The 63,782-nt window shown below is 39.0% G+C and overlaps 2 protein-coding genes across 3 annotated transcripts; both read right to left on the bottom strand.

Annotated features, from left to right (window-relative positions):
* Positions 1 to 6,817: 6,817 nt before the first annotated feature.
* abhd18 (abhydrolase domain containing 18) lies at positions 6,818 to 53,192 on the bottom strand. Of its 2 annotated transcripts, XM_069531856.1 has the most exons (18): positions 53,052 to 53,183; positions 45,495 to 45,669; positions 45,098 to 45,271; positions 44,827 to 44,946; positions 39,992 to 40,080; positions 36,258 to 36,383; positions 30,736 to 30,820; positions 30,537 to 30,637; positions 28,937 to 29,012; positions 28,520 to 28,604; positions 25,305 to 25,332; positions 18,648 to 18,786; positions 16,731 to 16,820; positions 15,107 to 15,208; positions 14,427 to 14,659; positions 14,023 to 14,159; positions 11,728 to 11,890; positions 6,818 to 7,710 (listed from the first exon to the last, which is right to left on the bottom strand). In XM_069531856.1, the coding sequence occupies exons 6-18, from the start codon at positions 36,347 to 36,349 to the stop codon at positions 7,659 to 7,661; spliced, it is 1,383 nt and encodes a 460-aa protein (XP_069387957.1). In that variant the 5' UTR covers positions 36,350 to 36,383; positions 39,992 to 40,080; positions 44,827 to 44,946; positions 45,098 to 45,271; positions 45,495 to 45,669; positions 53,052 to 53,183; the 3' UTR covers positions 6,818 to 7,658. The 2 variants fall into 2 exon arrangements, with proteins under 2 accessions (XP_069387957.1, XP_019938613.1); XM_020083054.2 differs by lacking the exons at positions 44,827 to 44,946; positions 45,098 to 45,271; positions 45,495 to 45,669 and having other exon boundaries at positions 36,258 to 36,366; positions 53,052 to 53,192.
* A 1,244-nt stretch (positions 53,193 to 54,436) lies between these two features.
* Positions 54,437 to 62,965, bottom strand: igbp1 (immunoglobulin (CD79A) binding protein 1). Its single transcript, XM_069531857.1, has 3 exons — positions 62,464 to 62,965; positions 56,358 to 56,690; positions 54,437 to 55,369 (listed from the first exon to the last, which is right to left on the bottom strand). Exons 1-3 carry the CDS (start codon positions 62,923 to 62,925, stop codon positions 55,097 to 55,099), a joined length of 1,068 nt encoding a protein of 355 aa, XP_069387958.1. The 5' UTR covers positions 62,926 to 62,965; the 3' UTR covers positions 54,437 to 55,096.
* Between the last annotated feature and the right edge of the window lie 817 nt (positions 62,966 to 63,782).

Below are 63,782 nucleotides of genomic sequence, written 5' to 3'. Positions count from 1 at the left end.
GATCTACAGTGACGCAAGAGAAGCCGCTGACGACCTGCGGAAAAGGGGGTTCCCCATCGACCATAACAACCCCGGTCCAGCCCCAGTACCTCACACTACAGCATGGGAGAGGGTCGGGGATAAGAGTCGCCGACGAGCATCTCAACCGGAGCAGATACGAGAGAAGCTGCGCACTTTCTGCCACGCACCCCAGGAGACCTGATCCCAACACCAGAGTCTGAATGTGTCTGAGCCCCCCTCCCCCAGCTCTGTCAGGTGAATTGATAAGTAGCATCCCCCCCCCCCTCCTTTTTTTTCATTTTTTAAATTTTTTACTAACATTATTACTATTTTATATTCCTCTCTCACGCTGACTTAATAACTGACTTTTAGCTTGAGATAAACAGATTTGTTGATAAAGGGAGAGTGGACGGGTGGAAAGTCTGCCATAGTAGAAAACTGTGACAATTGAGGTAACTTTTGTAACTTCAAAGAGGGGCCCTTTTGTTAATTTAGGCTCTCCCCTCAGCTTTAAAGAGCATGTAAGTTCTCTTATTGTGGAACCCAATTTGTTGTATACTCACTGTGTTCTGTATTGTTTATATAGTTGTTTTTACCCAAGTTCAAGGGTAAGGTGTTGTAGCTTGCATCAGGCCACTACTGAGGTAAAGAAACAAACTAAATGGGCTATCAGGAATATAAAATAATAACACTTAATCTGAATGGGTTACATAATCCGGTAAAAAGGAGCAAAGTTATTGCAAAAATTAAAAGGGAAAATATCCAAGTGGCTTTTTGGCAAGAGACACATCTCTCCAATTCAGAACATGGAAAAAAATGGGGTTTACTAACACGTTTTATTCCTCCCACAAATCTGGGCGTAAGAGGGGAGTGGAAATAAGATACACTTCCAACTAACTGCTCAAATTAAAGATAAGGAGGGTCGCTATGTCTTAGTGAAAGGCAAGATTGATCACAAAAAAGTCACTCTGTTAAACGTATATATTCCTCCAGGGCATGACAGATCATTTATTAAAAAAATATTTGAATTATTAACCCTAGAGTCATCTGGAACTTTAATCTGTGGAGGTGATTTGAATATCCAATTGCAACCTAAGCTTGACTCAACAAATATACATAAGAGGAGAAGCCAAAACTCAGTATTCATGCAGAAAATGCTAAGGGGATCTGGTATAGTGGACATATGGAGGGACCTACACCCCATAGAAAAACAATTTACCTACTACTCCCCTCGCCACGCAGAATATTCCAGAGTGGATTATTTTTTTTATCTCAGCTGCAGATAGACATAGAATAAATGAATGAAATATAGGATAGGTGTTAGAGATGTCTCAGACCATTCAGGAGTATACCTCTCTCTGCACCTAAATAACAAAAGGAAGAATACCCTATGGAGGCTCAATACTAGCTTGTTGAATGATAGTGTTTGTAAGGCTCTTTGTTTCCGTGTTTGGTTTTGAATGTTGGAAAAAGAACTGAAAACTAAATAAAAAAGAAAGTTTCAAAAAAAGAAATAGGTGGTTGATAAATCAACTTCTTTTGGTTGTATTGTCATTTTGGTTATTTTATGATTCTTCAAATAAGTGAAACTGGTAAATTCATAAATTCGCCCCATAGTCTCATCTATGATTCTCAAAGTGCGGCCCGCAGGCCAATGGCGGCCCGCAGAAACATATCTGGCGGCCTGCAATGAATTACAGTTGATAGTTATAATACAATTGTACATTGCTTTGAAAGGATTAATCTTCGTTTCGTGGTCTTTGGCGACATCTATAGGGATTAGTGGTAATGACAGGTGTGGACCTCACTCCCAGAGGTCCATGGTGCAATGTTTTTTTTTCACCACTGGGGCGCTGACGACATATCCCGCTTCACTCTGCCTCGGGGAAGAGAAGAGATTGTGACCATAGCGTTGAAGATGGAGATAGAGCGGGAGTCGGAGCTGGAACGCTCGAGAAAAAAACGTTGTATCGGCGAGGAGAAAAGGCGGTTTCAAGATAGGTGGACGAATGCGTACTTTGTCGTACCTCACGGGTCGGATAAAGTCGTGCCTGATCTGCAAGCAGGTGAACAAAATTCTCAAAGAGTTCAATATAAATCGCCATTATGTTACGAATCATAAAAGCTATGAAAAATTCACCGGTGAGGAGTGCACTAGTAAGCTAGAACAAATGAAAAGAGGCTACACTGCACAGCAGTCAATGTTCACAAATCTGGCCAAATCCAGTGAAGCTGTAACAGAGGCTAGCTACGTGGTAGCTCGAGAAATAGCCAGGCGGAGCAAGCCATTCAGTGACAGAGAATTTGTGGGACTGCATTTTAAAAGTGGCCGACATTGTATGCTCAGAGCAAAGACATAAGTTTGTCGAATGATACAGTGACACGACGAGTTGAAGATCTGGCTAACGATCTCAAAGAGCAACTGGGACAACGTTTGGAGGGCCTAGGAAAGGGGGCCTTTTCAATCGCACTGGATGAAAGCACGGACATTTCTGATACAGCGCAATTGCTGATTTTCATCCGAACAGTCACGGAGAACTTTGAAATAGGCGAGGAGCTGCTAAGCATGGAGAGTATCAAAGACCGAACAAGAGGAGTTGACATTTGTGATGCTGTGTGCCGCAGTCTCGATGCATACAAGGTGAAGCTGCTGTCTATGGTCGGTGTCACAACAGATGGAGCACCGGCAATGGTTGGGAGAAAGACAGATGCCGTATCGCTGCTCTCTGAGAAAGTGGCCAACAACGGAGGTGAGAAACTAATCAAGTATCACTGTATAATACACCAAGAAGCCCTTGCTGCTCAAACGCTTGAAATGTAACTTGTCATTGAAATTGTTGTGAAGACAGTTAATTTCCTGAAGTCCAGAGGTCTGAATCACCGCCAATTCAAGACGTTTTTGGAGCAATCAGAGGCAAATTTTGGTGACGTCATATACTTCACTGCCGTCAGGTGGCTGAGCAGAGGTGCCACACTGAAGCGTTTTTTTAACCTGAGGAAAGAAATAAGAGAGTTCATGGAGTTAAAAGAACAAGATGTGACACAGTTAAGTGACACTAAATGGCTCTGTGACCTAGCGCTCCTTGTTGACCTGAATACTTGTCTCAGCGATCTCAATGTGAAGCTGCAGGGCCATGGGAAGCTCATTCCCACATTATTTGACAACGTCAAAGCTTTCCAGCGAAAACTTCAACTGCTGCAGGGACAGCTCAAACAGGGAGATCTAACCCATTTTCCCACCTGCAAGGCGCTGGCAGATGACACAGACACAGATGGGCACCACGTTTTATGTCACCTGCGTTCAGACAAGAACCATAACCTCATAAAAAAACTCAGAGAGGATTTCGACCACCGCTTCTCCGACTTCAGGGACCACGAGAAGTCATTTAACCAAAATCCTTTCTCATGTGTCCCTGAAGAAGAGCCTGGAGAAATGCAGTTTGAGCTCATCGACCTGCAGGAGAGCTCCGAGGCCAGAGCAGCATATCGTGACAAGAACCTCATTGAGTTCTACAAAGGACTTTTCCTATCCACATATCCTGCACTTCGCCAGCATGCTATCAGAATGGTCTCTTTTTTCAGAAGCACATACATTTGTGAGAAGACCTTCTCCACCATGGCCGTCAACAAATCCAAGCTGAGATCCAGGCTGACAGATGGCCATCTACATGATGTCCTTCGTATCGCAATGACGGAGATGGAGCCGGACATCAGAGGAATCGTGGCCAACTGAAAACAGCACCACAAATCCCATGCCAATAAGGTATGTTGTTTAACTAGTAACAAATATTCAGTGTGACTTAATGACAAGCTTATTGATGATAGGCAATGGTAGATATTGATGATGATGACGACTTGTTTGGTAAGCTTCTATTTTAAAAGTCTCTCTCTCTTTCTCCCCCTCCTGGTCTGTCTGTCTGTCTGTCTGTCTCTGCAGGTTTTCCTGTGGTGCTTTGGTAGCTGGAATTGCTCCTGAATAAGGTCCCTGCTGATGATAAGACAGGAAGCAAGGCACACATGAGACTGACTGTTTGTTGTAAATAGGATTTTACATGCTGTATATTCTGAAATGAACTGCACACAGGTCTGTTATATCCTAAATTTGACCGGATTTTATGTGCTTTACAATGTTTCAAGTTTCGCCAGGTTAAGGTTCATTTATGAATTAAAATGTGTTTATGGCACATTATTGGATGCACACCAATACGTTTTTAGTAATATTTTCTTTTATTTATTTGCTATTATTTATTATTATTATTATTTATTGCTATTTTTATTATTTTATTTCATCTTATCTTATTTAATTTTAGTTATTTTAATCTAATTCATTTCTAACCTGCCTCCTGTGTTTCCTCACTGCTCGACAATGAGATGGCGCTTCCTTAGTATTAGGGACGGGCGGAGGGTGTTTGCTTGTTCTTATGTTTTATGTGAAGCACTTTGTGTTGCATTTTTTTGTTAGAAAAGTGCTATACAAATAAAGTTTGATTGATTGATTTAAGTGTAAACTGCAGAAATGCATTGTGGTCATTAAAATGATTACAAATCAGTCCAATGTTGGGTTCCTAAATTGGCCCTCAGCTACCAAAACTTTGAGAACCCCTGATCTAAACCATAAACTTATCATTTAGACCCTATTCAATCTAGACTTTTTAGGAGGTGTTTAAGATTTAAATATATATTAAGCAGCTACATACCACGGGCTTTTAAGGCAGCAGTAATTTAACCTGTGCTTAGAAAGCCCACTCTTGACCCAGGTGTTTTAGCTAATTGGACCCATATCAAACCTCCCATTCATTTCTAAAATCCTTGAAAAATCTGTTGATAGCCATTTATGCAATTATTTGCACAAGAATGGTCTGTCTGAAGACTTTCAGTCAGGATTTAGAGTCCATAATTGTACAGAAACAGAACTGTTAAAAGTTACTAATGACCTTTTCATGGCATCAGATGGTGGACTTGTCTCTATACTCGTCCTGTTGGATCTTAGTGCAGCTTTTGACACCATAGATCATAAGATTCTGCTACAGAGGCTGGAACAACATCTAGGGTTTTAAAGGACTGGCACTAGATTAGTTTAAATCATATTTATCAGATGAGGTAATATATCTTTTTGTTGCTGTATGGTTGTATGACTCCCTTACATTGATGATCACACCGGCTGGGTTAACCGTCAGCTGTTTGTTGATGAAGTCATGCAGCTTTTCATGTGCTACCTGAGCCTTAGGTTGTGGGGGAATGTATACTCACATAATTTATATTATTGTAAATTCCCTTGGAAGAATGAACAGTCTGCACCTATCCGTGGATAGCTCTGGGTCTGTAAAGCAGTCTTTGTAAACAATGTCTGTGGCAATGCACCAGCTGTTGTTCGTGAAAAGACACACACCAGCTCCTCTGCTCTTCCCAGAGTGCCTTGTGAGGTCTGCTATGAAAACACTGCGTCCAGGCTGTTGTTGTTCAGCCAGGTCTCCGTGATGATAGTCGCAGAATGAGGTGTAGTTCTCATTCTGATCACATCCCTCTTGTTTATAAAAGACTTGGAGTTGGCGAGGAACAGACTTGGTACCACTAGTCTGTACGGGTTAGCCTTGAGTCTAGAGCGTCGCCCAGCTGGCTTCCCCTGCTTCTGTTTCCTCTTCCTCTGCTACCTACATAGTTCTGCTGGTGGGTCGGTCATGCAGGTGGTGTCTGGGGTACGTGGGATCTCCGGGGAATAAAGAAGTGTTGAAACTGAAACTCATGCCGGTGGAAATGTACACATGTAAACACGTTTTACAAGCCTGACTGTCGTAAATTACGATGCATAGGTGGCAGAAACGCACTTTAAGCTGGATGCCAACCACCAAATACTTTATAGAAAAAGCCAATGTTTCTCCCTTCTCATTTACTGTTGTAGGTCATTAAATGAGACAGTTTCATAACCAGTTAAAAACTCCTTGTAGGGGCCTTAAAGGCATAGTTCACCCAAAATGACAATTCAGTCATTATCTACTCACCACTATACTGATAATGGGGTGGGTGAAGTGTTCAAGTCCACTAAACACTTTTGGAGTTTCAGGGGTAAACAGCGTTGCAGCCAAATTAATACAATTGACATCACTGGTGACCACTTCCTCAAACGACTGCAACGGCATTATTTACATCATGTTTTTATCCTAAACGTCCGCTGTTATCATCCTGCTCGGAGCAGTGTTCATGTTTGGGCACACACTGCACATAAGCTCTCGCCCAAGGGTGCATGAGACAAGATCAGAGTACTCGCAATAAGTATCAGTAGCATCACTGGTTCCAGTAGCTTCAGTTCTCGCTGATGTCGGCGGTTTACCCCTCATTCATGTCTCGTTTTTTCTGAGGGAAGAGGTTTGCTCCCCCTGACTACTGACGACAGGATCACTTTCATTTTGCTTACAGACACGTGTTGTTGTTTATATCTTGTATGGTAAATAAATGTATTTTATGATAACAGTCAACTTGTTTCATCTCCCTCCTTGTCACAGTCAGTGAGCCGGGCTGTTACACCCCTGAAACTTCAAAAGTGTTTTGTTGACTCAAACACTTCACCCCTCCCACAAGTTATGAGTCACTATCCCTTTAAGGTCTGAGTGAGACATAACTTTTTCTTCATATCCATAAAAAACTGAAGTCATTGTAATCTGCTCTAAACATAGAGTAACATTGTCTGACCAGATAGTCACTTTGAATGGCATTATCTTGGCTCCCAACACTATTGTGAGGAACCTTGGAGTTATTTATTACCAGGACATATGAGAAACAGTCTGTCTCAAAAGGATTCAAAGAATACCTCTCCCTCTCACACTGTTCTTGAAATATTGTATTCACAACAATTGGACAGACATACTGGATGGAAGGACGTTCGGACACTGGCCATCATGGAGAGGTAATTGATGAAAGTACATAAACTGAAATGTAACTGCAGTAAAAACACCAAACACAACTGTAAGAAAAACAGTCTTATTGTTGTAAATGTAAGCACCTCATATGTTCATCAATGTGAATCATTTAAAATAGTATATGATAATAGACAATAAGGATGGTTTGCACTGAGCACTGACTCTTTTCAAACTCTTTGATGTAATTCCCAAAATGAGTGTAGTTTCTCTTCTAAATTTTCATCAGTATTTTATTGACAGTTTGTATTTATTATAAACTATATTAATCAATGATCTGTATTTAGTGCACAACAATGTGTTGAAATTTGCAATATTAAAGGGACTGTTATGTGTGTTTTTCTCACTTTCTCCAGGTGAAATATCCATGACACAGCCCACATGAGGACAGACACGTGCAGTCCACTGGTTTGGACCAGTGAGCCAGTGAAAACCATAGGGTTTATTGTCCATCATCAAAAAGTGAATGTCCCTTAGACATCCACATTCAGGCACTTTCTACAACACTGTTTCATACTGCCACAGTTTCATTCACTAAGCTTGGTTTAGAGGCAACAAGGCACAAACCACTCCCTCTGCAGACACAGGAAATGAAAAGAATTTGAAAGTGACTGAGCTAATGTAACCTTAGCTTTGTGTAATGAACTGTAAAGCTCAGGCACATATCCTCTCAGCAGAAAGCAAGCCTCTGTGGAAATGCTGATCCTGGTGTTGTTACAAGGTGGAAAGAACTTCTGCTGGCCATGGCTAGTTGGGATACTTCAGACAGAATCTGTTGAATGCATCATATATCGCCTGTCTGAAAATAAAACACATGCAGTAAGTTACAGTCACTGTGTCACACTTGTTCTAATGCCTGACAACAGAAACTGAACAGTAGCTATATATTGAATTTGTCTGCATTAAAATACTCTGTGTGAACATCGACAGGAGGAGAGAAGCAAACAGATGACAGACTGAAACCAGCGGACACTGGGCAGGATGTGAATAAAAGGTAATGTGCCATTTAGAACAAATCATACGACTTCAGTCAATACCTCAGTCAGTACCAGTCAGTTCATATGGATTACCATTTTCTGCTGAGAAGAAATCAATCAAAGCCTACAATGTGACCATTAACTTCTACAAAACAGCTGTAATTCACCAATAAATCTAAATATACAATACAAAAGGAGCCAAGTATGAAATGTGTTTCATGAACTACATAGAAGTGTGTTTCACGACCTCACTCATAAAATACCAGACAGAGGGATTAAAGAATGATGGAAAGGTTGCAATTTTGCATTGCTCTTCAATGTTGACACACCATAACTTAATTGTGAGCAGTCCAAAAACATGTTAATTTGTGATTTGCAAACAACACGTTAGTAACATTTTGACAATGTGTGATGTCAGACATCAATTTCATATGTATTTGAGCCATTTGGCCACTTGCCCAGTTTGAATGGTTGACTGCCTCAAGGTCTGATTTGCTGTTGAGGGAGGAGTTTCTTAACACATTTCTTGACACATTGCCTACTGTAATAAACTTTATTTATTGAAGGTTATCTTATTTCTTTGTGCTATCTTCCCTTTCTTTTTTAGCTGATAAAAAAAAAATTAGATTGCCTGTTATGTTTTTTTCTTTCATCAAGATAAAACATTGCCACCTTTGACTTCCCCACTGGCATTTTGTAAGAAAACCCATGGCAAACCCAGCAGTGTTGGATGCACGATACATAACGTCCCAAAGGTGCTCAACTGGATTTAGTATTCACTACGGTGTTTCCATACTGTTACATGCATATCACATGTGCTCAGTGTGAACCTGCTCTCATCTCTGAAGAGTACGGGGAGCCAGTGACGGACCTACTAATTCTGGTGTTCTCTGGTGAATGCCAATCAAGCTCGATGTGCTGGGCTGTAAGCACAGGTCTCACTAGAGGTCGTCGGGCCGTTATACCACCCTCATGGATTCTGTTTCTGACAGTGTGGTCAGAAACAAGCACACCAGCAGTCTGGAGGTCATTCTGTAGGGCTCTGTTCCTCCTCTCACAAAGGAGCAGGTACCGGTCCTGCTGCTGGGTTGATGTCCTTCCACAGCCCTGTCCAGCTCTTCAGCAGTTTGCTGGTATCTCCTCCATGCTCTTGAGATTGAGCTTGGAGACGAACCTTCTAGCGACTGCGAGGAGCTGGACTACCTGTGCAACCTGATCGGGTTGCAGGTTCTGCCTCATGCTACCAGTAGTGACAAGGACACTAGCAAAACATAAACTAGAGAAGAATCAGTCAGGAAGGATAAAAAGAGAGTAGCTGTCTAAGGCCACCACATCTAAAACCATTTCCTTTTGGTGCTTGTCTTGATTTTGCTTCTCCATTGCAACTGTTGTCACTTTCATTTGCATCAAAGCAGGTGAAACTGATTCACAATCACTTGTGCTTCCTAAATGGACAGATTTTTTGAGCGCGATATCTATCACGAATATGCAAAGGGAATAATATTACATGTGGCGCTTTCCCTTGGACTTAATGACCTGAACAGAATTTTGTGGTCTAAGGTCAAGGTCAGTGTGACCTCACAAAGCAATTTCTTTTTGCCTCAGAACACCATGAGGAAATTCATTCACTGCCCTTAAGGCATTCATTTTGTTTAAATAATTTGCTGGTTGCAAGTGGAGGATGGATAATTACTTTACAGTATAAAAGACTTGTTTGTAATATTATTTGTCCATTTACGTCACACAGTGACGTCACTTCTGGTTTTCAATTACCTCTGGTTCTGGCAACTTCCTGTTTGGGGCTTCCTGGTTCTGCAGTAAAAACCAGAGAGACAAATGGTACATGCTCTGAGGAATAATCCACTTGCACCCAATCCAACGCTGTAGGTTTATTTATTTGTTGTTAGACATGCTAAATATAATATATTAGTAAATATTTAGTTAAAAATGTTTGATAAGTTACCTAAAAACAGTGTATTTTCCAATGTGTACCAGCTACAACATCTGTGGTAACTGCCACCTGCAGTGCAAAGCAGCAATGTATAGTTACAATTATGTAGAATGTAACATATAACAGACATTCACAGTTTTCACCAGAATGCTAATGAGGAAGTCTTCAAGTAAATGGTCAACCTTACTACTACGACTCTGTCCTCGGTTTACCTTGGTGTTTAGTCAGACTTACGACACACTGCATGAGAACACTACATTCACACAACAAAGTGCTTTACAACAAACAATAGGAAGATGTGTCTTAAGAAGCGAGATAAAACAGGTAACAGCATATTGTACTAAAGCGTCTCTTTTGGTTGTTAGCCTGGACTTCGGAATGGTTAGCAACGCCCTACCAGAAGATCTCAGACTACATCCTGGCTTGTAGGAAGATGTAAGGTCTGATATATAGGGAGGGGCAAGCCCATGCCTGACTTTAAAAGTGATTAAAATAATTTAAAAATCGATCCTCCACAAAGAAATAAGGGCATGAATGAGTTTTTCCAGGTCTGTATGTAAGATCAAAGACTTAACCTCGGCTATAATTCTTAAATGATAAAGACACAAGTGCACAACCTTAATGTGGGGTTCGAAGCACAGGTTTTGGTCAAAGACCACACCCAAATTTCTGGCTGGGAACTTGGTGAATGGATGGTTGTCACTGGGACTGAAAGATGAAGTGATTAGATTTCTGTGGTGAAAGGTAAAGGTCACAGTGAAATTATATGAATCTGGAAAAAAATGTATGAAGAAACATTTACATGGAAACTACACTGCTTGGCAGAGGCATACAACCGCAGTGCAGTTAAAAGAAATAAGCGGATCTGTAGTAAGCTTTATTTAGTTGTTTTAAGAAACTCCTCCTGGGTTTAAAAAAATGGTACAATGCTAGAGCTCAGCAGCCTTTGAGACCTTGAGGCAGTGAACAGTTCAAACTGGGCAAGGGACCAAATAAGCAACATTGACACATACGAGATCACACGTCATTGACGCATTTTCAATGTGGCATTTATGTGTTTTCAACATTCTGTTCCTTACATGAAGTTTGCACAAATTCACGTTTTTGGACTGTTTGGCTTTGCATTCTAAGTCTACTGGTCCGCCTGATGTGACAGCAGGACAAATCCTGGTTAACACCCGGACCACACCGGCTGCAGGTGACCAGCAGTTCTGCAATGGAGCCGCTCTACCAGCGATATGTTTTTACATAGGGTTTACCCTGAAAATGGCCATACATAATTGAATTTTAATTACGATGTCAGTACGTCAACTCGAAAATCATGGTAACCATTAGAGCAAAACCCCTTCCACAAACCCTGGAAAGGATTCTGAAGAGCCCTGGCTGTACTTGTGAAGATGAGAACCATGTCTCTGTTTATGTCCAGTAGTGATGGGTTTTTTCTTTTGTCTTGTGTCTCTACCGCAGACCAATTAACCTTTATGACACTGCAGTTATCCAACAATATACCAACAACCTGATCCTTGTTTAGGCTGTATGACTGTAGAAGAACTGGCAACTGTTAGATTGTGAGTGATATCTCCAATATGTGTAACACCAGGCAGGGAGGACACGTGGTGGGATTAAAAAATAATATATATTCAAATGAATATGAACATGCAGCAATAAAGAGTGCCCTATATTATAGTCATTACAATATCTCTGCAATCTCCAGAGCTCAGCATTGTTTTTCTGGTCATTCAGTTTAGGCCCTCCACAAAAATATTTAAAACTGCTAAAAAGTATTGTGAGGGAGGGGAAACCCTGAATGACGGAAATCTGTCATAGTGACAGAGAACCTCCGACCCTGCACACATATTTTGCTCTGCATGTCAAGTAAGTGGTTTACCTGAAGACGTTCTGTTTAAACAGGTATGCACTGATGTGTCCGCCATTCAGATATCGGACTTCACATCCAGGCCAGATATCCTGCAGACTGACGACCCCTGTACGAGGGATGTAGGCATCCTCTTTGGCCTGGACTACGATGATGAGACTGGTGTCTACAGGGACTAGGACAGAGCGAAGAACACACACAATTTATTTTCTGTTGGGATATATAACCACACACCTATGACCCCTCTTTTGGCCTGTCTTCACTGGTCATCATTTCAATATAGCAGACATACCTCTAATCATTGAGTGAAAATAAATTATCTATCATCTTGGGACTATTCATACATTCACTTCACATTCTATAAGGAACACCAGACAAACAATGAGTACAAGCACTTTTGCTCTCAAATGTCCTCAGTTCTTCATGACATACCAATTTCACAGGATGTTGGAAACTTTCCTTTAAGATTCTGCTCAATGTTAGTGTAACTGCATTACATGATTTCTGCATGTGTCAACTGCACATTAATTCTGTCAATCACTTGTTCTACCACACCCTATAGCAGTGGTCTCCAACCATTTAAAGCACAAGACCACTTTTTAATTGAAAACGTGAGCCGAGATCTACCACCCCAATATCTTGCAAAAAAAAACACCTAGGAGGGTCATATTTATAATTTCAGTATGAATTCATGCATCTTCAGCTCCTGCAAATATTTCACAATAAAAAACATTTTTAAACAAAAGAATGGATTTGGTCAACAGAAACGCTGGAGTGCTTTTGTTTTGTGTTTGTGACATAAATTCAACAGATAAACATTCAAACTCAGGTGAAAGATCATTTTATTCTGCAGTGAAACACAATGTTAATCTGTCTATGTCACAAACGTATTTACAACACTTCTTGAACCCGTTTCAGAGAAAAAGCACTCCAGCGTTTCACTTCTGAATCCATTCATTTGTTCTAACAGGGCTTTGATTGTTGTCAACAGACCAGAAGATGCAGGACTTCATACAGTAGAGTCCTGACATTTAGTTCAGTACATACTCCGACTTGTATTGAAGGAAATGCAGAAGATAAACCTGCTGCTTCGTCTCCAGTATAGGGGACACACAGCGGGTGTGAACAACAGACAAGCGACCCACAGCAGATCTGCCGCTCAACCGCAGACTGTGAGTCCAGAGAGTTACAGAGATCGATGGTGAAGACTGTCGAGATCGACGGATTGGCGACCACTGCCCTATAGGTTCTAGTGGATTCACATCCAGTGATTGGAGGTCATTGAAGTCCACTAAACTCAATGTCATATTCATGAAACCAGTTAGTGACATGGAGCATTATCACATTGCCATCACGGTCTGCCAACAGCAGCCAGAGACAAACCATTTGCTTTTCAACATTTTTTGTTATTTAATGGGAGCAAACATAAATTACAACAAACTAAACATAAATTTGCCAGCAGTTTATTTATGCTGGCGTCTTGGCAGCTTATCTCAGCTCTCTCCATGTGTCTTTTTTTCTGTCTCTTTCTCCATCATATGTTTCTCTCTCTCACTGGCAGCTTTTCTGCTGCCTTTTTAATCCATGGAGAGTAATTGGCCAACTAGACTCACTTGTGCTGAGTCTGACGAGCTACCTCCACACACTGCAATTGCAATTATGGGTTTAGCTGCTATAAATAATATTATGAATACTATGAAAATTTAGATTTAACCAATTGCAACATGAGAAAAGGACTATATAACTTAATAGGCCAACTTAAATTGAATTCTGGTCATGCAAGATGCACATAATCTTAGTCTAACATTAACTTAATTCACCCCACAGCCAACAAAAATCCGGCAAAATGATTGGTTTTGTTTAAATTAATGTTTGCAGTTCTCAATAATAAAGCATGTTAAAACCAGAATGGTTTGTGTCTGGCTGCTGTTGGGAGTTCCCGGTGGCAATGTTTTTTGCCACATTTTCTTTACCCTAGAATGGGTCCTTTATATTTAAATACCTTACATTTACATTGGGAGTGGCTCATTCCTACAGAGACCACCATATTTACAGTAGTTCAAACTGGACAAACTAAATACCTTTGAGTTTTTATGACAAGGCTACCACATGTTCTCTTTCATGTCTGTAAAAGGGGGGTGAGGTGCAACATGCAACTTCCCCACTAGATTCTACACACTGAACCTTTGATCGAGCATCTCTACCAAAAGTATTTATGACTATCTTCTTTCTTCTGTCCTACGTCTGCTGTGAAACTAATCAAAAATGCTGCCTGAAAAATATGTCCATCTGTACCATAAAACCTACCAGAGAAGTTGGCCATGTGTGTACATTCATCCATAACTCCCTTCATAAAGCTTATCGATTCTTTATGCAAAGATGGCCGACAGCATTTGGCTGAATCCATCTTCTTCCCATGAAGTGTGCTCTTTGCATGTAGACTTCTAGGAAAAAATTATATGAAATGAAAATTAGATGAGAACTAAATGATAAAACGTTTACTGGATCAACCAAAATTATGTAAATATTTGTACATATGCAAGAGGCCCTAATTATATATTAGAACATCAAATCAGACAAGAGCTACAATATATACATATAAGTGTGTATATATGTATATACATAGTTGGAGCATGTTAAACAAAAGGAAAAAAGGAAGTCACACATACAGAAATAAGCAGCTTCAATTGAAAACAACCTGACCTGTTTACCTTGCAATGAAACTTTTTCCACTGCTGTTCACTGATGATAACAGATGGTCTTTGTCTCCAACTTTGCTCCCTTCTTGGCCTCCACCAATCAACGGGCCTTGTTCAACCTCAACTTCCCATCCAGTTTTGGAGTACTGGCCCACTGACGCTCTTTCACCTCTAGACAGACCCAGAAGCTGCTCTATAGTGTCCGCGTTCTTCAGAAGTTCTGTACCCATCCTTAAGGAATCAGCCTGACAGACATGGACAATGACCAAGAGACTGATTCAAAATAATTGATGATCATGCTCAAGTGTGTTAAGAGTAGGGTCAGGGTTACTGCTCTGTTTCTTGGAAAGCTTCCTCAAACATACATTTGACTGTGCAACCATTTGTTATCAATGGACCTTTTCTTGAATATTGACAAATACCTATCACATGTTACCAGAGCCACCCACGGCTTAAATATTTCTATGTGGTCTGATTATCTAAACAAACAAAACAAAACAAAAAAGATCTATGTAATTTTATATTGACATGCAACAAAAGAAATATTAACTTGCATGCTCACAAAGCTAAAACAAGCAAATCTTGCTTTGTGACTAAAGGATTTGAAATCCTTGTCATAATTGATCTGTAACCTTATAGCCAGTTGTATAATCCTGGTTGTGGAGAGTAGAAGTAAGTGAAGGATAACATACCCCACAGTACTCCAACAGGTGAATGATCTCCTCTTCATACACTGAGTTAATGGCATACTGCTTCTCCAGCTCTGTCCAGTTTACTGCTTTACTCAATACACCCTACAACACACACACACACACACACACACACCTTCCTCAGACTTCATTGCTGAACAAATTCTATAGTAAGGCTACCCTTACAATATTTACATGCCTGTTAGTCCACTGTAATTGGTCCTCCAGTCCATACTGGCCATTAAAGGCTCAGTGTGTAAGATTTAGGTAAAAGGGATCTATTGGCAGATACTAAACATAACATGATCAATATTGATGTTTTCACTGGTGTGTTTCATCTAAATTGTATGAATTGTTGTTTTCTTTACACTACAATGGGCCCTTTGTATTTAAATACTTTATTATTAGATCTGGAGCTGGTCCTCTCTATGGAGCCAACCATGTTTTTTACAGTAGCTCAGACTGGACAAACTAAACACCTTTTGAGTTTTTATGACAACTGAATGCTACCACAGGTTCTCTTTCATGTTTGGAAGACAAGGGTATATGAACATATGAAAAGATGATGTGAAATGAGCAGTTCCTAACCCTAACCCGACTTTTGGTTGAAACCATGAACGATAACCTTCACTGAGTACAATTTGCTCAGTGAGGGGAAGTGGAGCCGACTAAACTGATACTGTGGAAAAAGAGTGGGGTTACTGTGGACAGTTTACTTCATGGAGTCAACAGTGTTGACAAAAAATATAACCATAAGTTAACAAAATGTTCCTTATCTGATATTTAGACAGAAAGATTTAAATTTCAATCCCTTGCTACAGTTATTTGTATGGCAAAGCAAATGAATCAGTAATTTACTAGTCCTTTTTCTCAGACATGATAACATACTGTAGCTAATCTGTGATTTACTACAGGTATTATTTGAAATTATGATATCAATGTTGACTGGACTCATCATTGGTTAGACTGAATTCAGGAAGGCCAATTTAAAGCAGCTGAAATGGGCACAAATGAAAACTAGAATTACTTCGATTGTTTGCCTCCGCCAACCAGTCAGTGATTTTTTCAAGATTCACATAAGGTCACTGTGATCTTTGACCACCAAATTCTATTCAGTGAATGTTTGTGACACGTGATGATATTCCCTGTGGGCATTCCTTATCTGTTTCGAATTCAAAACAACGCATGGTCATGTGACCTTACCTTTTTGACTTTTGACCACCAAAATCGAATCAGTTCATCTTTGAAGTGAATGTTTGTACACAATTTAAAGACATTCCATAAAGCTGATCATAAGACATAACATTTAAGAATAACATAGACATATTTTGTGAGGCCATCATGACCCTGACCTTTGGCTCCCAAAATTTAAAACAATTCATTCTTGAGTCCAAGTAAATGTCTGTGCCAAATGTGAAAGCATTCCTTGCTGGTGGAAGATGGGCAAGATTTGGAATGGGTTGGGATAAAACCACACATCTGTATTAAACCTTTCCTTGTCTGTATTTACTGTTCATCAAAATCAGACCAATCAAGCTGCAATTATCACAATGTATCTAATCAAGCTGCAGTTTGATTGCATGCTCTGAAAACTTCCATCATGTGTCAGATACAAAGAGTGTGTTACCGTGGTAAAGACACTTGAGGCAGTGGACCAAGACAAACAGGGAATCAGAGGGATGGGCTTCGGCCAGTTAGTCACTGCCAGGGATGCCATCTGGATACAAAGACAAAAATATGATTTCGGCATGATTTGGTATTTTATGGTTTTTGTATGTGGACATGCATGTAACATATTTGTAAAATTGATTCAGGAAGCAGTTTCTCTTTTTTAAAAAGCAATAGAAAGTGATTGCTGACTTTGTCCTCAGATTCCCAATCCCTAAACCTACTCTTTCTTTGTGTGAGGAGTGTGGGAAGACGCCATACATTATTATGCTCATCTACTCAAGGTCTAGCTAAAATATCATACTTACAGATAAAGAGCTTCCTCTTTAAGTAAAACACTGTTTTGCGATTGAGCACTCCTTACAGCTTTGTGCCAATTTTATGCTAAGGTCATCATAACTTTTGCTTTTCACTTTACTTTTTACTCTTCTCATTCTCATTTTTAAACTTAGTTCATATCTTCTTTTCTCTTAAGTTTATCTTTTGAATTACACTCTTATGCACGTTACAGTAACTTACCAACAAAGCATCTAATTTTTTTGCCAAATCAACAGCCAGCTGATGAGAATACAGCATCAAATGCTTGTTTTATAAACAACTTCATCACAACTTTGTTTAAATATGTATGGAGATTTTGTAACATATGACCAACGCCAATTTTACTGGAGTTTTTATTACAAAGTCGAGCATACAACTTAATTAATCAGCATTGGTTACGACACCAAACCATCAGTTATACACTGACTGCATGCCTGCACCAAGTCTCATCCAGACCCAGTGCCAGAAGAGACTGCCTGGAGAAGAGGCCCCACAGCTGCGACCACTGGCAGGTTAATAGCCACCGAACCATGGTCTGAATTTGAGCAGAGAAGGTCCACAGCACAGCGGCACTCATTCAAGTAGGCTCAATCCAATCAATTGATTCTGCTGTTGACTGGGTGGATTGGATTGGTAGACTGCTTGATATACAATATGTCTACTCAGATACTCTACCATTACTGACAATAATTCCTCAATTCACTTAACCATCATACTTTAAACTGTTTACTCTAACCAATGTTATAATTACTCTAATTTTTCTGACATTCTCCATTACACATGGCATCTATTGCACTTCTGTCCATCCTGGGAGAGGGATCCCTCACATGTGGCTCTCTCTGAGGTTTCTACATTACTTTTCCCCTGTTAAAATGTTTTATTTTTGGTAGTTTTTCCTCACTCTTGTTAAGGGTTAAGGACAGATGATGTCACACCGTGTTAAAGCCTAATGAGTCAAATTGTGATTTGTGAATATGGACTAACAAATAAAATGTGCTTGATTGATTGATGTCGTTACCAGAATTATAACCTCTAAATTTACCTTCAAAGAATAATGTGTGCATTCCTGCATAGATTTGTTTTCCTGTTAATTTTACCACACTTAAACATATCATCTTCCACCATTACTAAAATTATCATCTTTCAATTCCATTGCTGTAATTGCAGATGTTACATTTATTCTATTTTGCATATTCTTCATTTATAATTCTTGTAAATGTTCCCTTCCTTGTACATATTAGCCAATAAATCTCATATTTTTGTATCTGTTGTCATTATGTGTTCTTTGGGAGTAGAGAAGTGAGAGCCTTTGAACCGGGAATTCACGACCATATGATTTTGCTCCGATAAGAGCTGGTGCAAAATGATCATAACGCTACACAGGTAATGCAAATTCTAGTCAGTTTTAAATGTTAAATAAATTGCTGGTGAATATGGGTTTTCAGAATGACAAGCATGTTGGTTAGTTGTGAAGAGGAATACTGGTGGATTGTAGAGGTTTGGTTAAAAAAGGATTAATAATGGAAAAGACAGAATGTGTGCCATTCTGAAGACTTACATATCCTCCCATAGAGATGCCAGTCATTCCCAGTGGCCAGTATCCTCTTCTCTCCAGCCAATGGAGAAGCACTGTTGACTCCAGGATCAATGCCCCTCCCATGACAAACAGGTCTGAAACATTCTTTAGACTGGACCACCTAAATTACTCACAAATAAAGTCCTTGTTCACTTTACACTGAAATTATCTCATCTTTAGAAGAAGAATTCACTGAAAATCTATCTTGGTATGAAACAACATCATCTCTGAGTAATTTGATGATGCTTCACAGAGAACGGCACCTGTAATCTTCCTGAATTCACAGCAGTTAAAATGGGTTTTAATAATTGCAAGAGAAAATGTAAAATCATTCAAGACTAATTTGCATTTTCCATATGTCATTGGGTGGTATACATTGCATTCAGAAGTATTCAGACCACTAACTTTTTTGTTTTGTTGTTGCCTTACACTACACCTGTTACAAGGTGCAAAGAAGGCAAGGCACAAAATTGCGATTCGAATTTGAATGCTGGCCCCTTGGGAGAAAATGCATTCAAGAGTGAAAGCAGTAACCCGGAGTACTTCCATTGTAGAGGTTGTTGTAGCAAGTATTTCCCTGTATGTGTTTTCTTCGAAAAAAGTTCAAATAGAGCTGCTTGTGTTCAGACCAGACTGAATATAAAGATGGACAACATGACACAGCCATGCGTTTCGCTTGCCACCTGGTAAACCATGCCTCCTTCCTATTCGCAGATGGAACATGGATCAAACAAAAAAGTCAAAGTTGAACAATCAATAAATATTTCTCGAAATTGTTTCTGTCATCTTAGGTAGTTCTTAATTTTTGGTAAGTTTGGTTCTAGTTAGTTATTTGATGATATAAAATTGGGTTGAAATGTAACCCTTGGTTACATTTAAAAGTATAATGTGTAGCAGAACCAAAGGTACTAGGTAAGCAGGAGCCCTGGACTTGAATATCAGTAACAAGACTTCCAGAGGGTAGGTTATGTAGGAAGGCCTTGGCATTTCAGCTGTGTTTTTCACCCAGACTCTTCAGGCATTGTTCAACAATTCTCAGGAATTTCTTTAAATTTGCTCTATATCCAAAGAAAACTCAGATTCATGATGCTTTCTTAAACTGCACCTGTGTTCTTATAATAATGAATGCCATGTTTTCGCAAGTTGCTAATTAGCATAGGTTACAGGCTACAGAGACTACAGGGCCACATGCACAGACGGAAATCACAGAAACTGAAAAGGATATTTAAGAAGTCAAAAATGTCTAAAAAAAAATCGAAAGACTATGGCATACAGGACTCAACCCATAAAAAAAGGGTTATATTTTATAGTGTCAGCAGTGGGGGTGGGGGGCTGCACAGAGTTTTCATTGGTAAGACAGTACTGCATGTTTTAAATAATATTTGGGTATATTTTTTAAACTGCATTATCTGTAATCTGGGAAACCAAGCGATAACCATTTGTGTCAGGGACAGAGTAACACAAAGTGCAACTTTAACTGCTTCGAGCTCGGATCAGGTTTAGACACAGGTTCGGGTTGGGCCCTGTGCACAGTGCTCTCCTGGGCATTTATCATCTCAGAATCAGAAAGTCAGCTCGTTTTTCAGAATAAACAGGCTATAATTGGATGGAACATTTGAGCTAAACTCTGGAAAGCAGGTCCAAGTGATACTGCCAGTACTGTTGAAGATCTGGTGTGACACCTTTTTTTGTTATTAGGCCATCTGCATCCTTTGTGGTCCTGATCTAAACCAGCCTCGCTCTGATGCAGGCAAGTGTATCTCCTCTGCTGTGGCTGGGTTTGGAGCCCTGGACAGTGCTGTGTACTGTAACTAAATTATTGCCCGGGCACGTGTACAGTCCTGTATGTAATGTGGAGCAGTCACAGTCTGAACTTCAGATTCTGAGCAGGTAGGTCGAAATGAGGGGTTTGTGGTCAGTCTGTATGAGAAATACCATCCCAAGCAGGTAGGACTGTAAAACGCTAACATGCCAAGGTCAGCGCCAGAACCTCTTTTTCAATTTGGACATATCTGGCCTCTGCCTCTGTCATGCTGGGCAAGATGATGAGAATGAGGAAGCATCTACTGCAACTATTGTCTCTCTGTTTGGGCAGCATTGTGCCAAAACATTAGGTAAATGCTGTTCTCGAAGCAGCTCCTTAAAAGCTTGTTGCTGCATGCATTCCCAGACCCAGTCATTGTCTGCCTTGAGATCTCCAATTAGCTTTGTGAGTTCAGCGACACATGGTGAGAACCTATCCACATTCCTCACCATGTCCAAAAATGTTCTCACAACAGCCACATCATTGGGATTGGGCATCCCTGTGATTTCCTTGATTTTACCAGGGTCTGCTTCAATGCCCTGTGCGCTGATGACCTACAAATGTCACCTGATCTACTAAAAAACTGATGAAGGTAGTGAGTGGGGCTGATTGTGGGTGTAGGAGCACCTGCCAGTCTTTGTTTAGGTGGGTTAAATCAACACAGATGTGGATCCCTCCCTGTGGTTTGGGTGCAACGACCATACCTGCGCACCATTTTGTGGGCTCTTCAATGGCCGTGATCACTCCCATTTTCTTCATCCTTTTGAGTTCCTCTTTAACTTTGTCAACCAAAGGGACAGACACCGTAGCAGTGACAAAGCATACGACTTGGCTTCTTCCATCTTAATCTTATACTGTACTTTTGATGCGGGCATCCCAAGCCTGTACAGCTGTTTGTAGTTTGCTGCCAGCCCCTGAATACTGTCAACTAGCCTCTGTAACTGCAGCATCTTGATTGCTGGTAGATCAAGTTGAGGAGTAGCTAACCTGTGTATGACAAACACAGGTTATGTTGTTATTAATTGTTGTTCATATTCTTGTATTCTATGACACCATTGAACTGTCCTCTCACTTGCTGGGTCCTTGTAGTGCTTTTGTTGCTCTGGTGAGTGTGATATGCTTTCCTGAATAGGTGGTTGATGATATGGTTGTTAAATGTTATTTGCCCATTAATTTTCAGTGTCTTTGATTATGTTTTTTAAATGTCTCTTGTAGACACCTCTCCAAGGGAATTTGTCTCCATCTCCTGTTCCTGAAATGCATTAACTCTGCAAAATCAGCAAACAGGCGCAAAGTATCCTTTCTTATGGCATTTCCAACACTCTTTGTCCTGGTCAACAGTTATTCAGGGGATGTGTTGGTGCTTTGTCACATAGTGCACAGCTTTTTGTCCCTTGTAGAGACTCTTTGACCCTCAGCCTGGGCAGTTTTCCATGTCTGACCTGGTTGGTGAAACCTCTTTTTCCTTTTATTTCACCATATCCACTATGTCTATTTGGTCTGTATAAGTTTCTGGACTACTTTACGTTGTCTGATTTTGTGAATTGCTTTTGCCAGTGGAAGTTCACTGTTCATCTGCAGGCTCTCTGTCAGGCCATGACATCTTATGCCTACCACCAACCTGTCTCATATAATTTCTTCCTGCAGTATGCCATATTGACCATGTTCTGCTACTTTTTAAACAACTGAAATGAAAAATTCAGCTGTTTCTCTTGGCATCTTGTGTTTTATGTTGTATGCAAAGTGTGCTTAAAATATCATCAGCTTTATCTCCCTTGGTATAATCTAATGAGGTATTCTTTTTTCAACTGGACTTATGGAACACAAGGAATCAATCTCTTGCTCCGTTTCTATGCTTTAGATAGATAGATAGATTAACCTAATTGATCCCAGTTGGGAAATTGTTGTGTCACAGCACCAGGTCAACATTCACAGAGAGTAAGACACAAAAAGACAAGGTGCAAAATTGCAGTACTTGACATGACAAGATATAACTAAATGTGGTAAAATGGGTATGACTATAATATGAGCAAAATAAATAAATAACTGACAGTTATTGAGGCAGTAATTACTATTAAGTACTATCAGAGGTGGAAATTGTACATTCTTATTGCTGTGGGCAGGAAAGACTTCCTGAATCTCTCCTTGCGGCAGTGGAGCTGAATCAGGCTGTAGGAGAAAGTGCTCCGCTGTCTGTCCACCAGGTGGTGGAGAGGGTGGTCTTGATTGTCCATGATGGATAAGAGTTTATTCAACGTCCTCCTCTCCACCACCGTTTCCAAAGTGTCTGGTTTGCAGCCAATGACGGAGCCAGCCTTCTTAATCAGCTTGTTCAGTCTGTTGGTGTCACCGGCTCCGATGCGGCTCCCCCAGCAGACCACAGCTACACTGGCTACAACAGACTGACAGAATATTTCCAACATCTTGCTGCACAAGTTGAAAGATCTCAGTATACATATAATCTTCAGTGTACTGAACCTGTTGAAGAACAAATTTTGTTCATTTACCCTCTCCAGGCTGCCTCCTGGCTGTCTGCTTTTCGCCTTGAACCCAGTTATTTCCCTCATTCCAGACCACACATCCCTCACATTGTTCTTCTGGAGTTTGACCTCCAGCTTCCTCCTGTAGGAGTCTTTGCACTCCCTCAGCTTTCCCCTCAGGTCGTGTTGTATGACCTTCTGTTCTTGTCTGTCCCCAGACCTGAAGGCGGTCTTCTTCTTGTTGAGAAGAACTTTCAGCTCAGTGGGGATCCAGAGCTTGTTATTCGGAAAGCAGCGTACAGTCTGGGCTGGCAAGGTGGTTTGTTCACAGAATTTAATGTATTCTATTAGGCAGTCCGACATGCTTTTGATGTCCTCCCCATTTGGCTCACAGAGCACATCCCAGTCAGTAGACTCGAAGCAGTCCTGCAGTGCCTAAGTGGCCTCCTGAGTCCACCTCCTCACATTCCTTGTGAATGCAGGCTGTTGCTGAACAAGAGGGACATACTTCGGTGTCAGGAGTACCAGGTTGTGGTCTGATCTGCCGAGTGGGGGGAGGGCAGTGGCACTATATGCATCCAGAGCATTTGCATACAGAAGGTCCAGTGTTTTACTGTCTCTTCTGGGGCAGTTAACATACTGGCAGAATGAAGGTAAAGTTTTGTCCAGTGTGACATGATTATGGTGGTGTCACTCGCTACAGTCGCATCAGCTCACATACTCACATACAGTGCAATCCCTCCTCCCTTCTCTTTACCGCTCTGAATAACGTCCCTGTCCGCCCGAACAGTAGTGAAGCCGTGTAACTCCGCGCTGTAGTCTGGGAATTCCAAGTGCAGCCATGTCTCGGTGAAACACAACAAGCTGCACTCAACGGTATTCCCTCCGGGTCTTAATCAGCGCACTGCACTCGTCCATCTTATTCCCCAAGGATCTCACGTTTCCCATGATGACCGCAGGAACTGAAGGTTTGTTTCCTCCTCTCCAGTCTGCGCTTAGCTCCAGCTGTGCATCCCCGGCATCTCCTCTGTAGCTCCTTTCTCACCGGGCAGCAACACAGGTTTACTCAGCGCAGACAGCTGGTCGCGTGAGTAAACAATGCTCTCACTCTTCTCTGTGTGGCTCGTCACACAAAGAGTGTGAAAAGTAGCAGAAAAACTAGGAAAAAAGTTTTAAAACAGCACGTAGCCATTGCAACTAAGTCCCCAGACAATTACTGAGACAAAAATAAAAGAACAAAGTGACAAAAAAACAAGTCAAGAAAAAACAACGGAGCGGTAACAGGCTGCCACCTAGCATGGCGCCATTTTCAAGAGAAAATCTGTCACTCACCCTGTTGCAGGCAAGCATGCTTATATGGGGCTGTCCTTCCACCCATAGCTTCTCACCAGCTCAATAGCTCTATGCTGCAAACTGCTTGTTAGCTTGCCTTGTTTAGTTGTTTCCGCAATTATCCTTTGTCAGGATCTTCAACTCATCTGTGAGCAAATTCAGCGCCGATGACACCATGTTATATGATACGTTTGTGAATCGTGGAAACTAAACAGGTGTGTCACTGTCATGTAGTATTTTCAGGACATTCATTTACCTATGGTTCCATCTTTTTATAAGATCTATGGTTTAGATGTGTCACATTTGAGTACTTTAGCTTTTTTATGGTAAAAAATTCCTCCTGAACATCCTGTACATCTGATACCCAGCTACCAGAAGCGCTCGCTTGAAGTTTTTGTTAGTAATGAAGGTTAAACCAGCTATTAATTCTAAGTGTCACTTACTTTTTCCACCTGCACTGGGAATGGGTGTGACATTAAAAATTATAATTGTTTGTTAGTAGCTTAGGCACATTTTGTTTGTCTGTACTTATGACTTAAATGAAGACCAGAGGACATTTTCTAACCAATTAAAGCTCCTACAAGGAACATTTTATTTTCAATGATTTTGGTGTCTCTGTGGACAAAAGCAGTAGTGTTTCCATCATCTATCTTAAAACCTTGGTAATTTCAATGTGAAAGAGATATTTTGCTAAATATACAGATCAGCTGGTTACCCCTCAAGTAGAACACATTCACCAAAAAATTTAATTTGTCTCCATAAAGCAGGTTCCTCAACAACCTTATAAACTGACTCTTTCAGATTTTAGTCCATATTTTCCATTAAGAAACAAAATACAGAGACATTTTGTTGGAAGATCATCACTTTCAGTTCTGAGTTAGGATGATGTCCAATATGTTATATAAATATAGATAGACAGATAGATAGATATAGAGATTGATTTGTCAGGGATATAAAAAAACAAGAAAATATTCAAAAGGGTAATTGAACAAGTCACAAGCATGTGAAAGGGAGTTAACTTACAGTTGGTCCTTAGGTTTACGAGAGCCATGTAAAAGGATAGTCAAGGAATAAAATATTGTTTGCAGATAGCATTCATTATATGAAGACAGTCAACACAGAACGGAATTCAGTCCCAAGAGAGCCTGATGCTGGCAAGATCATATTCTAATTTATATTTGATTCATACCCTTGTTTCATCAAGACACATTCAGTATTTTTTCCAAAACAAACACAATTTGACTGATTTTATACATGGTCAGCTGAAGTACTGAAATGTACTACACAGCCTTTGTAAACAGCAGTATAATAATCTCTTTCTCTGTAGAAGCTTGGTCAGATGAAGGAAAAGACAGATTATGTCATTGTGATGTCATGAAGAGACAACACATTTATAATAGAAGGTGGTATAAATTGAATGTGTTGCATTTAAAAGAAACAACATTTGTACAGAATTTGAAGGCAATCCCTTCGGCTGATTTTAAGATATCTTGTTCAAGAAAAACATATTTCATGACGCCACCGGTTCATTGACCTTTGGCAACCAAACTGAAATCCAAGTTCAAGTGAATGTTTGTGCCAAATCTGAAAGAATGTCCTGAAGATGCTCGAGAGATATTACCATCACGAGACAAATATATGCTTTGTGAAGTCACAGTGACGTTTACCTTTGACAAACAAATTCAATTCAGGTCATCCTGATTCCTAAGTCTAAGTGATTGTTTGTGCCACATGATATTTCCTTTGAGCATTCCTGATATATTGTGTTTAAAACAACACTTTAAGATTTTAAGAGTGAGGCGAAAATAGTTCATAGTTTGTTACCAGTATATCTGCTTAACAGTTGCTAACATACTGTACGGTACCTCTATTTTCATGGACACAGAGACTCGGTTACCTTTATTTCTTTGGTTAATCGCTGATATAACTGTGACCTTTCATCACATTTTTAATTCATTTTGATATGCTATGGTTTAATTGTACCTCTTTTACATGTTTAATTGAAATTGAAACTGTTATCTCCACCATTATAGAACAAATTTTCATTATTTGCTTGCTTCCGGTCTTGTTTTGTAAAATTTGGATGGTAAAGTTTTATTGATTTTTTAAAAAGGCTCTGCAACCGCCACTGTTTCCAATCACAACCCCAGGACCAAATCCCTGCATAATCTGAATGGCCAGTTTTACCTTTACAAAAGCCTTGTTGTAAAGCCTGCATGTATTTAAATAGCAGATCACCTCAATTTGATGCTATGTAATGTCATATTTTATTGTAACTCAGGTCGAAGATTATCACATCATATGACTAAATGTGATACAATAGTGTCTCAAACATACAGCTTTAAGACAAAAACATGAAGCGTCAGATTTACTAAGAAGATTGCATTTACACTTGGCATTAAATGTGTTTCATATCAGGATTGTATCTAGAAATTATTTTAAGCTGACTATAATTACAGCTGGTATTCATTGAAGTGTTCATATTGAGATCTGATTGCTTTGTCCAGTTCATCCAGCAAATAGGGGGGGTGGAAGAGCCAGTGAGGGAGAAGAACACTAAAGACCATTTTGGACTTGACCTCACATAAAACTGTGTTGAGGAATTGTTAATCATCCTCACACATTACTGTATATGCCACAATATATTATGTATATAATATATATTACATTATATCTGTACACCATTAAGGGAATAGTGCTTGTCTAGTGTGACAGCAATTCTAGCCTTTCATAGATGAATGGGTGACACAAGTAGAGGAACATATAAGGGGGTGCTGTGAGAAACATCTTCAGACCTGGGGGGGACAATTGCTCATATTACTCTGTTAGTGTTTGTATATTGTTCCACCTTCTGGTCTCCTTGATGCATTAAGCCTAAGTTAAAATCTTCTGCATAAGACATCAGGTGCTGCCTGAGTTCTCCTTTCACAAGCTTCCAGAAAACCTCCATAACAGTTACATTTTGGCATCACTAAGTCTTTATTATCCCATCTCCAACTGGTTAAAAATGCAGCAGCAAGAGCTTTAACAAGGTCAAAAAAGAGGGAACACATTACACCAATTCTCGCCTTTGTTGCCTGTCAGCTACAGGATTAATTTTAAAATTATCATGTTTATGTACAAGGTACTAACTGATATAATGGTTTAAATGGTTGTATTTATATAGCAATTTTCTAGTCTTGATGACCACTCAAAGTACTTTACAGTAGAGTTTGCCATACACCCATTCACACACACATTCATACAGTGTATCTATTAGCAGGACCTTTTTTTTCCTATGAGGGGCAATTTGGGGTTCAGCATCTTGCCCAAGAAAACTTCGGCATGCAGATGGGGAACACTGGGATGGAACTGTCGAACTTTTAGTTGGTGGACGACGGCTCTGCCCCACAGCCACAGCCGTCCATGTAGCCCCATCCAACATTGCAGAGCTCCTGTCAATACCACACAGTCAGGGCATTGAGATAATCTGAGAAGTGACTTCTGTCTGTCCACAGATCGAGGTCTAAGTGTTTTGGGGGACGGATTCATCACCTCAATATGAATTTTCAAAAGTCATTTGAAAACACACTTTTATTCTAGCCTTTCAATGTGCCTAAATTTTTCTGTTGTATTATGGTTGTTGTTGTTGTAGATTTTATTGTTATCACTACTTATCTGTTATCAGTTATTTTCTGTAAAGCACTTTGGATCAACAATATTGTGTTTAAAGTGCGATATAAATAGAGCTGAATATGCCTACTCAATACTCTATGAGTACTGAGAGTAACGCCTCAATTCATTTGTCATCACTGCTCCCTTCATCTCTACCAGACATTTTTTTATGTATAAATACTTGAAACATTGACACACTTCTCCATTATGTGACAAACGTTTTCTTCTCATCACTGTTGTAATTACTACTATTTTGTTGATGCATTCAATTAGACGCTGCATCTATTGCACTCCTGTCCATCCTGGGTCTTATCCATCCTATTAAAAGGTTTTTTTTGGGTGATAGATTTCCCTACTCTGGTTGAGGTTTAAAGACAGCGAATGTTGCAGCTTTTTAACTCCTATGAGACTAATTGTGATTTGTGAATATGGGCTATACAAATGGTAAATGGTTAAGTATCTTTGGGCAGCATCTTGCCCAAGGAAACCTCAGCATGCATTTGATGAAAAATAATTTTCAAAGGATATTAAAAAAGGAAAACTAAAAAGAAGGGGGCAGATGTGAGAAGACAATAGAAGGATATAATATGGGTTCTCCAGAAGCAATGAAGCCATTCCTGCCTCTTTGATCATGGGCCTCGCCATCAGGGTCCGCCGACGCCAGAAAAACTACAAACCCACACACACAATACAATACATATGAAATGACTTCTTGTTACTTTTTCCAAAAATCAAGGTTGAACACATTTTACATGAATTTGTTAGAATATATTTCAATTTCTAATAAAAGTGACAGCCCTGTGCAGATCATGAGTATTTTATCCTTTGTGGGGGCTGCCTGTGAACACTCATATACATAGTATTAACATAACCCTAACCCTTATCCTGTTTTTTTAATATTTCAAATAAGACATAGCATATCATATTTCATCACATACTAGGTTTGAAACAGGGCCTTTGATGTTCAAGTTATGTTGAGGTTAAAAGGTTAAGAGCCTTACATGATCTCCAGTCCCAGCCAACTGGATACATACTGGTCTGTTCTTCTGCCATCTCTTAGGAACTATAAACTGAAAACTGAAAAAACACAATGATAACTCATTTGGATGCCACAGCACACAAGCACCTCATGAGCGATCTCTTGTAAATGAATTGTCTAGCTAGAAGAGGTTAGTGAGTAATATTCTTGTTACCTCCACCAAGGGAGTTATGTTTTCATCTGAATTTGTTTGTCTGTTTGTTACTTTGAAGGATTATTCTAAAACTACTCAACTGATTTCCATGAAATTTTAGTAGAGGGGTGGGGGAAGAACCACAGACGAATCAATTACATTTTGGAGCAGGTGTATATAAACATGCTGATGTAGGGAGTTTTTTGTATTTAATGTGTGTAACTGGACATTGATAATTAAGCCCTGACTAACACACACCATGGGATGAAAGCACCACTATAAAATTAAATGGTTATGTTATTATTATATTATTAATATTATATCTGTTTGAGACTTTAGAAACAATGACAATGTTTTCCTGAAGGTAAAAACTTTATGGAAGATTTTGACACAGGATTTCTCCTGATGATGCTGATGGAGAGAAGCAGTGGGAAATACAGAGAGGAAAGGAGAGCCAGCAAGTGTGAACGAGTCTTGGAGCGCTGCACACAGCCCAAAAATAAAGCAACAGCACAAAGCATTAAGTTAGAGACTCTATATGGTTTTAGATTTCAAAAGTGTAAAAATGTTTGTGTCAATATGAAGATGAAAGAATGATGGGCTGCCAGTCAAGGTGATTATTTAGAAAAAATAAAATGTTTGTGTAATGAGCTGTGATTAGAATTTTAGTCTTTCCCCTTTTTTCCTCAATCCACTTATTTGAAACGGAACTAGAATTACTGCACTGCGGTTCTATGCCTCAGCCAACCAGTCGGTTTTCACGTACACATTTCCACACGTCTTTTTCCAGATTCATATAGGGTCACTGTGTAATTACTTCATCTTTGAGTCCAAGAGACAACTATTGAAAGTTTGAGAAAATTCCCTCAAATCTGTGATATATCACATTCAAGACTGCCAAAAACATGTTTCTGACCTTGACAACTTAAATCTATTCAGTTAATCAGTGAGTCAAAGTGAACATTTGTGAGGTCACTGTGACCTTGACCTTAGACCTTCAGGCACCAAAAATTAATCATTTCACCTTTGTGTCCAAGTAAGCATTTTAACAATTTTGAAGACATTCCCTCAGGCTGATCTTAAGATATCATGTACAAGAAAAACATAAACTTTGTGAGACCACCTTTACCTTGATCACCAAATTCTAATCGGTTTATCCTTGAGTCCAAGTGGATGTTTGTGCCAAATGTGAAAGGATTCCTTGATAGTATGACAGAGATATCACCCTCACAAACCAAAAGATGTGTTTTTTGTGATGCTAACCTGACCTTGATCTTTGAACATCAAAACCAAATTTAAGGAAATCCCCTCAAGGCATTCTTAAGATATCGCACGGACAACCCGAAAAAAAAAAAAAAATGGCTGTCCCAAGCGCAGAGGCATAACAATGTGAAGACCTGAGTAGAAACATAGCAGGTCTTTTGTCTACCTGGCTTTGACAGCCTCTGGTGGCAGAATTCCAGGAACCCAGTGCTCCAGAGGAGAGATGAAGAACCCATCATGGATATGACAGTCTGAGTGCTCCTCTGTCTGGATACCAAGAAACAAACAAACATAAAGCAACTGTGAGAATACAAATAGTAGTTACTGTGTATGGGTAAGAAATGAAGAGATAAAAGATGAAAAACCTTGCTAATGTAGACTGGATAGTCCTCAGGCACAAGAGACTTGCACTTCTCTCTGTCTCCAATAATCTTACGGAACTCAAAGATTCTGCAAAACACAAACAAGGGGGAAATCAGGTTAAAGATCTCTTTATGCTGCACACAACTAACTTTACTCAGTCCCAGTTTGCACCCCGGTGCGCTCTCCTGTCTGGCTGGCTTTTCACTCTTCTTCCTTTAATCGGTGTGATCACCAAGGAAAGACAACCATGATCTTCAAACAGGGGAGTCATTAGCTAACAGCAATCAGCTGTGCTAATTTACTCCAGCACAGCTGGAGTTGCTCCCCTGAGCCACCTCCACACCCACAATAATAAAATAATCACTCTCTCTCTCGCACTGTATGTAGATCACACTACTACATGGAGCTCAAGCAACGATGGCACTAGGGACAAAATGGTCCCTGCCACCTAAGTTGCGAGAGATCTTTTGTTCTTGTAAAGATGATGATGAAAATTAACATTATTACTGTTAATAATAATAATTAAGGGATACAGACAGGAAGTGGGTAGACAGGGCGAAGTGCTGTTGCTAAAATCAAACACTGCCCTAATAAGTAAGAACATGCACTAACCATGCATTTTGTTGTGTAAAACATTTGAACGAGACCACAAAAATTTCATGTAAATGGAATGATCATTCTTATGGAGTATAACTTGTCATGGGTTATACCCCATAAGAACGGATCCTGATAAAATATAGGAAAATATGTAATTTCCTGTTGCCAGTGGGTGGCAGTTTAACTTAAACTGAATACTGGGATGTAAAAGTCTTCATGCCAGGAGTCTTATCAAACATTCAACATTTGGGGAAGATTGGACAACCATTGAATTTTAATTGTTGAACAAAATTTGATATGTACATGCAATCATTTACACTCTGTGATGTAACCTTTCAACCTCAGTTATGGTTTTATAACTTATTCCTTTTTCTGTTCATCTTAGCTCTTAATGTACAATACTTCATCTTATATTTCACAATTTGAAATGTAATCTCTCAGTGCAATAATTTTTTCTCTACCATATATATCACAAGTGCAATTCCTCTATTTATATGTATATAACTTAGTTTCTGTCTGATGTTTATAATTTTATATTTTTATTTTTTTCTACATATGTGTACTTTATGCAACTACAATAAGGAAATTTCCCCTCTGTGGGATGTATAAAAAGTCTGAATCTGAACATGCCAAGCCATACAAAAAAGCGTCTTTACATTGTTTTTTATCTCTTTTTTGTGTTTTTAATTATACTTAACTTTCATCACCAAACCAAAACATCAACACATTTACAAAACATATAGTAAAGTCCAAACATACAAAAGCATAAAAGACAATAACAAAAGATCACAAAAAAGCCTGACTGGACAGAGATTACTACAACATTATAGCCTCAATCAATTAGTGAAAATTAAGCATATGGCGAGTCATAGGCAGACTGGATATCACGCAAAATTCAGGGTGTCATTCTGGGAAGTTAAGGTACCTTATAATTGGATCACAGGTGCTTTCAAAACAAGGAGCACTGGTAGCTTTCCATTCACTGCATATTATTCTCTTTGCAACTAACACACCAAATATAAGGGTCTGCTATACAGTATTTGGCAATGCAAGAGAAGCTATGAATGGATCCTCTCCATCCCTGACCTCCAAATGTTCAGATTCACTGCATAGACAGGAGAACTGTTTCTTGCTGTGTGAGATCATTTCACTTGGGAAACTGTTCTCGCCAATAAATTAGAGCTCTGGCATTAGCTGCCTAATAGTAATGTTGGAACACTGGAGGGTAAAAAAAAACCCAGCTTCTCTGGCTTTTGTAAGTGGGTCTTGGAAGTAAGATGCGTTTTATACCATGTATTCAGTGCATCGCAATAGTCCAGATGGGAAAAGACAAAGGCATACTTAGCTTTTCTAAGTCAGGGAGAGATAGAACTAATGGAAGTAGCAGGAAATAATAATATTATTAACGTGTGTTTAAAAATGTATATATAGAATATATACATTCTATAGGGAATAGAATGTGACACCTAGATTTTTAGCTGTTGTTTTAAAATTGGTTGCCAGGGGACCGAGAAATGCTAGGAGTAAATGCGGCACTAAGGTCAAGGAGCAGCAATATGGAACAATCACCAGCATCGGCAGACATCAATAAATCATCCGAACTGTGTTGTTTGCCAAATCTAGACCGGAGTTTATGAAAAATCATATTATTGTCACACACAGCTAAAAGTTGGGTTACTAACATCTTTCAAAAATTTGGGATATGAAGGGGGGTTTTGAAATGGGCCTATAATTTTGTGGGAGTGATTGGGCAAGATTTGGCTTTTTCAGTAAAGGCTGAATGCTTAAGATTCACTTATATTTTGTTTGTAACACATTTGAAATCAGCATCTAGTCAATAATAAAATAATCAAATGTGGGTATATGTTTTATGCACATGCAAGAAAAATTAATATTCTTCATTAGTTGGGTGCTGTATTCACCATATATCTACTAAATTGAAGGATTTGATCAAATTATTCAAGATGCCCAACAAATTAATAGACGGTGGAGGGTGTGTAACTAGGTAGGGATAGTAACACCCTATAATTAAGTTAGTAGAGTTCAGGTCAGGTAATAAATTGAAAACCTTCAGAAAAATCAGGTTGTCAATATTAACAATATTAAGACAAGTGACAAGGAATATTTGTACTGCTTCCTGAGACGATCAGATATCTACCAGAAGGGTCAGTATTTAGAGGAGATAATTGAAATGGTCTTTCTTCTTAAACAAAATTGTGACCCCCCTAGCCTTGGATAAAAATGTAAATTGATAAACCTTTGAAAACCAATTCGACATGAGTCTACTTTGACCAGAAGGTTTAATATGCGTTTCTTATAATTTCAGCAGATAGAGATTTCTGATGCGAGATCCATTAGTTGAATCTAATCTAATCTAAACCTTCCCTCTTTTAACTTGACTTCCCATACCATTTGCATTCCAAGTAACAAAAGTAAATGTCCCCACATCAGAAGTAGGCATATTTCCAAGCCTCCCAGCCATAGCAAACATATAGGACAAATATAACACAAATAATAGACTTATTACATTTAAAGGATTTTTGAAATATTCTCCAGTCTGGCACACATAACACACCCCAATCTCACCCTAACCCACTTCTAAGCCAAACAGGTTTGCTGTGTGCATTTGTAGCATTAGCTGGTGGGTAAAGCGCCAGCAAAAAGCTTGGCATCCTCTGGTGAAGTAAATGTTGTGGTCTTTCCATTATGCTCAACGCACAGCTTGGCAGGGAAGCGGAGAGTAGATTTCATGTTAGACTCAGAGTGACTTGATGACTTGGCAGAAAACTTGTTGTTGATTAATCACCTCTGATGTTATTGTCTGGGAAGATGTGCATCTTTGTAATACAAGGGTGCTCTCTGTCGACTTAATCCCACTATCAGCTCCCTGTCCTGATTGTCCTGTACCTGTTTGAGGTTTTGGGATATGGTGGGCTCTGTCAATTTCTAAAGCGAAAGCAGTCTGGCCAAAAAGTTTTTAGATCAGTTCAGCCACAAAAGGATGCCCCTTCTCCACACCTTCTGGGACTGGGATGTAGTTGCATTTTGCGAATTTCTTGGGAGACAGTGTGACTAAATTTCATAACAAGGACACCACCCCCCATTTTTGTTAAAATCATCAATGTGTAGGCTATTACGTGAAATACCAGGAGCGAGCAAAAATGTTTGTGTGTGCGCTCCCAGACTCCTCAAACTGAGAGCGAGGTGAAGTCTTTACACACACACATACAGGCCCAGGGGCCCCACCCCCACTCACTCACACAGAATGATCAGCGCTACTCCTTCATGTTTAGACTAGAAGCAGCAGTAGATTTGAATAGTGCTGGAGTTTCCTGTGTCCTCCCTCCTCAAATTTATCCCAATTTTGTTATGACAGCCGAACAATAATATTTTCAATGATGCACCAAGATATATGTTTCCTTGCAGTTTACAGCTTTAGCTCTCTGAGAATTGATTTCATATCACGGAGCAATGAGTGAGTGTGTGTGACTGGGTTTTGCATACTGTCTTGATTGGCTGATGAGGAATAGGTGTGTGTAAAGGTGAAGGGAGTTGGGCTGATAAGGTGGGCATTACTGACCAGTGGGTGAGGAGAATTTGGGGTGGCTATAGGCATTTAGAAACTTTAGAGTGGTAAAGATGGAAGTCTGTAGCAGTTCAAAAACGGTTGAGATGAGGGGTAGTGGATATTGTATCTTGATTTTGGTGTCATTGGGGCATCAATAGTTGCAGGGTCTAAGTGACTTGTCGTTCTTCTCCAAAGAAGAAACTGGCACCAGCAAGTGACAAAGAGGGACAGGTGATTCCAGTGGCCAGAGAGTCATTAATGTTAGTGTCCAGGGTTTGGCAGGAACAGGCTGGGGCAGCAGCACTCGGTCGATTTCCAGCTGTCCTTGGCCCAATATGAAGAGTCAATGAAAGTGTGAGTGTGAACCCCACCAGGGGTTGAGCATCAATCCGAGGTCAAGGATTGCAAGGATAGCTGATGGGGGTTTGGCTCACCAGTACTTTGCCCCTTAATGGTGAGCCCTGACTTTTGCTTGGCACTGGGAGACAAAACTACTCAGTACAGGCAGAGATCCTCTCTGCGGCTACGTTCTTGCTCCTCCAGTGTGAATTACAAAGGCTCAGGCCCACCTTTGCATGCAGCACAGGGCCGTGGGTCGGCATTGTTAATTTTTTTACTCGCTTTGGTCCGTAGTGGAAACCTTGTATTTACACCCTGTCGCAACTGTTGGACATTTACAATCTACCACCTCTACTGAGGTGATGCAGAGCACTGTGTGTGATTGTTAACTCCACTGAGGAGATGAGATGAGCAAGTGACACAACTCGCTTAAATACAGATATAGACCAGCAAAATGTTTTGCGCAACAGTGCTACCAAGGAACATTTTTAGTTGCTCTTCACAGCTTTGTGTTTCCACTCTGGAGCCCTGTATTTGTGTGTTTGTTTGAACTGCCATTGTAGTGTGGTGTACTACAGATGTTCAGGCACATAGTGATTATAAAATTTGCCCACCAGCCACACCGTTAATATATGTGTATCAGCAAGAGCGAGATGCCGCTGCACACATGGAACAACCTTAACAAACACAGAGTTAGAGATCTTACATGTTATTATGAGAAGTGTAAAACAATTTGTGACCATTATGAAACTATGCAGAGATTAATTGGACTAGGCTGCCACAGTTAAAATAACTTGAGACACTGACAACTCCAAGCACACAAGAGTGAGGCTGCTACCCGCAGGCCATTTGTGTGAAACACAGTAACCACTGAGCAGTATATAGTTATAAGAATTAAATGAAGCTTTGATTCAAAGAATTTGAAAAAATAGAGTTATTCGAGGGGGACAACATCCTGGAGTAACCATGTCTCATTACAGCCAATATGTCAAGCTAGAATTCTGTGTCGGTTTGCCATACCTTTTGAGGTCTTCAGGCTTACCCCATCCTCCAATGAAGAGTTTGGTGAGGAGCAGCCTTCTATAAAATACATCTAGACGGCTCACACCCATGGACCAGCGTCGGGCATCTGCACAGAGAGACGTCCTTCAATGACAATGTGCAAAAATGTTTTAAAATGTTTTACTTTGAAAACAATCAAAAGGTATTTTCTCCATAACTTCATCAATAGCTTTTTGAACCAATGTGTAATCGACAACTTCACATTTTAAATGAAATCACCAGGTAAATAAGATGGACCTAATGATTTGGATTACAACTTTTACAAAAAAAAACTTCCAGTAGGGTTTGTTTCAATAAGTGTTCAGCACCAAGTTTTCTACCTCCCTTTTCTTGCCCTGTGTTTTCCCTTCCCCCAGCGTTTCTTGTTCATCTCCTTCACTGTGTGTAACTATCTGGAGCTGGGCAGGGCCTCCTGTTGACTGCCTGCACAGCTGAGCTTCATCTCCTCATCAACTCCACCTTTCCTCACTCTAGAAACCCCAGCTCATCTCTCCTGTCTTCACCAGATTGCCTGTTCACCAGTGTGGTAACACATCTCAGCTTTGTGATTTTACTTCTATCTTTGTGCCTTGCCTTTTTTTGCTGCATACTTACCCTTGGCTCCTTCTCTGGGTTTATCAACCACCTCATCCTACCTTTCATGTTTCTCAGTTACAACCAGTTACCACTACCTTTTTTTGTTCAGCTTTTCGCACTCTTCATGTTTTTAATTCTGAAATGCCACAAGACAACTGCCTTTAGCCTAAGCAGTGCATTAAGTGGAACAGCACTTGCCCTGTTATTGATTCCTGAATGGCCAAATCTCATTAAGAAAGACGGCTGGTGTGGAATAACACAAATTCCTTCAGGTCCAAATTTTGTGGCTGGATCAGGTGAGTCTGATTCACTGCTCAGTGGACACTAACATCATAACAAGGCTGTACAATTCTGTCTGATGGTCAACATTTAGAGTGACGTTTTTCTATTAGATCAAGGCATGACTAAATACAATAGATTGGCTAAGAACTGGCTAAAAAAATAAAATAAAATAAGAATGAAGCCGACCTAAATATGTTTTTGCATTTTATCCAATATCCTGTCTATCCTGTTTAATTAATGTTGACTATGTTTGGCCCTCGACGTAGTCCCAGTTTTTAATTTTGGCCCTCTCTGTGATTGAGTTTGACAGCACTGTTCTAGTTAGATCTCTTAGAGCAGTGCACCGCCAATGGCTGCTGCTCTGGCCGACTAGAAATGTAGTGTAATTTCTGGTCACTATATACCTTTAACCTGAAGTCACAAGATGAATGTCACTATATACCTTTAATCTGCACTACAATCTAATGTGTGTTGAAGTATAATCACTGATGATTACAACAAGTTTAACACAATAATGACGAATCAAAGCACATACTCAGTGTGTTTCAAGCAGTAAGATGTGCATGTATAACTTGTGTTAAGAAATAATAATATTTTTTAAAAAAAGGCAATCTGACAAAAAGAAAGCTTAATGGTGTCAAATCAGAGACAAATATCTTTAAAAAAAATTGTAAACGGTTTGGACAGATATAATGGTGTCAAGAGTAAGAAAAACTGTGTAAAAGAAAAAGAGACATGGCAGGGCTAGATAGAGGGAAAGTCCCAGCTCCAAAGCCATCCAAAGCAACCCAGGTGTTTGGAGACTTTCCAGGGGTAAACTCAAGTCCAACATACCAAAGTAACCCCGGTGCTTGGAGACTTTCCAGGGGGAAGGTCGCAATGTTAGACCATCCCCAATAACCAATAAGATTAGATCACGATGTCAGACCATAAATGATAGATGTAATGATAGACCAGTCAGATAAGTAACAGGCGTGGCCCTTAAGGATAGATAAAGCGGAGCAACATCACTGTTAGTCAGAGTTTTTCTCTGGTGTGGCTCCGGCTCACTACTGAATGCTCTCGGATTTTCTTGTCGACAATAAAACTCTGCTGCTTTTAAGTTGACTTCTCCTGTTTTTTATTCGACTGAATTTTTGGACTTTTGGACGACGAGTGGATCTTAGTTTTCACCATAAAAGAAACAAGGAGAAGCAAGAATCCAGGTCCACCATAACTGATGAGAGACTAAGCAATCTGGGTGTGCTATGTATCGAGTCTAGGAGGGCAAACTTTGAATCTTGACTCATTTGTTGGTAATTTTGCCAAAAATCACAAAAAACGCAGAATATAGTTGCTCTAATTCTACTGCTCTAAGTGCTCTAAGTTTTCAATATTGTAATTTTCAAAAATTTTAAATGTAACAAATAAAGTATTATGTTGTGTTTTTTTTGCTCTTTACTTTATAAAGCACTTCATCTGGCACACATAGGCTATCAGGTCGTGTGCACGAGGCAACGCCTCAGGGAACCCTACTGGTGGCCGTGCATGGATGACCTGGTCAACAGTGTGCTATTGTCTTGCTCAATCTCAATCCTGCGACAAAACAGCAAAAACATCTCCAGCACCGTTACAGCCTAACACCATTGTGGCATAGTTTCCTTTGTTGTTACTGCTCTTGTGATAATACTAGTGAATTCTAAAAAAAAACATTGTCTCTATGTGAACTGTTGAGTATCTAACAGTTGTGTGAGTAAGAGGGAATTCAAATGAATTATTAAGTAAGTCAGAGTGTTACTATATGTATAAAAACATTTGGGAAGTGCCCTTTTTTATCGATTGAGCCCCTGCCCCCCAAAATGTCTGTGCACGTATGTGACTGGAAAGCAAGTTTGCCCTGTGGAGGTTGGCTGCACGGGTTTCCTTGCAACATCCACCATCTGGTTGCTCAGAGATCTGACAAGTCCTGCACCAGACCGTAAGAAAAACATCACACACTGTAGAATGCTGCAGCCAATGGCTCTGGATCAGGAGGAAAGATCCTAAATGGGCCTCAAGATGCTAGGGACATGCACCCAGGTCTGATCAACCTGTGGTGGGCCTGCCTTAGAAGAGGGTGCCTTTTGATTAAAATGCCGAAACACCTGATTAAAAACGCATAGATAGTGATAATGTCTGATCTACTGAGCAGGCCACATAGCTCTCATCATACTGCCATACAAGCCAGTAGCCTGTCAGATTTATCTTTAGCCTCAGTATACCCTCAAGTTCGGTCTCTCTTGTGCTGACACACAAACTCAGTGTTAACAGACACATCTGTAAACAACAATTTGGTCTTCATCAACACAATGTACCGCCCTCTGCAGCCTGGTTTGTATTGTTTTGCTTTTTCAACTAATTGGGGAGAGATCTCACATTCTGCATAATTTTTTTCCCAGCACTTTGCTTCAGCCCGGCATACCCTCTTCCTCCTTAACCCAGAGGGCATCTCCAGTCTAAGATCTGGGAGGATATATCCTGGTGCTGCTGTTCTGTGTGTAAACAATCGAGCAATGTCTGAATGGATCTGCCATTGTGGATTTTAACAGACTGAAAATTAGTAAAAGAAAGAGCTGCTGCCACTCATGCTGCGTCATCGAAGGTCTCCTCAAGTCTTGTGGTAAACTTGTAGGGTGTTTGTGAAGATTAGAAAAAAAGTATGCAACTTTATAGCTTTAACGTATACAGTACTGTACATGCAATGCGAAATTCCCATAATTTTCTCCACCTACTTGAATTGAGATATTTGAACTTGAATGAAAGATTTGCATGACACAATGATGTGAAAGCTAATCGGCATTGAGAACGAAACTCACCTAGCAGCAACCAAAGTTAATAGGTCATCAATGTGGCCACAGGTCAGCCTCAAGTAGGGCTAGACACATCAGAAATCCAGACCCAGCACCTGGAAAGACAGTGAAATTTACAATTATGAACAAACACAGTTACCTATGCCAGCCTCCTCTCTTTTTTGGAAGAGAACTGGCAAAAATTCGCAGGTTGTGTTTAGAAATTATCCTGTGGCAAAACTTACACAAGTTCTACGTAGTAAAACATTTGCTTGCCAGTGCAACCCTAGCCTGGTTGTTTCCTTGCTCTGAAACACGTTTCTCATGATTCCCAATAACAGCTTTTTAGGGAGGCATGTGTTTGCAAGGTCATTAATGGAAGTGGACCTCAACAGTGAAATATATTACTATAACTTCCTAATACATTTTGGGTCAACATTATACAGGACCTGATGACACCCTAATGTATCTCAAATCAATCCCTCAACTCTCATACCTCTGGGATAGTACTTAATAGTAATTACTGCTGCAATAACTGACAAAACTAACAATTTTGTACCTTGTCTTTTTGTGTCTTGTTGTGAATGTTGAACTGCTGCTGTGACACAACAATTTCCCAACTGGGATCAATAAAGTTAATCTATCTATCTAAATAGGCCTTATGTGCACACAGGACAAAGGGTGAACATCAGGCATTTTAGCCTTAGTTTGTGTGGCTTCAGTTGACAGAAGACACACAACGATGTCCTACACAAATCTCAGTATCACCAGACAGTGACCACACACATTTATGTTCACATGCTGATGTCTTCGGCTCTAGGTCAGAACTGAGCATTAGATGGCTCGCAGGCTGAATCTTGCCCAAAGGATGGTTCTTTCTGGTCTTCAGGGTTGAAGACAAACTACAGAATTTGAATTATGAAGCCAAAAAATACGATGAAATTACCTGAATTGACTTTGATTTTCAAATTCCTGTATCGTTAGTGTGCTTCTACGTAAAAGGTGGGCGTTAAAGCTGTGTGTGCTTAGTTTGAAAGACAACAACTTGAGCTATCACAAAACATGCATAGAAATAGGCCTGCAGAATTAATTTGTAAACATTCCAGACCCAATTATCTACAAAACAAATCACAATCTCATAAATTAAAAATAAATAACTTCTTCATATGTGTATGTTAGACATTGAACGGTATGGAAATTTGGTATCACAATTATAGTGACCAAAATTATCAGTATTATCAGGGAAATTGTTAAAATGTGCTATAAATGTTCAAAAGTTAAAACATAGTGTTTTCATTATTTATCGAAGGACAACAACTTGTGACATTAACTTTAGACGTCAGCCCAAATGCTAGAGTCAGAACAAAATACCAATGTTTGTTAAATCAGAATCTGATTTATTGCCAAGTAGGTTACACATACATGAAATTTGATGTGGTGTGCTTGTGCAATTGTAAATATAGAAATTAGGTAATAAAAAATTAAATGTAATATAAGCTGGAGAGATTGTACAAAATGTACTTTGAAACTGTAAAGCCACGATGAAACAGGGTGTTCTAATACTTTGACTACACATTGTCCAGGACGTAAATTGTTTGACCTGAATTTCAGTCAGTATTTAGAATCCATTACAGCACTGAAACAGCACTGTTAAAAGTTACTAATGATCTTTTCATGGCATCAGATGATGGACTTGTCTCTGTACTCATCCTGTTGGATCTTTGTGCAGCATTTGACACCAGAGATCATAAGATTCTGTTACAGAGACTGGAACAACATGTAGGGATCAAAGGAACGGCACTAGACTGGTTTAAATCATATTTATCAGATAGATTTCAATTTGTTAACGTCAACAATGACCCCTCCATGCACATGCAAGTCAGTCATGGAGTTCCATAAGGTTCTGTCCTAAGACTGATACTCTTCACCTTATATATGCTCCCTTAGGCAACATCATCAGAAAGCACCAGGTACACTTCCATTTTTACACAGATGACACCCAGCTGTACATTTCTATGAAGCATGATGAATCTAATCACTTAGTTCAACTTCAGGAATGTCTCAAGAACATCAAGGCCTGGATAACCCAAAACTTCTTAATTCTAAATTCAGACAAAACTGAGGTCATTGTAATTGGCCCTAAACATCTCAGAGAATCACTGTCTGACCAGATAGTCACCTTGGATGGTGTTAGTTTGGCCTCCAGCTCAACTGTGAGGAACCTTGGAGTTATGTTTGACTAGGACATGTCATTTGACCAACGTATAAAACAAGTCTCTAGGACAGCTTTCTTCCACCTGCACAATATTAAGAAAATTAGAAACATCCTGTCTCAGAAGGATGCTGAGAAACTAGTCCACGCATTGACAGGTTTCAGAGCTTTGATAAGACTTTTATTACGAAGGAACATTTTGTGGAGTTGGGTGATGGAAGAAGGACGAGTGAGGGAGTTTTTCCTCCACAGTCACCAAAGTGCTGCTCATTGTGGGAATGGTTGGGTTTCTCTATATTAAAAAGATGTTAAGGTCTTAACCGTCTATGTAAAGTGCCTTGGGATAATGTATATTATGAATTGGCCCTATACAAATTATATATATAAAATTGAATTAAATTGAGTGGTGTCGCATTGAGGAGAGGTGATTCAGGGGGTCTACCTGACAGACAGCAGGGGTCATGTGAAAACAACGCTAAATAAGGTGCTTTACATCCCATCCTTCCCACGAGACATATTCTCACTTAAAGCAGCGGTGACCAACGGAGCTTCTGACAGGGGTGTAACCAACTCATCCAGACTGGTACACTGTACTTTCTTAACAAGTGATTAAAATTATGATGGGTGTTCAAATGTGGCACAAAATTCTTTGTTGCTGTAATTATGATTTGTCAAAGTTAGAGAAGGTAACAGAAGGAATAAAAATCAAGGGCAAGGTTGACAACTGTAATCTAAGCTGTGAAGTGTGCACAAAAGGGAAATTGCTCAAAGTAGGAACAGCCAGATGACAAAACACAAGTAGTTCTCAAGCTTGTACACACTGATTTGTGCCCTATAGAGTCAGAAGCTAAAGATGATTTCAGATGTGCGTCTGCATTTACTGATGATTACTCTGGATCAATGTTTGTGTATTTCCTTAAAGCTAAGAGTGATACTGTAAATGCTACAAAAAATTGAATTGCTGATGTTGAGAGCAATTTCCCTAAGAAGCAATGGACATACACTGTGATGACTGGAGCTACAATAAACGTCTAGGACGGACTTCACAAGAAAACAAAGCTGGACTTGAGATGTAAAAAGGTTTGTTGGCTATGATAAAAATAGCCCAGCATATCTCATCTACTACCGAGACACACAGAGGGAGCTTAAACACAGATTAGTGAAGTTTATAACTACACATTTTTAATAACTCCAAACTCAGACAGATCTGGAAATGATTGATAAAAATATCTATGTGAAGAGAAATGTATCCGCCATGATAAAGGTTTAGATGCCTGATCAAAGACCAAAAGAGGAGTTTGGAGTTCACACTCAAGACAAGACAAGATGGAGAAAGTCATTGTCCATGCTATCCTAAAAGAGAAAGCCTCCAGACTTTTTAAACCAATGAATGTTACGTGTGTTGTGTGATGACTGGATAAATCTGAGTGTTGACAATTGCAACAGAATTATGGTGTGATCTACCAAAAACTTTCAAGGAATCCCTGAGGAGGCACATAAGGGATCATTAAAAACAGCAACTAACAAAAACAAGTTAAAGTGCAGCATTTATTTTAAAAATTGTTCAGGGTAGTTATCATGCAAAAAAAAATTGCTAGCATGCTAGCATATTTTCTTTATGGTTGTTGTGAAAGAAAATGAACATAATACATTGAAATGATCTTAAAACTAACATATTACAATCATTATTGCAATATTTAAAATCTTAAACTACTACATTTGTGGGTCTCTCTCTCTCAGCTTGCCAGTGATTTGCAAGGCATTCTGGGAAATTCTCTTTGCCCTTGGTTTGAAGTGTGGGTCTGAAAAATCTCAGTTCCGAGAGCTGTACAGCCCAAACTTTTAGACCCCCCCCTCTCTGTCCCAACAAGTATCGGGACAGCCTACCTCTACATGCGGATGAGCCTAACTATCTGCTGCTTTAACAAGTTAATTTCCCTGACCTGGGATCAATAAAAACTTATCTAATGTTAGTATTTACATATAGGATGAGATACAACTGTATTAAAAAACAGCAATGATTTAAATATACCACAGGATAGGTAAAATGAATAAAGAAATTAAAAATAATTATATTCCTTAAAATATCTTTCTTTTGCGAATGTAAGAAATACAGACATATACGGAAATACAATAGAAGGCAAGGTATTAAATGCCACCCTAAGAACGCCTCTTCTCTTCCCAGGTGCCTCTGACAACCTGCCAACCCCAGTTTTTATTCCAACAGGTGTTTTTATGACACCACAAAAAAATTGTCATCCGGTCATGTGTTGTCCTCCGGATCAGCCAGGAGTTTCTTGATCAGGGTGGCCAGTATGTTGGCTTCCAACTGGCTCTTGACTGAAGCGTGACTTGTGGTGAACATTACTTCCTTTAAGGGTCTGTCACTCTGGGATACCAGATCCACAGGGATGGGAATGTTTTTCAACTCCACTACAAATGGCGTTGGCTCATCAAACACCACCCTTACACCAATTCAACCACGTAATCTGTAAAATATGTAATTCAAAGCAATCATATTGATGTGTTTGCCTAAATTCACCTTTGTTTACTTTAAATTATGTTCAAAACTATTTTTTTTTAATTGGTTTTCATGTCGTATCTAAAAAAAAAAACAGTAATAGCAACAATAAAAAAGTGTACAGCTTACTGCAAGTGGGGTCTGTTTTTCTACTTGTGGAACACAACTCTGTAGACTTGTTGTCCTGGGGATGTTGTAGCTTGCTTGCAGGCTGCATTTTCATTGCAATGCATGACTGCAAGATGCAACCTACATTGAGTAACAAAACACAAGACACACAATTTAATTATGTCAAGTAGATGTATTATCTGTTAATCAGTTTTGTGTTATGTTACAAGATAGTACAGTTACTAGTAACCAACTTACAAGATAGTGTAAAATACATTATTAAGTATATTACCTGCACAACGTTACATGAATGGGAAAACTACATTCTTTGGTGTGAAGCGTAGAATCAGGCTTTGGAACGCCTCCAGCAAGAGTCTTTTTTGATGGTGGTCGCACAGCTTCTCTACACCCCTGAGGACTCTCTTCATGTTCAGGGTGTTCTCCACTCTGCACAGTGCCACTGGACCTTGAGTAACATTACAAATTAGAAAAGGAGCCCAGTCCATACATCAATTATTTTGCACCATAACAAAAGATACATGATATTAGTTATATTAGGGACTTGTTACTCAGCCTTATATTAAAGTCAAAAGCTTTTCATATTGTGAGCTTTTTTTATGAAAATGTCAAATGTATTATTTGGTATAGTACACAGAGTACTGTATCTCAAATACATGTATGCATGGTACCTTTGCTTCTCACATGCTTGTTCCGCACTGTACCCCAGGAGAGCTGTGTGCCGTAAAACCATCTTTGCAGATTTGGAAGCCTGTATGCCCACTGAGACAGTTCGTGGAGGGTCAGCTTGGCATCCCATAATGTCTGTAGCTGTTATGTGATGTACTTTGTAGTTGCCACGATGTCCTGTGAAATACAGAGGCAAAGTAAACAATCAAAAACAATTTTACACCAAAAATACCCACATAAAAACCCGTAAAACATATAGATTTTACATAAACATTGAAAGTGTTATATAAGACATAGCTGGTATACGCCCTGTTTAAATGTCCACACACAGCCATGTTAGCAACAGCACAGCTAACATTGCTAACTGGTCTTTTTATCCAGGTAAACAGCCACCCTTGTTTGATTGGCGTCCTTGCACATGTCTGGTTAACAAAGCTTTTTACCGGTTTTCACCATGTACAGCATGGTCATACTGACATGTAAATCAGATAGCCTTCAAAAAGGTAGTAGCTCGAAAGGTATAGGGTTCTCCAACTAATTTTAAAGTCAAATTTAATGCTTTATAAAACCTCAATAAATGTAATTTAAGACAGAAAATATTTTGAATCAATGTCTTTAATGGAGAAGAGAATTTATTAAAACCTATAAATGAGCTTAATAATATGTTAAATTAACATTGATTGATGGTAGCATTGTAACACTTAATAAATTGACTTTACACACACGTGTATGTTCTTTTTCTTAGTATCCTTTTAATTAGATATCATTATTATTACTATCATTATTGTTACTATTTTAAAATTATTATTAGTCTGTTGCATACACCTCACGACCACACAAGAGAGTTCTGATTTGTCACAGAGGGCAGTAGGGATAAACATAGGTTACAAACCAGAAGTGCCAAGGTAATGTTAAAAGCTGTCCAGCAGCACTCGTGCACTAACTTTAGCATCTGTGCGCTTCCTGAAACAGACTAAGCAGATCTCTTTCTCCTGTGTAACAATGGTGTTTTCTCTAAAAGAACAGATTAGCCTAAAGGAATATAAATGATACATCACTGTGCTTCACACTACCTCTTTCTTGAATTTTCAGTTGTTTGATTGTGTTCAGAAACTGCGCTGTTGAATGGTACACACTACAACTGACATGGATAGACATTACTGTCAGGTCATTACAGGGCTCATTGCATTTCCATAGCTGACCACTGATTTGCAAGACTGGGAATCGTGTGGTGCTGTGACATGAATACTTAAAATCAACACCCATCAGTGTTTCGCGATTATAAACATAAAACTGGCAGTGTCTCAATACAAACATTTTAAAGAAGTTTTTATTGTAGGACACAGTGTCTTAATGTTCCGCCTGCAAATTTAAAACTTTGCTGCAAATTTATGATAAATTTAAGACAATCTAAGACCTTAATTTCATTGATTTAATTTCTTAATTTCGAAGACTTTTTAAGGAGCCGCGGGAACCATGAGTAGCAGAGGCCTACTTGAAATGTGACTGTATACTGAATATTATCTACTTCAATCATAAATCCACCTCCACACCAATGCTCAATATTTTGAGAAAGTTCCATTGTAAAGTGGCCCTACAGCTGATTGAAGTTAACAAACACACTTCACAATAACATTAGCTAATTATGTTAGCTGAATTAGCTGGGGCTAAGTGCAAAGGTACATTTAAATATTTACAGTCATAAATCTACCTCCACACCGGTGCTAATTATTTTGAAATTGATCACCATGTTCTTACAGTAAAGGGTAAAGTAGCCAAACAGCTATGTAAAGTGAGCCGACCCACTTCACAGAAACGTTAGCAACCAACAACTCTGATCTCTATACCAACCACTGTGTTTGTTTGAAGCCTAACAAAGCCACAGCTAATAAAGCATACTCACAGGTTGTGGTCCAGACTCTCCAGTATGTCCAATTTGGCCCAAGTTGGAACTGCACCATCTCTCAGAACAAAATGTTTGGAAAAGCCAGCAGTGAATTGCGAGCTATTCAGGAAGCAGTCCTCGGTGAAGTGAGCAGTGAGAGTTGAAAAATAAATCTTAAAACACTGACTCTTCAACTCAAAATTGTTAGAGAGAAAGCTTCCCCTCACACTAAATATAGTAATACCTCTCCTTGACATGGTGATACTGTTATCCCAACCACTCTCGGTTCGGCTCTTGAAGTTTTGGGGGGTGCCAGACTAGCCGCTTGCCTTGCATTATGCTGATGATCTGCACTGTGACGCTGTATTTTCACAGCTAGTAATGTGTGTGAGAGTATGATGGTACATGTAAGATAGTATAGTAGTGTGTGTGAGAGAGCATGATGGTACATGTAAGATAGTATAGTAGTGTTTGTGAGAGTATGATAGTACACGTAAGATATTATAGTAGTGTTTGAGAGAGAGTATGATGGTACATGTAAGATAGTAGTGTTTGAGAGAGAGTATGATGGTACATGTAAGATAGTATGATGGTACATGTGAGAGAGTATAGTAGTGTTATCTCGTAGGGTAGTAATGAAAGATTATTGTATATGTGTATATGAAATGTTCATTTTGAGCAGTTCAAACAGAATTAAAGATATTGTTTTGCGGATTTATAATGATTCCTAAATAAAAATTCTTACTCGTCACAGTGAAAGTATGACTAGTCAAAATGGCATTGCTGATAGCTGATAAGTTAATTGTTGTTAACACATTTAACACACACTAAATATTAAAACTGAATTGATGTCTGTATTTACATTAAACTTGGCGATGCAATTTTGTTTAGAATATAACCGCTGTGAAAATAACATTTAGTATCTTTGTTTCACTGATTTGTGTTTGTTTTTAGTGCTCCCTCTTTTTATTCAGCCTCTCGCTCTCTCTTGCAACAGTTGTGAAAATGTGTCAAAAAACTTGAAGAAAACCCTTGTTTTTCAGAAGAAATAAATATATTATTGTTTTTATAGATTGGGGATATTGCAGCTGTCTCTTAATTTAATTCTAAATAATCCTGCAGTTTTGGATGAATAAAATACGTACAGGCGATAAAAAGTTCCCTCACATTCTGACATTGTAAAGCAATTATTTATTTTGCCTCCACCTTTAAATCCGATGCCTTTTTTATTTCAGACACTGTCCTCTCTCTGGTATTCACTCTCACTCACTGTTTTAACAGTAGCAGCAACACGTTACCACTCATTTTCTTTTAATAATGGTATCACTGCTTTGGCCACCAAACATATACCGGTGTCAGAAAGTTGTGCTTCTTTTCATCCCTTGATGCTGATTCACCATGGAAACCCACTGGACAGCAGGAGAATTTAAAATTCATGAGGTGTTTTGCATTGACCATTTATGCTTGAATATGGGAGAGTAAAGGGTGGAATCTGAGGCAGATACACATATGCACATTTCTAGGTGGAGTGTGGTGTATAAAGGGAACACTGCCTTCAAGTGTGCATGCACACGGTTATATAAATCGGAATATTTTTGTGCATATTCCATTTTCTGCCTTTGTGTGCGAGCACACTTTTCATATGAATCCTATTTTTTGAATGAGGCCCCAGGAGAGGAAACACTATGGCCATGATCCCAAAAACTGTGAGCTGACTACAGTACCTTCCCCAGTACTGCCTTGAATAAGGTTTTTCATGTATTCACAGGCAGCACTAGTAGGACATTATTTGTATTTGAGAAAAAATTCAATAATTCAGCAGATTTCTTGTCAGTTGTCAAGTAGCACAGCTGACATTTGTCAGGTAGCACAACAGACATTTGTCAGGTGGTACAACCAGGTAAAACATTAATAAAAAAATAGTTTTAAGTTAATGAATGGATAATAAATCTAATGTATTTTATAGTTATAGTGCTGAAAGCATTTTTTGGTTTTTGTGTAAATAGTCTTCCATCTTTAAATGAAAATGTTGATACTTAAGATACTGAATACCTTACCAGTAGAATACAAACATCTTACTGTAAAAACAAATACATCCACAATAGAATAATGTGTTAGGCAGTGTAGACACTCTATGGCAGTGGTCACCAAACTTTTAAAGCACAAGATCACTTTTTAATTGAAAACGTGAGCCGAGATCTAGCACCCCGATATCTTGCAAAAAACCCACTTAGGAGGGTCATATTTATTATTTCAGTATGAATTCATGCATCTTCAGCTCCTGCAAATATTTCACAATAAAAAACTTTTTAATCAAAAGAATGGATTTGGTCAACAGAAACGCTGGAGTGCTTTTCTTTGTTTTGTGTTTGTGACATAACTTCAACAGATAAACATTAAAACTCAGGTGAAGGATCATTTTATTCTGCAGTGAAACACAAAGTTGATCTGTCTATGTCACAAACATATTTACACTCCTTGAACCCGTTTCAAAGTAAAAGCACTCCAGCGTTTCACTTCTGAATCCATTCATTTGTTCTAACAGGGCTTTGATTGTTGTCGACAGACCAGAAGATGCAGGACTTCATACCGTAGAGTCCTGACATTTAGTTCAGTGCATAATCTGACTTGTATTGAAGGAAATGCAAGAAATAAACCTGCTGCACCGCAGACTGTGAGTCCAGAGAGTTACAGAGATCGACGGTGAAGACTGTGTAGATCGACCGATAGATCGTGATCGACGGGTTGGCGACCACTGCTCTATGGGATAATTGCCAAAGATTTCACCTAAATGAATCATAGGTACTGTTGAAAAATGTATTGTAGCAGTTTTAAAAGTTATTTAACAAATGAGACACAATTTTCTGGACTCAAAAATTAAATCTATATGAAGATTTTTCCTAAATACCTTTTTAGAAGATATATTTGTCATTGACCCAGATAACAGGTACGTGTATTTATATGGCACTTTTCTTGTCTTGATCACCACTCAAAGCCCTTTACTGTAGTTTGCCATTCACCTATTCACACAATGAATCTTTGTGCAGCAAGTGGCAATTTTGGGTTCAATATCTTGCCCAAGGAGAGTTCAGCATTCGGAATTGGGAAGACTGGGGTTGAATCGCCGAACGTCTGGTTAGAGGACGACAGCTCTAACCCCTGTGCCACCCCAAATAAGGGTTGGCATCATGAGAAATTCAAAAATATTTTAAAATATTTTAAAAGCATGCTTCAGGTTTGTTAAAATGTATATGTTGTACTTATGTTGGCTTAGTGTAAATTTAAATTACATTTTCACCATTGCCTTTTAAAAGACAAGACTAGAGTTTATGCAAGTGTATTAAATAAATATTTCATTTTATACCACATGGAATTTTTTTTTTTTTTTTTGGATTATCTATTTTTAAAAAGTATGGATTGTTGCAATCCTGAACAGGACATATGCTGAACACTTTTTGTTCTCTAAATAATCTTTAAAAAAATCGTGCACAAACTATGTAATTACACTTACATTTTATTCCGCATGAACTTTCCTGTATATTATCATATTTTTATGAAAATTACTGGTTACTCCAACTGACACAAACCAGTTACACCACCTGACCATGATGCTTTTACAGTCAAAGGCCATTGTTTCTTGAGAAAATTTACACTAAAAATCAAGCATGAAAGTCAAAAAGATTTATTGAACTTAGTGTTTCGTCATTATTTTTAAATGAAGAAAATTATCAAGAAATGGTTCATTTATGTCTTCACAGATTTAAAGTTGTCGATAAATCACTTTAAAACAAAGAAAATAACAGTAGAAACTTTTTAAAAGTTCCACTTTGTTAATCACATTTTTAAATCAGTATCATAAACTGCTGATATTTCACAAAATTAGCCATTAACCAAAAGGTTTGTAATAGCAGTCAACTGGTGGAACTGGTTATACCATTTGACATTTCAATTCAAATTCGGAAGGCATTATCAATGACACGTACTGTAAGCAGTACACATGTGTAAAGATTTCAAACACAGTTTTTGAAAAATTTAAATTTAATTTACGATTTTGATCAATTATCAATGTTTATCTTGGGTCATACCATTTGACATATAACCAAAGCACACCTGACCATATCCTAAAGACATCACTTTAAAAAAAAAGAGAGAGTAACTTCTCTATAATATGATTTCCTGTCATATGGTCTTATACCAAAATGATTTTGAATGGTGGTTACACCACCTTGATACTTTAAGAGTTGACTTGACTTGCATGATTCCAAAAAATAAATAATATTTAGACTTTACTTATTTATTCCATTTATTTTATTCAATATTAATCAACACAAATTCAAGATTATGCCAAACTAGTAAGCAAGTTAAATTATTTGGTACAAAGTTTTTATGGTTACCTCACATTGCCATCATCCCCCGAATATTCTCTCATAATCTATAAAATCCAGAAATTTTAGAATACACCCTCAAGAAAAGAATGTGTGCAAGTAATTTGTATGTTTATTTTAAAATTTTCAGCCTTTTAAATTTTACTAAACCCTATGGACACAAAAGAATTAGTGTCATGTCATTGACCAGCATAATAATATTATAATCTTATTTTCTTGGAGACAGATGGAGAAGACAGAACAATGGTTTGGTGAGATGAGTCAAGGTTAAGATATATCTTTATTTATATTTCTACATCATATTAAAAATAAGCCGTTTGTAATGATTTTATCATTAATAAATACTGAAAAATAGGAGTAAGTTTATAATATATATGATTTAATCTAGTGGTAAATTATATGTACGGTGTGACAAAATTCAATGTTTCTCATGTGGCCCCTCAGGAAAATATAACTGACCACTCCTGCTCTAGACTTGCATTATAACGCCTCAGCTGTTCAGTCAAGGCATTTCTGTGCTTGTCAAGTAGTTCACTTCAATAAGTCGTTATTTATTCCTGTCTCTAACATTACAATAACACAGTGTTGATCTGAGAACAGCTACCACTAGGTTATTATATTCATAGAAACTGTTAACAATTTGTTATAGTCATTACACTGAAGAGCAGACATTTCTCAAGTTATTTAAATTGTTTTGTTAAACTTTTTAACTTATTTGTCCTTGTATGACATTTATTGCTGCCTTGTGTGCAACCACTACCATTTTAGCCTTCAGAAAGTTTTGAATGATTTTGGTTCAGAGGTTCTGTGCTCAGCTTTGTGGATCTTTCAAACCAAAGCGAAGTCAATGAAACTTTTCGTGCACCCTGAGCACCAAATTCTGATGCCTCGTGTAATCAATGAGCACATGTCCCGTAATGCCAAGAATAGAGGGGCAGTGGCTGGTTGGACGGTTTTTGCCTTACACGCTGAGCAAAGGTAGTTAATAAAGGGCTAAAGGGCTGCAGTTAGCTCCGAGGTAGCACTGAGGACAATATGACGAGAACTGAGCTGTGAACAGCCCCAGAGGAAGGATGTATACAGTGATACGACCTGACACCTCTCTCGAGGCATATGAAAACCTTGAAACTACAGCACACACAGCATAGATTTCAATTACCTATACCCGTTGTCGGAGGTTCAAGTTCAGATAGCATTAGCTAAATTAGCACAGCTTTGCTTATTCATTACGGCTGGTCTCAGAGGACTGACACAGACGGAAAGGACACAACTCACTAAAGGTACTGTACCTATCGTTGCACACGGACAACTCCTGGCCTCGTCAAGGACTGATCCGCAAGGTTAGCTGGCAACTGCAGTCAGAGGGCCATTAGTCAAGCTGCTGAGGAACGGTGTGATAGGACTTCCGGTTTCGATTTTTTTTTCATGTCGCATGTCGACCCGGATGTACAAACATAAAACACTTTTCAGCCATCATTAGTATTTTGCGATGACCATTTAGTCAAATCACACTAACTTTACAGGACCAGTGCTGTGGTGGTAAAAAAAAAAGAAGAAAAAAAAGGTGGATAAACGATCATTTTCGGCCAGCTCTCTGAGGCCTTTGTTAAAAAGGTGAATTAAAGGTCCAGTGCGTAAGATTTAGGTGAAAGGGAACTATTGGCAGAAATTTTATGTAGAATAATCCTCATGATGTTTTCACTAGTTAATTTAATCTAAATTGGATGAATTGTAGTTTTCTTTACCCCAGAAAAGGCTCTTTATATTCAGATACTTTATATTTACATCGAGGGGACCCTCTCTACGGAGGCCTCATGTTTTTTAACATTAGTCCAGACTGGACAAACTTAACACCTTTTGAGTTTTTATGACAACCCAAGACTACCAGTTTCTTTTTTTATGTTTGGAAGGAGAGGGTAAGGTTAGGGGTGTTCAGCTGTAACATGCAATTTTAGCACGAGATATCACAAAATTCTACACACTGTCACTTTAACTTCAGTCATCCATATACGATATTATATATAGGAGACAAGAACTGATATGGAATCATGTAGACCAATAATTTAGCATTTTATTATCATTATTGTTGTTCATTTCTACTGGTGTGGGGTTAAAAAAATTATGAAATGCAACCTTAGAACAATTTGAGGGACTACATTACTTGTAATTGTGTTGCAATTTCCTATTACTTTATAGAGTGTGCAAGCTGCGAGCGCTGTCTGCTAAGGAGACGGGAGCCAGGCAACAGTGATGCTCAGGAAACAATGATGTGGAATTTGACTCAAACTTTTAAACAAATTGGACAATAATTTATATTTTGTAATTAAAATGGTACATAAATGGTGTTTATGTGCGTTTAACCTCCACTACAGCCCTGCACAGTACCCTTTTTTGTCTCAGGACCAGATGAACTGCCTGTGGGGCCCCTGCTGACTTTCACTATACATGACACTTAAATGACAGACAGCCAGAAACCAGTGCGCAAGGAGTAAAATTATTAAAAGTCAAATTAAAGCCTCTGTTCATTACTTTAAACAAGCAAAAAAAAATCAAAATTATAATTATGATTTCTTACAGATTTGCTATGAATAAAATGCATTGGACACCTGTGGAATGGGGTAAACTTGAGGACAAAAAGACCATCTGAGAAACTAAAAGAAAACAAGACATTGAATTTCATATCAGAAAAAAGGATTGAGGAAACCTTTTAATCTTAATACAATGCATGCTTGGAAGAATATGCAAATGGTGCCCAATATTTCTAAATAATTGAATGTTGTTATATTAAGACATTAGTCAATGACACGAAAGGGATTTTCTCAGTTGAACTCAAGGATGATGTACACAGTAATTCTACTGCATCAGGATACTCTTTGCAATAAATTACAGATGGAGACTTAAGTAAACACGACATGTGTTTGTTCAGAGAAGAAGCCAACTTCATTGAAACAATTGAAATAATGATAATTACAGTATTAGGCCCAAGAACGTGTGTTACAATGTCAAAGAAAAGATGGTGGTGTTTTGACGGCTTGAGTGGTTTGATCATTCTTTATTCTCCAGCGACATTGTGAGGGGAAAACATAGGCATCACGACTGACTTATTAAGATTGGGTGAAACAAATGGCACCACAGAGAACTCTTTAGCTGTAAATGACTGCAAATTTAACACAATGATATTTCAGCTGTACTGTCTACCTGCACATAAATCAGTCAGAGAAGTCAGCAGGGTGGTCAGGCAATGCTATGCATTTCGTTCTCATACCTTCAAATTTAGGGAACTGTGCCATGTCCACTGAGTCGGTCTGATGGACACACACTATGCTGGGAACAGTTAGCCCATGTTGTGGCGATTTCCATAACCCCTGCGATGAGTGTCTTTCCACTCATCCCAGTTTCTGGCTTTCAGCAGAGACTCTTCATCATCCTTTTCAGCTTTTTTCTCTTTTTCCTCTTCTTCCCCCTCCATTGCATTAGCGTCGTCATCCACGGCGATCCTCTTAGATATTGCCTGATCAGGCAGGACTCCATGTTTCCTGTGCTGTTCATACCAGTCATCTACTGTCATAGTGGGAAGGCTTGGGTAGCCAGGCCCGAAAACCTGAGCCTGTGGACGAGACAAATGCACTCTGTCAAATATGATGGCCTGTAGGGTTGTTCGGTATACCAGTACTAAATTGGTACCGGGGTACTGATGGATTTAAAATGGTACTATAAGACCGGTACTTTTTTTTTTTTTTTTTTACGTCGTCGCATGACGTCACCGCATGCAAACGGTGTTACAAAACATGTGTGGCCAAGGGTGGAAACACTTCCAACTTGACAAAACACTTGAAGGACAAGCACCCAGACCTGCACAAGGAGTACAGAGAACGACAGGTAATAACTTATATACCCATGAAAACAAAGCCACATTAAGTGCTAAAAGCAAGCAACGCCAGCCCCCTTCACTCTCCACAAAAGTAGTGCTGGAAAAAATTTAAGCCTGTCTTTGTGGTATTTTATTTTAATTACTGATGCATAATGTTATAGTTCTAAGATTTTCTATTAAAATAAAGTCGATAATGACATTTTTTGTGTTCTCTTTTTATTTGGAAAAGTACCGAAAAGTATTCAAATACATGTTGGTACAGTGACAACACTAACGGCCTGTAACACTGAGACCTGCCATCTTTGAGAGGACTGTTTAAATGCAACTCAGTCCGTAAGTGTCCTGCTGTTCCAACAGTTCAATTGACCCGTTTGTGTTTACATACCATCTGCACTTCTCTTGTTTAAAGAACTGTCAGATTTTTGGAGATCGAAAGGTATTTCACTTTGATTGGACGAGTTGTGTTAGCTTCATTAGCCAGAGAGATGATGACTGTTGTTAATGCAATCCAACAAACATCAGTTCATGCAAAATGCAGCTGAAGTGCTTTTTATTTGGCATGTTAGGAGCATCAGAGAGATAAAATCCAGGTGTGAAAAGCTTGTACAGATTTTGCTCAGCTAAATTTAAGATTAAGCTATTCTCCAATTGGCTTCTACAAAGTACTGAATTAAGGCTCTTAAGACTTTTAGGCATGTAAAACAAGCCCTACACAAAGACTCACCTGTAGAGTATTCTTGGTGAGGATGAATGGTTTCATGGGAGGCCTGACCGGCTGACTTGGTTGCTTGGCAGCACTCTGCTTTAGAACATCCATCTTGCTGAGTATCTCCACCTCCTGATCAATACTCTCGATTTCCTCCAGACACACAGTCACCCATCTCTGGACGTTCAGAAGGTAAAAATCTCGGTTGACTTCATCATCGTCCTGTCCGCTGTCTATGGCACTTTTAACATGTGACAGTCTGGTTTCCAGCGCCTTCTTCTGACGGTACCGCTCGATCTTAGTTTGTCTCTGTGCTGCCATGGCAACCAGGTCTGATGGGCAGGGGACAGACTGGAACAAGAAGCACATTTTAATGTTCAGATTATCAAATTATTCCTTTTCAATCTATGCTCTTAATGACTCTTAAACAGAAATGCGTAAGTGAGAGTGCTGATCCTTTCTCTCTGTCGTAGTATCACCTAATTTATTTCAATTTATGTCATTAGTCCTGCCAAACATATGGTATGAAACAGTTTAATGCTAGACTATGATACAATTCCATACATTTCGAAGTAATTACCGTAGTGATTTGGTCGGAACAGCAGGAGATCTAGTAGTGCTCTGGCCATAGTTTGATAAGATAATTTGCCCTGATGTGTGCACTCTGCTCGGGTTCTGTTTGTGTGTTTGAGTCATCTTATGGGTGGGCGGTATACCAGTTTCAGAGTCATTATGGGTGTGATAGTGCGGTACAACATGGATTTTGTAATGCTGTCATTACTGTGATAAATAAAAAGCATAAAAAGTAAAGCCTATCAGCAGCTGCCTTTATGCAAGGTGTATGGTAAAAGGATGATCAATTAAAGCATCAAAAGTACCATCTAAGCTTAATAGAGATGAGCAGATTGTTGAAACTGTCAATGTAGAGAGTTTTGATTTTGAATGAAAGAGTAAAAAACAGTGATATTAACTTTAGGTCATATTGCCCACCCATTACTCGCTCCTTGTTAGTTGACTTGAAGAAAGATTTTTTCCCCCACATAAATGTATTGATTTTTTCCCCCACATATAGTAGACTTGTTTTAACAATATTATAAACACACCATTGAATCCCCACCCACTACAATATCATCATTGCTCTCCCCACCCTGCAACTTACAAAAAAAATTATGACAATCAGCAGCACATAATACAAACACAAATAAGAGGCTAACTAATGATAGTACACATACAAATTAAAGATAATAATAAAAAAAAATAAAAAAAGCTTCTTAACATGGCTCCGCGCCACTACGAACATCCAACAGTCCGCTGTCTTTTTGATTGACATATCTTTTGCCATCTCTCGAAACCATCTGCCTATCCTTGGTCTATCTTTGGTAACTATTCTTAGTTTATGTTCCCTTTTTCAAATATATAGTATATTGTCAGCCAGTTACATTGTAACAGTTTTAACCCTGTATTCATTGTTTGTTGCTGAGCATCCCTATATGCCCCCCTCCAGTCATTCATTTAGATAACCTCATTGAGATCCTGTTTTGTAGCCGCCAATCTAGACTCTGAAGATTCTGGAGAACCTGATTCCAGCATGACATATAACACAGAAATCAAGCCCTTATCAGAGCAATCTCAAGTGACTACTCTTTCCAAGGCAGAGAGAGGGGGCAAATCAATCAATCTGTATACACTGTATTTATAAAATAGTGTTTCAGTCTCCCTGTTGAGAAAAAAATCATCAAGTTAAATGGTGCTTTTTAAAACATTGACACCAATTTTTTTTTAAAAAGATCAACGTTTACATAAGGTATGTGATCAGCTCGTTATTGTCATTAAAGCACAATCACAACAAATAAGTGAACACAGAACTTTCTCTTACAGTATACCTCTCCTTCCCCTCCCTTTAGAGAACATTCCCCTGAGGACCAATAGGGCCTGGTACCTCTGAGGATCGACCCTTGTAGTTGGGCCTTCTAGCACTTTTGCCCTCACTGAACCATATACAGTGGTACGAAAAAGTTTGGGCACCCCTGATCATTTTCAAGATTTTCCTTTATGTATCATTGGTTGTTCGGAACAGAAATTCCAATTGCATATATCATATAGCATACAAACACAGTGATATTTAAGAAGTGTGCAATAATTACTTAAACAAAAGTAAGCATGTGCATAAATTTGGGCACCCTTGTTGTTTTATTGATTTGAATACCTTTAGCACTAATTATTGGAACACAAAATTTGTATGGTAAGCTCATTGACCCTTGACCTACATACACAGGTGAAGCCAATCATGAGAAAGGGTATTTAAGGTGGCCAGTTGCAAGTTGTTTTCCCCTTTGCATCTTCTCTGAAGACTGGCAACATGGGAGCCTCAAAACAACTGTCAAATGACCTGAAAACAAAGATCGTTCAACATCATGGTTTAGGGGAAGGATACAAAAAGCTACCTCAGAGATTTCAGCTGTCAGTTTACACTGTGAGGAACATAGTGAGGAAATGGAAGACCACAGGCACAGTTCTAGTTAAGCCCATAGTGGCAGGCCAAGAAAAATCTCAGATAAGCAGAGGCGAAGGATGGTGAGAACAGGGAGAGAGAGACCTGCTGGTGAGACCAGCTCCAAAGACCTACAACATGATCTTGCTGCAGATGGTTTCACTGTGCATCGTTCAACTATTCAGCGCACTTTGCACAAGGAGATGCTGTATGGGAGAGTAATGCGGCAGAAGCCTTTTCTGCGCCCATGCCACAAAAAGAGTCGCTTGAGGTATGCTAAAGCACATTTGGACAAGCCAGCTTCATTTTGGAATAAGGTGCTGAGGACTGATGAAACTAAAATTGAGTTATTTGGACATAACAAGGGGCGGTATGCATGGCGGAAGAAGAACACAGCATTCCAAGACAAACACTTGCTACCCACAGTTAAATTTGGTGGTGGTTCCATCATGCTGTGGGGCTTGTTAAAGTTGAAGGTCGCATGGATTCCAGTCAGTATCAGCAAATTCTTGCCAACAATGTTCAAGAATCAGTGACAAAGTTGAAGTTGCGCCGGGGCTGGATACTTCAACAAGACAACGACCCTAAACACCGCTCAAATTCTACCAAAGCATTCAACAAGTACAACGTTCTGGAATGGCCATCTCAGTCCCCAGACCTGAATATCATTGAAAATCTGTGGTCTGTTTTAAAGCAGGCTGTCCATACTCGGAAACCATCAAACCTGACTGAACTGGAGATGTTTTGTAAAGAAGAATGGTCAAAAATACCTTCAACCAGAATCCAGACCCTCATTGGAAGCTATAGGAAGCGTTTAGAGGCTGTTATTTCTGCAAAAGGAGGATCTACTAAATATTGATGTAATTTTTCTGTTGGGGTGCCCAAATTTATGCACCTGCTTACTTTTGTTTAAGTAATTATTGCACACTTTCTGTAAATCCTATAAACTTAATTTCACTTCTTAAATATCACTGTTTGTCTGCTATATGATATATTTAATTGAAATTGCTGTTCCGAACAACCAATGATACATAAAGGAAAATCTTGAAAATGATCAGGGGTGCCCAAACTTTTTCATACCACTGTATGTTCAAACTCCTTGAAATCAAACTCCTTAGTTCCCTCCAGACTTATATTAATCAGGTCTTCCACTGTGTCTACATGCAGGGACTCTCTGATGTCAGATTTAATCCTCGTGTGCTAAGAATCCTGTCATATATTATTCTGAAATAGGTTATTGTGCCCATTTACTTTTGTTACTTTAAATATATGCTAATTAGGGCTGGGAATCACCACTGATTTCCCAAATCAATTAGATTGTTGATTGTAATAAACATTTTTAACATTCTGTTTATATTCTGAAACAAAACTGCCAGTCCCGCCACCCCATTCAACCTAGCACCACGCTCCTGTTTAGTTGGCTCAGCCACGTTTGTTTAGTTTTAACACCCCACCTTTACTACATGAACTCTCATCCACCAGCTGACACACTGATATATCTGACTAACACACATCATATTATAGTATGTATTTCTTGGTTTGTGTGTGTGTGTGTGTGTGTGTGTCAGCCGCTCCTGCATAGCTGGTCAGAAACCGAAAGATTTCTCCTTGTGCTGTGGACTCCTCCGATAGAGATCTTTGTCCAGCATTGGTGGAAATAAGTTATCAATTGTCTCTTGGCTTGCGTCCACACAAATTACGTGATTCAGGCAGGACATGATAGTTAAATATCATAGTTTTTACAATTCTTAAGGTTATAAAAGGCATGTAAAAGTGTTAAAGGTGACAATAAAAGTATATCTTCTTCTTCTTCTATAATATCGTGACGTTTTGACATCGCGGTTATCGTAAAATCGGTTAATCGCGACATCCCTACTGGTGAAGGATGTCAAAACTAGTAGTTGTATCTACAGCATCAGCTATTTTCAATGGAAGCATTTCACTCTCTCATCCTGCACTTTACACTAGGGCTGCAACAACGAATCGATTTAATCGATTATAATCAATTATAAAAATTGTTGGCAACTACTTCAGTAATTGCAATGCTGATCACCCTCAAGCCACCCGCTCATCAGGAAAGCCGATCTATAAAATTAAATTTCAGAATATCCAAAGCAAAGCCAGTAAAAACATGGCCAACATTCAATAAAATACACAAAATGTTTTTAATGTGTTTAAAAATGTGTAAATATTTTACAAATAGCACTGTACAAATGTTTTCCAGGTTACATCCAAGAACTGATGGAGGTCCTGTTTAGCCAAGTCTTTAAAGACCCTGCACCATACGTCAAGGAGGTTCCGAAGATCAACGTCCCAGGCTATGTCAGTCATTTCAGTCTAGGGCCTGTCTGAAGCCAACATAACTACCGGCATTATCAGGGAACTCGTCGTGTATGGAAAGGACGACACGAGAGAATAACTTTAAACCTGATGTCCTGGCTGTGCAGTTTGCATCATGTCTCGTGTTGTGTAGAAGGTTTAAACGTGTCTTATAAACTCTAGAGTGAATAAAACAAACACATAGTAAACTGTACTGTACTTGTCCTAATAACTTGTAATCAGTGATGGTGTTTATTGTGAAAGTGTAAAGTGAGCGCAGGTCAGAGGGGGAGTGAGGAGGAAGCAGACTCTGACACAGGATGACTGGACCTATAATGAGCGTCTGTCCTGGTCCTATAGCAGTGGTGGAAAACTGCAAAAACAATGAACATAGCATAAAACATGAATTGATTATGTTCAGTCACTGCCTGCACAGAGGTGCATCGTGACGTGGACGCCTCTGCATCCATGAGACATAATCGATTCATGTTGTTTTTTGTGATGCCCTGAGTGACTGTAATAGTTTGTTAATAAAATAATTGAGATAATTCCCCTCACAACTCCCTCATGCTATGTCACTTCTGGTCTATCTATGTGTAAACAACATTTTCTCACAAAAATCTAGCTTCAACATCCTTTCTCTCACACACACACACACACATATTTCTGAGTGCATGTAATTTGGTGAAGCTTGATTGAACTCATGGGACTATTGGGCCTAAGTGAAGGTAAAAGCTCCCTGTTGATTATGATTCTTAAGCTATTCCTTATAAGGTATTAAAAAAGAAATGTGTATTACTGTAGTTCCATTGTATTAATTTGTGAAAGAATGAGATATCTGTATGTGTTTATCAATAATACAGTGCAGTATAATCAATAACCTGAATTTGCAAAATCCAATCCAATTTATTTATTTATTAAAGCTCCAGTGTGTAATTTAGGTGAAAGGGAACTAATAATAATTCTCATGATGTTTTTCATCTAAATTGTATGAATTGTAGTTTTCTGTACCCCAGAAAAGACCCTTTATATTTAAATACTTTATTATTACTTTTTTTACATTAGTCCAGACTGGACAAACTAAACACCTTTTGAGTTTTTATGACAACTGAAGCTACCACAGGTTCTTTTCCATGTTTGGAAGGAGAGGGTGAGGTGAGGGGTGTTCAGCTGCAACATGTAATTTCAACACTAGATATCACTAAATTCTACACACTGTAACTTTAGGAGATTATTTTATACGTTCTAATAGTAGAGCAATGGCAAAGTGTGTGTCCTGGGTTCAGTGTGCTGTGTAACCTTAGAACTCCTCACCTTGGCCGCAGCGGATCCATTTTCTGGAGCGTCGACACAACTAGGGTCTGGCATTTTAATGTGTGATATGTTATAATCTTTACATCTCCTCAGGAAGTCCATGAAGTAAGCCCGGGCTGTCTGGACTATCTGAAGTCGTTTGTCTCTGTTCGTCTGCTTCATGGTAAGAGCTCCTAGGAGAGCGGGCAACAGCAGATACTTCAGGTCCGCTGTGGAGACCTCCTCCAGCTCCTCGTTACGACTGAACAGGTTGAGCTGAGCCACCATTGTGGACGCTTCTTCTAACATGCCGATGCCACGTTTCACTCCCACCTGGATGCTGCTAGAGCCCAGGGGAAGGTTGGTACTGTCCACCTCTTCAAATATCTTCCACCCGCGATCTAGCAGCTCGGATAAGTTAGGATGCACGGTGTCTGAATTTGACAACAGTCTGTTGTCGTGGTTGTTTTCACATTCCGCCATTTTGTCATATTTTCCGGATTCTGTCTTCTTCGTCTTATATTTAATGGTGGCCCAAGTCTTTAATAAGAATCGCTGCCATCTGCAGGCCAAACATTACCACTACACTCGATTATTCCACTCAAGTCACGTACCAAAACATTAGTCTTTTTGGGGCCAAAATCACTGAGCAGCAGTTGTAGTTGTAGAAAATAGTCACAAATATGTGTCTGTGTATATGCATGTCACACATAAACAATGCTTTCAGAATTGCAAACTTCTAAGTTTTATTTTCCCACACAAATAAAACACAATACTTACATAACTTATACTTAGAGCTCTCTACAGTAGCTGTAGCAAATGTGGCACTGTGGCATTTCAGGCACCTTGTGACCATAGACCATATATAAAAAAGTTTTACACACCGGGGCTCACTAAGTCTGGACGGATGCTATGGAGACAATAGGTTTATCCTACGTATCGTGTTTTTATTCTAGGAATTCAGATGTGTTTTCTGCTCCGTATATATATCCATAAATGTAATGTGTTGAAAGACAAAACCCTCTGTTTGTGCTTGTAAAATGCCTAACACAGATACATCATCTACCCCTTACCTTGGAATTAAAACTCAATATTATATGTAATTATACATGATTGTGTGAATATATTATATTCACCTAATATATAACCACTGGCATTGCATATCTGTTGGTTTCTCTTTGTTTCTGTTATGTTATTTCATGTGCGCCTGATTTTGTATTTCTAATGTGCTGATTAATAAAAAAAAAAGTTGTCACTATTTATCTCTAAATAGGATGTGATGAATTTTCAACTCCTTCTGACATGGTCACTTAACACTAAAAGTTTTAATTTTCAGCTGA

Source organism: Paralichthys olivaceus, chromosome 9, assembly GCF_024713975.1.
Source record: "Paralichthys olivaceus isolate ysfri-2021 chromosome 9, ASM2471397v2, whole genome shotgun sequence".
NCBI classification, from domain to species: domain Eukaryota; kingdom Metazoa; phylum Chordata; class Actinopteri; order Pleuronectiformes; family Paralichthyidae; genus Paralichthys; species Paralichthys olivaceus.
This window is presented reverse-complemented; position numbering and strand designations above follow the sequence as displayed.

Coding starts and splice junctions, on each gene's coding strand:
- igbp1 (XM_069531857.1), bottom strand. CDS start 62,925: ATGGCGGAATGTGAAAACAACCACGACAACAGACTGTTGTCAAATTCA. Junction 56,691..62,463: donor ATGGATCCGCTGCGGCCAAG/GTGAGGAGTTCT, acceptor TTCTTGTTCCAG/TCTGTCCCCTGCCCATCAGA. Junction 55,370..56,357: donor TCACCAAGAATACTCTACAG/GTGAGTCTTTGT, acceptor TCTCGTCCACAG/GCTCAGGTTTTCGGGCCTGG.
- abhd18 (XM_020083054.2), bottom strand. CDS start 36,349: ATGGGTGTGAGCCGTCTAGATGTATTTTATAGAAGGCTGCTCCTCACC. Junction 18,787..25,304: donor CGTAAACCTAAGGACCAACT/GTAAGTTAACTC, acceptor TGAGTAATTTAG/GTGGTCCAGTCTAAAGAATG. Junction 15,209..16,730: donor CCTCAAGTGTCTTTACCACG/GTAACACACTCT, acceptor TGTGTGTTGTAG/GGTGTATTGAGTAAAGCAGT.